The sequence below is a fragment of the Anastrepha ludens genome, chromosome 4 (genome assembly GCF_028408465.1).
Source record: "Anastrepha ludens isolate Willacy chromosome 4, idAnaLude1.1, whole genome shotgun sequence".
Lineage (NCBI taxonomy): Eukaryota > Metazoa > Arthropoda > Insecta > Diptera > Tephritidae > Anastrepha > Anastrepha ludens.
The window spans coordinates 8,759,238-8,820,185 of NC_071500.1; the positions used below are offsets into that span (position 1 = coordinate 8,759,238).

At 37.8% G+C, this 60,948-nt stretch overlaps 2 protein-coding genes across 2 annotated transcripts; both read right to left on the reverse strand.

The window, feature by feature from the left end:
* Nucleotides 1-37,377: 37,377 nt before the first annotated feature.
* LOC128861309 (probable cytochrome P450 4d14) lies at nucleotides 37,378-43,837 on the reverse strand. The gene is made up of 5 exons (XM_054099352.1): nucleotides 43,675-43,837; nucleotides 43,202-43,588; nucleotides 39,554-39,623; nucleotides 37,926-38,503; nucleotides 37,378-37,849 (listed from the first exon to the last, which is right to left on the reverse strand). The coding sequence occupies exons 1-5, from the start codon at nucleotides 43,835-43,837 to the stop codon at nucleotides 37,509-37,511; spliced, it is 1,539 nt and encodes a 512-aa protein (XP_053955327.1). The 3' UTR covers nucleotides 37,378-37,508.
* Nucleotides 43,838-51,482: 7,645 nt separating this feature from the next.
* On the reverse strand, nucleotides 51,483-59,342 carry LOC128862573 (probable cytochrome P450 4d14). Its single transcript, XM_054101285.1, has 5 exons — nucleotides 59,180-59,342; nucleotides 58,707-59,093; nucleotides 53,757-53,826; nucleotides 52,031-52,608; nucleotides 51,483-51,954 (listed from the first exon to the last, which is right to left on the reverse strand). Exons 1-5 carry the CDS (start codon nucleotides 59,340-59,342, stop codon nucleotides 51,614-51,616), a joined length of 1,539 nt encoding a protein of 512 aa, XP_053957260.1. The 3' UTR covers nucleotides 51,483-51,613.
* Between the last annotated feature and the right edge of the window lie 1,606 nt (nucleotides 59,343-60,948).

The window sequence follows — 60,948 nt, forward strand, 5'->3', positions numbered from 1 at the left end:
TTTCTGATGAGTACTCTCCACGCTTATTCTGGATGATGATGAGCTATAGAAGCTTCTTTGTTTCAACATCAGTTGCTCAGTCATTCAGTGCACACCCGGTATATTGCCCTTGTCACATGTGCCTAACTCTGGACTTTCCCAGCTGTATTCACGCAACGAGTTAGCAATTTCCTTGGTTACACAATGGGATAGTAATAAGCCTGACCGGAAGTGTATAGCTTCAAATTCCATCCCTCTACGGAGAGTCCTCAAACCTGCCCTGCCACTTTCGTGAGAGTATTTGTGTAAGCATATATTTGTCTAGAATACCCAGTCTTAAACCTTTAACAATGGCAGCGTAGCTGACACCAGTTCCGTGGAGTTTAAGTTGATTTTCTGCGCAAGTTTGGTGCAAAATTTATTGAACTCGGAGCTTTATCCTTCCTTGCAGGTTGTGCTACACTTTTTTGCACAGGATAGTTGCCTTCAGCTGGGTATATTTATGCAGCGCCGCAAGTGCATTCGGCCCAGGTTCTTCCACTTTGCGTCCTCTGGTGCTAAGCCTTCTTGTAGATAGCGTAAATACCCATTTTGATAGCTGTGCCACTCAGACTACTCATTTTTCATTTCTCTTCATTGTATGCGGAATATTTATGCTGCTACAACAACAACAAAAACCGATTTCCTTGAACTTTCGTTCCGTGAGTATGTCATTTTACGGGTCGTAACTTCTATTACCGACCATCCAAATTAATCAGGTGCTTTGCTGTTCCCCATTTAGGAATTAGTAGCTGGCGATCCTGGAGATATAGTTCTGCCGGTTGAGATGCGGTTTGCGCAATCGGCTACTTTATTATGTTTTGCATATTTGAATCCCACGATTGCGGGGGAAAGATTGTCCGCTGTGCTAACAATTCAGATGGACAAGTGCTATTCCGGATTAGGAGGCGGAATGACCTCCCACCCAATCATGTGCCCATATTAGTATGGCATCCCCATGCCTAAGTGAACCGATGATACAGTCCAGCTCTTCGTAGATGTACGTAAGCCAAACCACCAATCGTCAAGGTTTTTAGGTTCTGTGGTAGGGGTGTTTCCTAAAAATAAAAATAAAAATCTGTTTCCTGTTTTGTCATAATTGGAAAAAGAAAATTTGAATATGCATGACATGTTGGGTGACATGTCATGCTAAGCGTCATGTATCCAGAGGTAGACATAATAAACGCAACAGTTGTCTGAAAAAGTTGATGTCCAATTGGGTATGTTTTATGTCTGCAAGTACATACATACATGCGTACATACATACATACATACATAAATACATACACACATATATACATACATTCAAGCAGCGCGGTTAATTTAGTTCGCGTGGTTACCTCTTTTGCTTCATTGCTCTCCTATCAGCCGAATAATCAATCACACGGTCTGTCCATTTGGAATTAAAGGTGTTTGTATACAAATTTTGCACTAATTTAGCCATGCGATAAATGGATATATGGCAAGTGTCACATGTAAAAAAATGCATAAAGGCGATTTTGTTGTCTTGTAGCATCGACGCGTAGGTGGCAGCGGATTAAAATTAAATTTGTTAATTTTTGTTTTATTTTTCTGAATGTAAGTATGTGGCGCAATCAGATGCAAAAGGCATACATTCATGACAGTGATTCATGGTCGCAGAGATTATCGTAAAAAATTAGTCCGACATGTGGAGTAGCACGAAAAGTGACGAAAATAAATATGGCAATTACGGAAGAATTTCCAGTACAAATATGCCATGTCCATGAAATTTGTAAAAAATTAAATAAAATAAATGCATTGCCCATTTTTGGTCAGTATTTATTTGTTTAATTGTAGAGTTCCTCATAAAACGTATAGATTTTTTGGCAAATAATTCATATTTATTTATATTTTATGAGCTGGAAAAAAATGCTAGCATTATTTCAAGACAACAATTTTTTGTATGCACCCCACATACAATTTTGTTTTACATAACAAATTTTTAAAAGGTTTAAAAAACAATATTTTTGAAATATTCATTTCTTGTATTGAAAAGTTATGTCTTGTGCCATGTCAGCTGAGGCTGGCAGTAATTTAACGTAGTTTGACTTCAATAAGATCCAAAGTAATTATTATTTTAGATCACTTTTATTCAATTCAAAGTAAAAAATGTGTGAAAATAATACAAAATTAAGAATCAACTTACTTTTGCTCAATATGACTACCTTTTGTCTTGTCTATGGCCTTGAGGCGGTTCAGAAACGAATCGCAAGCTGCCCGACTTGCAGGTATTTTGGCACACACACGGACAATGGCTTTTTTCGGCGCCTCGAGACTGGTGAATGTTTTAGTTCGAGCCTCACCCTCCAAAATGGCCCAAGGAGAATAATCCATCGGACTCGCGTCTGGTGAAGTTGAGAGCCATTGTGTGGCCGTTATAAAGTTCGAAACGTTGTTTTTTAGTCATTCTTGGTTCACTCGCGCTTTGTGAGACTGTGCCGAGTTCTGTTGAAACGTCCATGGTCTGTCACCCAAATGTTTGTCTGCCCATGGCTTCAAAGCAACCTGTCTCATCGAGCTGCGCACAATCAGATATACTGGGTTGATTCGCCTTCTCACTTTAGTTCGCTCTCAAACGAATGTTTGGAAGGTACCCAGAGGATACTTAGGCGAAGCCCTGAATATTTGAGCTGCTAGCACCGTATGCAGAAGAAGAGACGTGCTGGCCACTCCCAAATGAATGGCGATCCGAGACTTTCCCCACTTGCGTGGACTTCAATACACGGAACCATCCTCTACTCGAACCACGAGCTGTATGAGCTCCACGACGTTGTGGACATAGTTAAGCGCATCAATGTGCAGAGCTTGGGCTGGCTGGGCTAAGTCGAGCGTATGGATGCAGACGCTACAGCAAAGAATGTGCTCAGATAGCGAGTTGGAGAGGACAACAACGACGTAGGGGAAGACCATGCCGCCGTTGGAAGAACCAAGTCGAGGGAACCCTATCATCCCTTGGTGTAACAAATTGTAGAAGACGCGCGCAAAGCAGAGACGCCTGGCGAGACTTTTTGCAGTCGCTCTTTACCAAGAAATGGGTTGAGATCCTTGATCAGGCCATATAAGTGTGTAAGTGAGTGAGTAAGCCAAAAATATGGCATTTGTCCGTAAGTGTACTACAGCGTCTGGGTTGAAAATCCGCTAATTTTGTTTTCGAAGGTCAATTTGAGCTGCTCTAAGCCAAAGTGAGTTTTTTTGCAGATTTTGTGTGGGGCAAACGCTTTAGTCTCATTTCAAAATAGTCTTTATACAAAAAGTTGCCCGCATTCGAAGCTTTGAATTTGCTTGAATTTGTCCACCTGTTGCATTTGCAAACACTCACGTGCTTACATATTTATTTACGACAGCCATACAAGTAAGTGCAACACTAAGAATTTCACCGGCGTTTCACCGACTCCAGTCGACCTGCGTTGCAACCAGCCACGTTTGATAAATCGTTGAGACAACATAAATAGTGGCGTGTAGCTCCACCCATACATACATAAACACACTAAAACGCTGTAAATAAAAATTGCAAAAAGTGCTAACACATTAAAAAAAAACAAAACACAAAAGAAAAAGTTTGTGAAAATCTTTGCTGCAGGCAGGCGCCACGCAATGTTACGCATTTGTGCCAAATTTCAAGCGCCTATCGCTGTGCCATTGCTTTGCGGCTTTGCGTGTGCGTGTAGTTAAGCGTTTGTATGTTGCTGAGTTGCAGCAAAAGTAGGTTGCATTTAACTAATACCAGGTTGCCAACCTTTTTGTTGTGCTGCACCATTCATTGCCATTATCTCTGTGGGGTTTAATCGAGTTTTGCTTTTTTGCTGCATTTCGAATTTTTGTTCTTGTTGTAAACAACAATATCACATTAGCTGGTGGAGAAACCTAAAAGTTGTTGCTGTACAGCAACAACACAACCAAACCACGCCTAATCCACTTTTTCGAGCGAGCGCGCGCTGTTGCTGCTTTCAAATTGGTCTGCTGCGAGGGTTAGGTAGGTGCACGCCTACACAAGAATATTTACATACACCCCTCTTATACCCCATGTGAATATTCTACAGTGCAAGTGCAGCTATCGAAGCGTAAGCTGTCATACTTGCATTAAATTTCTCCCATGTGTTCGTGTGAATATATGTATGTGCATATGTATGAGTATAAGTACACATTGCAAAGTGCATCTGATCGAACTGTGACATTGTAACTGACATAAACACTCACGCGTAATCGAGAGTCAAAGTCGTTGACGAAAGTGGCGCACATACATGCGTGTATAAATACAACTGTGAGCAAAATACTAGCATACACACACATCACGATAGATCGAACACATCGCTTAGTATATACCATTGAAGAGGCTATAGAAAACCTCCAAGTTTGTTAAACAATGGTTCTTGGTGTAGCTGAGAAGGCATTCGAGAAAGTGTGACGTGAAGGCCTGATCAGCGAACTAAAAACAATGCTGTCATACCAACCAATGCACCGAGTTGGGTTAGGTTAGTCAAGTTGCTTGTTTAAGATAAAACACTCGGTGGCCTTAAGGTGGCCCATTGTGATACCTGCATTTGTTTTCCGCCCCCTAACTACCAGTGGTAAGTTGCTTAAACTACGTGGATCTTTTTAAGAAGGAATTAGTCTCTCTAGTGACAGATTTTTCCCAGGTCCTCAAAGAAATAATCGCCAAGATATTTGACACGACTTCGTTGAAGTGCAGGACATTCACAGAAGAGATGTTGCACCAACTCAATTTCTTTTTCATCTCCACAGCTTCTGCAGAAGTCATTGTGAGGTACACCCACTCAACTGGCGAAGGTGTCAATAGTCTAGTGACCCGTTATAACACCTGAGAGGACGCTGGTATTTCAACTGTTGAATCTAACCAGCTATTTTGTCCTTTTAAGATCAGTTTTGGTCAGATCGCTTTGGAGACTCTGCAGTTAGTAGTCAGAGCCCACTTTCTATTGGTTTCCGCGTTTACACTCAAGTCAATCGTAGGGCATAGTTCATTTAGAGGAATGCTTATGTCCTCTACCTCTCGCTGAAGGTTAAACTCAGAGCCTATCCTTGCACACTCATCCGCTCTTTCATTTCCCTCCACTCCAGAGTGGCCGGGAGTCCAACAAAGTGTGATGTTGTGTTGTGTTGTTGGGTGAGCGAGTAGTATAGGTGTTTATCGATAGTATACACCGATTTACTCGAATCATATATTGCTGATAGGGATTTTACTTTACCGTAAAACCGAGTCGGGCTTACTCAAACCATTAAAAAGCTAGAAGCGAGTGTACCTCCAGGCGGCATTCTTGAATGAGTACTATGTATATATTCTACACGACAGATGTACCAGTTTTTACTACAAGCAGAGTAGCCACATTTGCTGATGATGCATATGTCAGCGCTAATTCTAAACTACTTGGCATCCCTGAGCATTCATTTTATATTACTTGTTTGTCATTCATTGTAAATGTAAATCTAAAGACAGTGGTTAAAGTGCATTGCCTAAAGCTGGTTATCCTGATTCCGTCCGTGGTAACACATATGAGGGGGTTCAATAAGTACCCGTGTTAGAAATGAAGACACCATTTTTTTCACATTTTTTTTTTAACATAGTCCCCTTTTAGAAAGATACACTTTTCCCAACGCTCCGTACATTTGTTTCACCAAAATACGCCTCTGTCTCGACAATAACTTCTTCGTTTGATCTAAACTTTTTTCCCGCGAGTCATTTCTTCATGTTCGGAAACAAGAAAAAGTCGCAGGGAGTCAGATCGGGTGAATACGGGGGTTGAGGCAGCAATTCATAACGCAATTCATGCAGTTTGACGGCGACAACTACGGATGAATGCACTGATGCGTTATCGTGGTGAAACAGCACCTCCTCTTTGCCAAATGCGGCCAAGGCTCCTTCAATTTTTTGTGAAAGCGGTCCAATAACTCATTGTAGTATTGTCTAGTGATCGTTCTTCCTTTTTATAAAAACTCCATGAGAATGACGCCGTTCGCTCCCCAGGAAATCGTCGCCATGACTTGTCCAGCCGATGGGTTCTTGGAGCAGATTCACCGGGAGAAATTCATTGTTTTGATTGTTGTGTTAGTTTCTGGTGTGTAATGATGCTGACGGTGACAACTCGGCGCAAAAATTCCTTCGGATCTCGGTTAAGTTGATCCAAACACTGCTTCGAAGTTAGCAGCCGCATCCGCTTGTTGTTGTTTGTGAGCAATCGCGGCACCCATCGGGTCGGCAATTTTTTATCTTGTAAAATATTAATTGCCGTTCCGGTCGACACACCTAATGGCCTCAGTTACTTCGCGCACTTTCGTTCGTCGATCAGCGAGAAGCAAGAATCATGTCGTGGACTTTTTGAATGATTTTCTCGGTAACATTGTTAAAATTCGGGTTAATGAATATTTCATACGTCCTCCGTAAATATTCTTCCATCCCTTTTATACCGAATCTAATATATAAAAATGTACGATTGTTAGTTTGGTGTCTGTGCTGCCAACTTGGAACCAATTTAGTCAGTTTATTATTCGGACTTGGGGACAGATTAAAGGCATAGTAATGTTCCGGTAAGGGGCACCGTTGTCGAGTTATTGACAATTTCCGCTATTTATGATCCACAACGATTTGTGTTCGTTGTAGAAATATTTTCGCCGAAAAGTGAGCCGCTAAGTGGCCCTATGAATGAGATGTTTATGGAAGTTGTACTAATGCTATTTTTCCGAACACAGTTGTACATACGTCCGAAGCTTTTCTCGCATGTGCTGGCGTTGAATTGCTCAATGTTTCTCAACGGTAATGGCATTAAGATGTCACTGCGATTTGTTTAAGTGGAAGAGTAATAACGTGTAAATTGCCAAGTGTTGTAAGAATGTGTAATTAAGTGGTGTTGTTGTACGTTATACATAAATTATGTGAGCTGGTGATTAAGGGAGGAAGCACTGGTTAAAGTGAAAATATTTATCAATAGCTTGCCACCCTGCGATCCATAGCAAGTACTGCAAGTCGGTGGTCTTATCGGTAGTCCTTCTACCTCTTGCCCATGTAATTGCATCGACTGGAGATGTAGACCTTAATTTTTGGTCAACTTGAAAAAGCGAATGGGTCTGGTGGTGAACGAGGACAAGACGAAGTGCCTTCTGTCAATAGACAAACTAACGGCGCACTTGCTTGCAGAGGCTACCTCTAGTTAGGAACCAGCACTAACACCGATAATAATGACAACCTTGAAATTTAACGTAGAATCTCTCTTGCCAACTAGTGCTACCTTGGACTTATTAGGCAATTGAGTAGTAAAGTCCTCTCTCGGCAAACAAAACTAACACTCTACAAGATTATCATCATGACCGTACTAACATATGGCACAGAAACTTGGACGACGACAAATTCCGATGAGGTGTCACTTGGAGTGTTTGATAGAAAGATTCTGTGGAAGATTTTTGGACCTTTACACATTGGCGATGGCGAGCATCGCTGACGATATAACAATGAGCTCTATGAGCTTAACGGCGATATACGAGGTGTGTTCAAAGAGTATCGCGAATTTTGAATTTTTACGTATACGTTACGTATATTCGAATTTCGATTTTTTTGTGGCCGTCTTTATCTCGTCAATCGTAGTGTAGCGTCGTCCTTTTATGTACCTCTACAGTTTCGGGAGCAAGAAAAAGTCACAGTGTGCCAGATCTGGAGAACACGGTTGCTGCGGCATCATTAATATGTTATTTTTGACCAAAAAGTCGCGCACAAGCAACGATGTGCGAACAGGGGCGTTATCGTGATCCAAGAGCCAATTTTTGTTCTTCCCCAAATCCGGGCGTTTCTGGAGGACTGCTTCGCACAAATTACGCATAACTTGACCGTTTTATCCTGTGGCAAGAACTCATGATGCACAACACCCCTGCAATCGAAGAAAACGGTAAGCAAAACTTTTACATTCGACCGAGCTTGGTGCGCTTTTTTCGGTCTTGGTTCGTGCGGCAGCTTCGATTGAGATGATTGAGCTTTGGTTTCCACGTCATAACCATAAACCCGCCATACGTCACCAATTATTGCCCTCTAGAGCAAATTTGGGTCGTCACGGACAGAGTCCAACATCTCATTTTCAATGTTCATGCGATGTTTTTGGTCGAAATTGAGCAGTTTTGGTACGAATTTTGCGGCGACCCGTCTCATGCTCAAATCATTGAAAAAATCAAATAGCACGAGTCAATCGATATGTCTAGGTCCTCAGCAACTTCCCTAATGGTGATTCCACGATTGGCCAATACCATTTTATTTCACTTAATCAATTTTTTCGTCTGTTGTTGAAGTGCTGGGACTTCCGGCACGCTTTTCGTCGTTCACATCTTCTCGGCCTTTTGAGCACATTTTGTACCACCGATAATTGTTGTTTTGGTCCAAAGTAGCTTCTCCGTATGACACAGTCAACATTCGGAATGCATCCGCGCACTTAACTTCGATTTTCACACAAAATTTGATACAAGTTCTTTGATCCGTCTTTTTGAATAGCTAAACATTGAAGACGAGCCGAAACACGTGCAAGCAAAGCAGCTGTAGAATGTTAGTTTTGTTTGCCGAGAGAGAACTTTACTACTCAATTGCCTACTTAGTCCAAAGTAGCACTTGTTGGCAAAAGAGATTCTGCGTTGGATTTCAAGGCTGACATTGTTATCGGTGTTAATGCTGGTTCCTAAATACACGAAGCCTTTTACAACCTCAAAATTATAACTGTCAACAGTGACGTGGGTGCCGATACGCGAGTGCGCCGACTGTGTGTTTGATGACAAGAGGTACCTCGTTTTTCCTCGTTCACCACCAGACCCATTCGCTTTGCCTCTTTATCCAGTTTGGAGAAGGCAGAACTACAGCGCGGTTGTTAAGGCCGATGATATCGATATCATCAGCATACGCCAACAATTGTACGCTCGTATAAAATGTCACTGAGCGATTAAGTTCTGCGGCTCGTACGATGCTCTCCAAAATCAGTTTAAAGAAGTCAAACGACAGCGAGTCACCCTTTCTGAAACCTCGGTTGGTATCAAACGGCTCGAAGAGGTCCTTCCCAATTCTGGCGGCGCTGCTGGTGTTAAGCAACGTCACCTTGCTAAGCCGTATTAGTTTTCAAATTCAGTAAGTAACTCCTTTCCGTGCTGTCGAATGCAGCTTTGAAATCGACGAAAAGATGGTGTGTGTCGATTCTCCTTTCATTGGTCTTTCCTAAGACTTGGCGTGTTGTGAATATCTGCTCGATGGTAGACTTTTCAGGTCTGAAGCCACACTGATAAGGTCCAATCAGTTGGTTGACGGTAGGCTTCAGCCTTTCACACAATACGCTCGATAGAACCTTATAGGCGATATTTAGAAGACTAATCCCGCGGTAATTGGCACAGATTGCAGGATCGCCTTTCTTATGGATTGGGCAGAGCACACTTAAATTCCAATCGGCAGGCATGCTTTCATCCGACCATATTTTGCATAGGAGCTGATGCATGCACCCTACCAGCTCCTCGCCGCCATGTTTGAATAGCTCAGCCGGCAGTCCGTCGGCGCCTGCGGCTTTGTTGTTCTTTAGCCGCGTTATCGCTATTCTCACCTCGTCATGGTCGGTTAGCGAAACGTCAATTCCGTCGTCGACGATTGGGGTATCGAGATCTTCACATTCTCTGTGACATGCGCAGCTATCACGATTTAACAGGTTCGAGAAGTGTTCCCTCCATAATTTAAGTACGCACGCTCTGTACGTCAGTCACCAGATCGCCGTCTTTGTTCTCACAGGAAATCGCCCCGGTCTTAAAACCTTCTGTAAACCGCCGAACTTCCTGGTAGAATTTTCGGGCGTTGTTCCTATTGGCCAGCAGCTCAAGCTCCTCGCACTCACGTATTTCGGCCTCTTGTTTCTTCTTTCGGATAATACGTCTCTCTTTTTTTTTAGCTCTCTGAAGCGATCCCACATGGCTCGCGTTGCGCCCGATCGCAGCGTGGCTCTATAGGCGGCATCCTTTCTTTCCGTGGCAGCATGACATTCCTCGTCGTACCAACTGTTTTTTCGGGCTCGCCGAAATCCGATTTCTTCTTTGGGATTTCTTCTACGTAGGGAACGAGAAATGTTGCTCCATTGCTCATGCATGCTGGTTTGTTGGGCAGTGCTCTCTGAGAGCAGGAGTGAGAGTCGAGTGGCGAATCTTCTGGCTGTCTGTAGTGATTGCAGTTTTTCGATGTTGAACATTCTTTGCGCAGATAGATGTACGTTTTTTGCTGCACAGAGGCAGTGCTGCAACGTGGTAATGATCCGAGTCGATGTTGGATCCTCGGATCGGACGTACATCTAATACACTAGACATGCTTCTTCCATCTATCACAACATGATCGATCTGGTTTCGTGTTTTCGGATCAGGAGACAGCCACGTTGCTTGGCGTATTTTGTTATGCTGGAATCTGGTGCTGCAGACTACCATGTTTCGGGCCCCGGCGAAGTCGATCAGCCTCTGTCCGTTACCGGATGTTTCGTTGTGCAGGCTGAATTTTCCGGCTGTGGGACCAAAAATTCCCTCCTTGCCCACCCTGGCGTTGAAGTCGCCAAGCACGATTTTTATGTTGGGGCAGGGGCAGCTCTCATAGAAGGAGTCTTTTGTCGCATCGTCCTTCTTTTGGGCGTGGGCGCAAATGAGCGAGATGTTAAAAAGTCGCGCTTTAATGCGTAGTATTGCGAAACGCTCGTCCACCGGAATGAACGACAGTACTTGGCGACGAAGTCTCTCTCCCACAAGAAATCCGACACCGAATTTGCGCTCCTTTACATGGCAGCTGAAGTAGACGTCGCAAGGTCCTATGGTTTTCTTGCCTTGCCCCGTCCATCGCATCTCTTGGATGGCAGTGATGTCAGCCTTTACTCTCACGAGGACATCAACCAGCCGGGCAGAGGCACCTTCCCCATTAAGGGATCGGACATTCCAGGTGCATGCCCTCAAATCATATTCCTTTTTTCGATTGCAAGGGTCGTCATCAGTAAAGGTAATTCTCATCCGAGGCTTTGTAATTCTTTTGATGGGGGGGATTTTTAAGTGGCAGGTTCCATACCCAGCGCACAACCAGCTATCCTGGAATGCTTCGCCTTCTCACGTTAGCTCACCCCGAACGGGTGTTCGGAAGCTACCCAGAGGATACATGGGCTAATCCCCATGTGAGCTGCTTGAACCATATGCAGAAGAATCGTCCTTATCCTTCTATTTTTTGCTAATATATTAAATTTCTGAACCCATACTCCGATAGGGCGTGCCAACATAGTGCACCGACGCAATGCGTACAAAGGCAGTGACTCTTTGATGAGTAAGAAAACCCATATCGTTCATTGTAGTGCTAATATTTGTCCAGATTTATGGCAAATAATTTTTTTTAATAATATAATTTTTTTTTTGTGTAAACTTGGCAGTCATAAATGATCAATATGAAATTGTGCACATGTACTACAAATAATTATGCGCCCGTGTAATTGTATGCGTGTGCTGGCGTCATGCGCTGCATAATAAAGTCGCAGTGACGTACCACTTAACAATTTGCATAATTTTACAATAATGTGGCAATTTTTTTATTATCACTTCTAAAGGAAATGCTGACGAGCTAACCAACAGCCTGGCTGACTGACTGCCTAAGTGGCTAGCTGATTGAACACACAAAAAAGTATCAGTATTGAGTGAATGGCGAATTTTATTGCAACTTCCAACGTCATATTCAGAAATGCAATTCAGTGTCGCTTCAGTGGAAAGCCACAAAATTAACCAACGTTTTTTGTTTTTTTTTGTGTTGCAACCTTCGTTGATGAGTCTGTCCTTATGGACGTGAGATGAATTGCCAATTTGATTATTATTCTACTAGTGCATTCCTGTTCGGCGTAGCAAAGCTGTTGCTATTTTCGCAGAAATATTTACATACACATCCAACTGCATGTACACATACATATATATACATAGATATGTAAATATGTGTATACATCCTTTGTTGTGTATTTGGCCGACTTCCTCCGTTAATTTGTGGTGCACGTCTTGATGTGGTTCCACAAAAGGGAGGGCGACCAGCAGGTTTTGGCCATGTCCGAACGGCAGATGGGGTTTTATATGGAGGTTTTTCATCTCAGAAATACACCCGAAGGTTATACACCTGTGCTCAAAATGATAGGAGTCGGACGAATTACCAAGTTTTGACAATTTTTTTATATGCTTTTATAAAAGTACTGGGGTGCCCATATTCGACGGACCCATGTGTTTTTTTTTTTTAATAAAAGAAAAACACAATTTTTTTGATGTTGACGATAATAATCATTTTATTTGGTTCAAGTAGATTTGTTGACATCACTTATTGAATATGAATGCTCTCAAATGGCCGCCTTGAGCCTGTACGGAGTATTGTGCCCGATTTGCAGCATTTTCCATAGTTTTAGCTAACATTTCGGCTGGAATAGCGGCTATTTCCTCACGGATGTTGTTCTTGAGCTCTTCTATGGTCTTTGGCTTATTAATATAAACCTTTGATTTTCAATATCCTCACAGAAGAAGTCAGGTGGCGTTAAATCGGGCGAACGCGGTGGCCAGTCAAAATCGCCATTTTTCGACATCAAACGACGAGGAAACAATTTCTTCAAAAAATCGATTGTGGTGCGAGCTGTGTGTGGTGGAGCGCCGTCTTGTTGAAACCAGAACTGCCTCATACGCTTTCGACGAATAATTGGCATCACAAAAGTGGTTATCATATCGCGATAACGCCCCTGATTGACGGTAACAGCTTGACCATCTTCATTTTCGCAGAAAAACGGCCCAAGAATCGGTTTCGCACTAACGCCGCACCAAATAGTGACTTTTTCGTCGTAAAGAGGTATCTCTTGAATTTCGTGATGATTTTCAGTAGCGTAAATACGGCAATTTTGCTTGTTTACCGTCCCATTCAATAAGAAAAGAGCCTCATGGGACATGATGATTTTGTTCCAAAATTGCTCGTCATTTTCGATGACTCTTTGGGCCCATTCCAATCGACGAGGCTTGTCCGCAGTCAACAATCTTTGCGTCAATTGAATCTTAAACGGGAATAAATGCAAATCAATGCGGATAATTCGTTGTAAAGTGGTCCGAGCAATGCCCAACTGCTGAGAACGGCGATTTTGGGATGTCCTTGGCGACGCCTTGGGCGGTTTTGATTTGGCCCCTTTGGATTAGAAAGAGCATCACCAGTCGAAAACCTTTCGTACAAACGTTTAATGGTGTTCTTAGAAGGCGCACTTTTCACATTATTTAATTTTTTATACGCACGTTGAGTTTTCACAATTGAACAATTGACTTCTTTTGTTGAATGTAAATTTCAACAATTTGGGAGCGCTCGCGTGGCGTGTACTGTTCCATGGTAAAAAATCTGCTTGGACTGACGCTTCCAGCGCGGTATGTCATTAAGCGATCTGACGTCTCTGTGAAAAGATACAGGGTTGCCAGATATGTCCGTCGAATATGGGCAACCCTGTATATTGCATTCTATAAAAAAAGCCATATGGAGTCAGGGTTGAGGCTAAGAATGGCTACCCACAAGGCGGTGCACGCTCGCCCTTGCTTTGGTGCTTTGTTGTGGACTCTTTTTTAACAATCTCCAGGAAATTGGACACGTCCAAGCTCATGCGGATGATGTGTGCGTACTAATCTCAGCACCGTCACTAGTAGCTATATGCAATAAAATGCAGGTAGCCATAAACAAAGTTGATCATTGGCGCGAATTGCTTGGTCTTTCGGTGAATCCTATAAAAAATACCTTGGTGCTTTTCGCTAGGAAACGCAATACGTAAGGCTTGATACTATGCACCTTGAAAGGAGTAACACTGCAACTGACTTTTGAGGTCAAATACTTAGGGGTAATCCTTGATTGTAAGATAACCTGGAAGAGGCACGTCGAGCAGACTAAAAGGACTCGAATACTAAAAGTCGTCTGGTAGTGTAAGATAACCTTTGGCAAGACATTGGGTCTAAGACCGGCGATAGTACACTGGTTGTACATCACTCTGTACTGGTTGTTCATCACCTGATTAGACCCATTATCTCATACACCGGTAGAAGGTTACTATGGTTGACTCCAGACTACAGAAAAGTGTGTGCTTGTGCATCACAGGTGCTATGAGTACGACATCAGGTGGATGCCCTTAATGCCATCCTGAACTCGGAACCTCTATATCTTCAAAGAAGCAATGAAGGCGGCGTACAGACTCAAGTCAAACGGAGTTTGCGGAAATGAAGAAAACACTGGCCACTGTCAGATTTGCCACCAGTTGTCGGAGCGGTGCACACTGTTCTCGATGCCAGCGGACAATCGAGCGCCTTACGTTAGCTTCCATAGGTAGTATGACGTTTTGATCCCAGATAGAGATCAATGGTTACGGCAAGAGAACCTATTAACGGAATTTCAGCACACTCTCTACACCGACGGATCCAAAACCAGTGATGGTAGCGGATCTGGGTGGTACTTGTAAGTAAGTACTTATACGCTGCAGGACATATGGCTATGATATTCTTAACGGAAGTCTATGCCATCTTAAATGTAGTATACTGGCAAATTGAGAAACAAACAGCTGCACTGAGTCCTTACTAACCCATGCTGCTATTCGAAATTAGTCGGTAAATGTAATACAAAACTGAACAGTGTTGCAAAACACAACAAAGTTTGTCTTATTTAGGTGCCTGGACACTGCGGTATTACAGGGAACGAGTTGGCTGATAAACTGGCTAATGAAGGCTCTGCAAGCACAGCACTGGGCCCTGAACCCTTCCGAGGTTTCCATTCTGCATCGCTTAAACTTTGGATCGACGATTTCATGAGGTCTACCCATATAAAGCGTTGGTCTGAGTTGGACACCTGCGAAGTAGCTAAGTGCTTTGTGAAAGATTGGAACGGGAAATTAGCGGCCTTTCTCCTAAAACTTAGCAGAAAGGACCTGAGAGTACTGCTAGTACTAATAATCACAGGGCACAACGGCTGTGGTCAACATATGGCTACCATGAGAATCACTAACGATCCCATATGCTTATCTTGTCGTGAAAATGAAGACACTGCAGAGCGTAGTACATATAACAGAAGTGGAACTTTCAAGGCAGACAAAGGCAGAGGGAGAGACCCGAGAGAGAATGAGAGAGAGAGAGAGAAAGAATATATATGTAAATAAATTCTCAACGTTTGCACAGAATACAAATAGACAAAATTTGCACAAAACGGAGAAGACTCGACCGGTGTAGGTAAACGCCGGACGCAAACCGTGGCAACAACGCGCACTACTCCGAGCGTTTATCACCCGTACAAACGCAGCTATTCCAGGACCGCAGCAACGGCACAAATTACCACAAGGTATTACCAATAAATCCGACACCGGAATGGATAGCACTTTATAGTACGCACAAGCACTAGCCAGGAAGCGGAAATAAGCGCCAAAAATTAGGCACCAAAAAAAAACGACAAAAAAATTGTGACCAAGAAATGCACCAAACAGTAGGCATCAAGAAAATATAACGCCAAAAAGTAGGCACCAAAAATATATTTCCTACAAGTTTGCACCAACAAACAAGCGCCAAAAAGTAGGCAGTGTTATTTCTCACTAGAAATTAGCAATAACAAAGAAAAACTCAGGAAAAATAGCCTATAGTGTATCTAAGATATATATATAGTAAGGTATAGCTATCTCTCTCATTTTCCTCTACGTTATATCTTTTTTCTCTCTCGCGGAACGAAAATGCCCAAAACGTTGCATGACCTTGAAATTTTACTCTCCATTCTCACTCGTCCATCGATGCCTAAGAAGTTTTACTTCAAAAAAAAAACATGCTCAATACTTCAGGGCGCGAGAATTGCCAATAATCGCGTTAACTTCAAACTTACACTTTCACGCTCTCATTATTTTGACCACAAGTGTACATAAGTATATGCTTCTATATTTCTGTATAAGAGCGTTGCGTATACAACCCGTCGTACGGCAACTGCATTGGCATTCAACCACAAATCTGCATATAAAAATACAAAATTTATATGCACGCAGCATAAGCGTCAATAAATTTTAATAGCGCCGGCAAAGTCGTTGCATAAATTTGAATTATGTGCAAATATAAACATTTTCTAGCGTAAAAAAACTATTTTTATTTCTCTACTAACTCGCTATTGAGCATCTTATCTCTTTCTTCAATGCGGATGCAGATGATTGGCTCCATCAACATTTATTTTGTGCGTCGTTGGCATTTTCTCGTATGAAAAGCAGTACTTGGCACAAAATCAAATTGTCGACATATTGGCTTAGTATGAGACACTTGTGTGACCCCTGCGATTGCGGATCAGAAAAAGGTATAATTTTTTGGCACTATCCCGAACAGGCACCAGTCTCACAGATTCCTACATTCAACTGTGTTACCATATTGACCGCGGTTTCCAAAATAATCGATAAAAAAAGACCACGAAATCGATAAAAGCACACAAATTAGTGCATTGAAGGTGACTCCAACAAACTTTTAAAGTTTAGTCTTGAACTTTGTGAACTGTCATGGATAATGAAAATCTGAGGCTGATGAGCTCATACCTTGAAGACTCCAACTGAGTCGAAGCTTCAGTTTTTGAAGCTTCCTATACACAACTGTGATGGTAGGTAGATAGCTGAAATGGTTGAAGTACCACTCGGGCATTCTCCAAGTGCCACTAAAGCGCTGTTTTGATACTATTATGAGACCTCCAACATGCAGATATCTACAGCCAGCCGGAACTGTTGATGTAAGGGAGAATATTGATAGGATTTAGGTTGGTTGGCGCACTGCCCCAGGTCTAGGCACAAGTCTCATACGTTTATGCCTAAACTTTGTAGTTAGAGATACCACTGCCCGACAAAATCTGCTTGTCTTTCGTAACCAAGAAATAAACTAAATGTATCCGTTGTGCTTAATCCGAATTTGTTGCGTAACAGATGATATTTCAGAAGCGAATAAAAAATTGTATGCATGTGAAAAGTGTATTCCAAGCAGAGGTAGCGGCAATTAAAGAAGCAGCTGATTGGTTGCTCACTTGCGCAATAACTGTCACGCAGGTTAGCATCTACTCCGACCGCCAAGCGGCAAACAGCTCGCTGGGCTCGATGATCGTGGACTCGAAACTGGTTAGGGAATGCCTGATTTCACTTTCAATTGCATGTGAATTCTTCGATATAAAGCTCAACTGGGTGCCTGATCGTAGCGACATTGCAGGAAACTGCGAGGTAGATGAGCTGGCTAGACAGAGGTGCTGTGAGGTAGTTAGCCCGCGAAACGAGAGCATTGTGCCTGGATAGGTCAGCTTCGCGTCAACTCAGCGAACGCTGGGTAAGTACTCCAGAGTGTAAGATCGCGAAATCTTCTTGGCCACGAGTGGATCGGAGGCGCCCGAGAGATCTCCTAAGGAAGTCAAGTATTATGGTGTAATACTTGACCCCAAGCTGCACTGGAAGCTGCACATAGAAAATCGAGTTAAGAAGGCCAATATAGCCTTCTACGTTCGGCAAAAAATGGGGTCTCAAGCCACGTGTCGTACTTTGGATGTACAACTTAGTAGTTCTGCCATGTGGTTGCCTAGTTTGCTGGGTAGCTCTTCATATGGGCTACAACACCACTAAACTAGAGAGTGCAGAGAACTCCAAGTGTGGGCATCACTGGTGCCTGTAGAACATGCCCCACTGCTGCGCTCAACGTTATTTTGCACTTACTTCCTTTGGATTTGCAGGTTAAATCCATTGCTGCTCAGAATGCTATTAGGTTGAAGCAGATTGGCCTTGGGAGACAACTTCCTGTAGGACATAGTAGCATCTTGAAGCAGATCTCCCCTTCCTTCTCTGTTCTTCGCACTGATCTCTCCATCCGTAAACTGGGATTTGAGGGTTGTGCTAGGGCTATCTTTCCGACCAGACAAGATTGGAAAAAGGGGAGAGTCGGCGCGGAAATAGATGCCTCTGTTTTCACTGACGGATCCAAAATGGAGTCTGGAGTGGGACCGGGGGTTTACTCTTAATCAGCCAGCATTTCGGTCTCCTTTATACTACCGGAAACAAGCAGAGGTCTTCGCGATCCGGCAGGCATGCAGAATGCTTCGGGATCGCTGTTGGGAGGGATACATTAATATTTTTTCCGATAGCCAAGCTGTGATCAAGGCCCTGTCGTCGCCGTATTGTAGCTCTTTTCTGGTGAACTCCTGTAAGGAGGAACTCAAACGACTCGAACGTGCAGGAAACATTTCCCTTATCTGGGTTCCTGGGCACAGGAATATAGAGGAAAATGGAATTGCCGATGAGCTTGCCAGAAATGGGTCGGCAGAACCGGTTCCAACTGTCCTCTTCTCAGACATCAGAAACTACACAATTTCTTTCTAGGAAAAACTCAAGACAGATGGAGGTCTGTCTCATCGTGTGCTATTTCGAAAACACTATGGCCCCAATACGATAGAAACAGAACGCTTAAGGTGATGGGAATCCCCCGCCAATCAATTTCCAAACTCATTACGGTGTTCACTGGTCACTGGGTGATCGGTACTCATGCGGAGAAGCTCGGAATTCCATACAACCTCTATTGCAGAAGCTGTGGGAATCCTGCAGAGAAACGGACTGTTGAACACTTTCTTTGCAAATGTCCGGCTCTGGCGGCTAGCCGCTTGAGATTCCTTAGCGTGCCCTTTGGGGATGACTTGAAGAAATTCTCCAGCCTATATCCCATTTCTCTCCTCCACTACATCAACAGCACTGGACGGCTGTAGACGGTTTTTTCTTCGCTAATATTTTCTTTGCAGGTAGTGGTCCACATTATGGTATCAAAACGGCACGTAAGTGCTACTTGTAGTGTACCTGGGGTACTCTGGCCATCTTACCTACCTACCTAACAAAAACTCTGCTCTTAAATTTCGTGGGCGCCCTAACAGGACGTTGGCCGCGAGATATACATGCTGTCAGGTTCGGTGTTTATGATGTTAAAGAAAATGCCGATAAAATCACAGAAATAATCGTAGTTGACCGGTACGTTAGTAGTCGTTTAAATTAAATTTAAATTTTTGATTCCAAAAACCCAAGTTAAACTTTATTAAAATATGCGCGGGTATATGAAGTTAATTAAAAGCAACGCTAAACTGGTTTTGATTAACTGTAAATTTGCTTAGTGTAAACAAAAACAATCGTAATTCACCTCACGCAAAATTAATTATGACAGAAAAAATCAACGCCAGTTCCAATCAGCAGCGAGAGTGTTGCCACTAAAGACCTTTAAATAAATGAATGTACGAGTATTTCACATAGCGATACTATCACATATTGCGGCAAAAAATCTGCACCAAAAGTTCAAACAAATCGAAATAATTGACTCCCACGGGCGAACGAACAAACGAACGTCTCACTATCAGCTGTGACTGCAGAGACTGCAATTATAACCCTGCTGTCAAACCTACTAGTTCTGCACCAACTTACTATCAGCTTGCTTTGTAACGAAAGCAGTAAATGTTCTAGTTTTTTTCACGTTGGTTTTTTTAATACGATGACATCCTAAGAAATGTCAATTGGCAACGTAAACCTCAGCCAGGTAGCGAAGTAGTTAGTGTAGGTGCCGTGTTGTACTATTTAATGAAGTAATCCGTAAGGGGGAAAGAAAGAAGATGACTGACGCTATCAACATTTATGAACATGAAATTCTATGCATTCTTACTTAAAGTAAAGCGGGAAACATTTATTGTGTATGCAGCTCTAATTGGTTATTTTGTAACTAGTAAAATTTCAGTCACTCTCGAAGGAAGTTGTACTAGCTTCCTCTATCTGGTATTTTTCATACGAGATTGCCCCCTTTGGTTTTTCACTGCAGCGAGAATAATCAGCTTAAATATAATATGTACATGCATTAGGGTGCGTCACTCTCCGTACAAAAAAGAAACAAACCAAAACAAAGTTGGGACTAGTCCAATGGAAACTTTTAAAATTATTTACATTTGAATGCAGTCACTGCCTTTCATATTCGTACATGCGTAGGAATGTGTGTGCATTAGGGTGCATCACTCGAAATATTGTGCAAAAAAATCGGTACTATTTTCTATTAAAACTATAAAATTTATTATAGTTTAAGACTTACGCTAAAATATTTCGAAAAAAGGGTGATCAATTAGAGAAATCGGGTTTTAAATTGAAAAACAACGAACATTCACATTTATTGGGCAATCTTCATTATTTTTATGCAGAACCATTCATGACATTTATTTATTAAAGATAAATCCTTTTAAATGTTGGCGCCGTAAACCAATTTTCAATAACTCGGTGGAGGACTTTGCTCGGTATCTCGTGAACAACTTTAGTAATCGAAGCCGCTGGTTTGGTTGTTTTCAATGAAATGGCTGTTTGAATGTTTGGAATGACTTCGGGTTGCTCCTCAACCTGAATACGACAATTTTGCTTATTGATGTAGTCATTGAGCAAAAATGGCCCTCAATCGCTGAGCCGTAATCGTTGACCTGAGCGCGCAATGAACACTTTTCACAGAGCGTCGATTTTCGTAATACAATTTTACGATTTGTAAACTTTATTGAGGCGTGTAAGTCTTTCCATGATGAAATGTCAATGAATACTGAAAAAACATATGTATTTAGTTTGACAGTAGTCACGTATGATCTGTCAAAAACACCCTATTGGGAAAAGTACCTCCACTCTGTTCACCCTTTATTGTCATTTACGCGAGTTGTGTCGATTTGAACCTCCGAAAATCGAGTTTTTTACGAATTAAACTAGTTTTAAAAGTATTTTTCCAAAAAACTCACTTCAAAAGACAGAAGAAGAATTTAAGCTTAACAGTTAAGTAAAAAAATGTTATAGAAGTTTATCAGTGGAATGACATTTTTGAGGTTACGTTGGACTTCTTTTGGCTGATTAGTTGGATAACTCAGCCGCATCTTTTTCGAATCAGACTTGTAAAATATCATTGCAAAGGTAGTTTCTAACTTATTTAATTTCTTTGTAAACTAGAACTTTATTTTCTTTTATATGCACTATATTCAAAAATTAATTATATTCACTATATTCAAAAATTAAACATAAAACAAGAAAAACAATTTCCAGACCTCTTAATCACACAAATTTGTGTATAAATTAAATTTTTGAAATAAATTATTTTTAAAAATAATAAAATAAATAATTAAAAAAGAATTTTTTTGTCAAATTTTTGAAAAAATTTTATCGTAAAAAGTCAATAAAAATTATTGTTTAAAAGATATTTTTTAAAATAGTTTTTTTTTTTTTTAAAGATCCATTTTGGAGGTACTTTCGAATCGTTACAAATCACCTAAATCTTAATATTTTTTCCGAAATATTTTAAAATAAATCGTTTTTCTGTCTAAATTAAATTTTTGAAAATTTTGTTTTTTTAATTGTTTTTTTTTTTTTTTTTTTTTGTAGCATAAATCAATGTTCTGTCATCTATGTTAAATTTTTGAAAATTTTATATTTTAAAAAGTTAATTAAAATTATCGTTTAAAAGATATTTTTTAAAATAGTTTTTTTTTTTTAAAAATATCCATTTTGGAGGTACTTTCGAATCGTTACAAATCACCTAAATCTTAATATCTTTCCCCAAATATTTGAAAATAAATCATTTTTCTGTGATCAAAATTTAATTTTTGAAAAAATTATGTTTAAAATTAATTTGTTTTACAAAAACAACTATTTATTCAAATTGTTAAAAATCGCGTAAATATTAATATTTTTCACCAAAAAAAAAAACAATTTCCAGAAAAAAAGTTTCCATATAATTTTCTGTCATCTGAATTAAATTATATATTAATTATTGAACAAAATATTTTTAAAAATTAATTCTTTTATAAAAACAAAATTATTTTGGAGGTACTTTCAAATTGATGCAACTCATCAAAATCTTAATATTTTTCACCAAATATCTTAACATAAATCAATTTTCTGTCATATAAATTAAATTTTTGAAAAAATTATTTTTAAAAGTTCTTCAATTTTTTCAAATAATTTTCAGAAATTTAATATTTTTTCAAAATTTTTTAAAAGTTTATTTTAAAAATCATGTGCTAAAAGTTATTTTATTGAAAATAATTTTTTTTTAATAACTTTTTTTTTTTAAGCTATTTTATTGAACAACTTATTTTAAAATTATTTTTTTTTTTTTTTTTTTAACCTATTTTGGCGGTACCTTCATTTTGATTCAACTCTCGAAAATCTTACTATTTTTCACCAAATATCTTAAGGGGTTATACGCAGTTGTGAAGCAAATAAAAGACGGGTTGTCAAGGATTTATCCTGAAGAAACTTCAGAATATTTTAATTTGAAAATTTTTGGCGGTTATAAAAGCATCCTTCAAGAACGTAACAAAATTTTTTATTTATGAAAATGTTGATTATAGAGCGCGCTGCAGGCGATTTCTGGAACCTCCTTTAAAAAAAGACGATTTACGGTGTACATCGTAACTCAGGATTGGATTATCTGAAATCAAAAAACCAAACCATTTTGTTAATATATTAGATTATCTAGTAATTAATCGTTCGGCTGATCAAAATAGTGAATTTTAACAAAATGGCAGCTTTTAATATAAAAGAAATGATTTCGATTTTTACGTTAAAATTTGGCCGTAAATTGATTATAAAATGGAAAATAAGTATCAGATTTACAAAAGGAACGATTAATTACTAGAAAATGTATCTTTAAAGATTGAGTTAAAACGGTTGACCGATCAAACAAGCCGTTTTCGAGATATCGTGTACACCGACTTGAAAAATGCCGTTTTGAAAAAAAACACGTTTAAAGTTTCAATACCTACCTTAAAACGTGCCGAGGCATCTCTACATATTTAGGTATAACTCCGAAAGTATTGCTTAGATCAACTTCAAATTTCGTGCGTATACTTTTGAATATATGTACATTACCAAAATGCAATAAAAAAAAATCGATTTTTTTGAAAGTCATAACTGCGTATAACCCCTTAACATAAATCAATTTTCTGTCATCTAAATGAAATTTTTGAAAAAATTATTTTTCAAAATTATTAATTTTTTTTCAAATAATTTTTAGAAATTATTAAATTTTTTCACATAATTTTTAGAAAGTATTATGTTTTCAAAATTTAAAAAAAATTGAATTCAAAAATCATTTTTTAAAAGTTATTTTATTGAAAAACTTATTTTAAAATTATTTTTTTTTGTTTTTATAAAAAACCTATTTTGTCGGTACCTTCATATTATTCAACTCACGAAAACTTTTTTGTGTTTGTTTTTCACTAAATATTTTAAAATGAATCCATTTTCTGTAATCTAAGTTAAATTTTTGAAAAAATTGTTTTTAAAAATTATGAAAAAAAATTTTCAAATAATTTTAAAAAATTTTGAATTATTTTTTAAAAACTATTATTTTCTCAAAATATAATTAAATAAATAATTAAATAAATATTTAAAAACTTATTTGACATTTTTTTTTTTTTATAAAAAGTCGTCAAATTGATACAACTCACGTAAATCTTAACATTTTTCGCCAAATATTTCAGCATAAATCTTAAACTGGAATACATTTTATAGTTTCAGTAAAAAATATCACCGATGTGTTTTTTTTACTAGTTAAAGTGATGCACCCTAATGCACAGACATGGGGCCACACATTCCTATGCATGTACGTATGTACGTACATATCTCCAAGACAGTGCCGGCAGTCAGCCGCCTTATAAGCAGGCATGTTTACAGTGTAAAAATTGTACAATATAAAATTATGGAAATTTGCACGCGCTCACACTGAGCTCATTGCCAAGCGACAAGTATTTGATAGCGCATCAGACAATATTGACTCTTGATTTCTGCCAACACCTCCAATAGAAACAGCAGACATAGCAAAATTACACTGGAACATGTCAAGCCACGCGCATATGCAAATATACCTACACACACACACGCATACATCTGCTGCATGTAGTCGAGTTAATGGAGAGGGAGAAATGCACACAAATCAGCTGATTTCAATTGATGGGCACACGCGATCAGTTAGTCGCCGCAGGCAGTCATCGCATGTCAGCTATATGTGACAGCTAATATAACAACTTGCACGATAATAATAACACGACAATAGTCAGAGGGGCGGGGGCACCACGTGTGGCATCAAAAGATGCTATTTGAATAAACAAAGTGCAGAGTGCAACAACAACAACAACCAATTCCAATAAAGAAGGTGGCACAGGAACTGAAGTGTTGCAGGGGTGAACTTTTGTGGCAAAAATAAATAATTTTTTTTCGCTTTAGAAACTTTCGCCTATTAAGTGTATACTGGTGCACGTACAGTCACGCGCACCTAATTTGCTACAGATATAAATTTTTTGTAAAGTAAATATAGGGCATAATATTTTGCGAAAATGGGAAGATGAACTTCAGCCGAATATTGGATGGGGGAAGATAGATCATCATATCCCTTCGAAAACCTTTTAAGGCTAAATTTTATGTATATAGTTAATAAAAATAAAAATAGTTTTTTTTCTGTATACAAAGTACTCAGCTAAAATGGCTTAATTAAGGGAACTCCCAAAGCTCTACTCCCTCAATTTGGATTATAATTGACTTATAATTTTGCGAGCATACTGGCTGTACAACTAATTAATTTTTGTTAAAAAAAAGCCATTTATTTAAGTATAAAAGTGAAAAAATATTTTATTCAAAATATTGTCCATCGGAAGCGGCAACTTTTTCCCATCTTTCAGACAATTTATGAATTCCATCCCAAAAAAACTTGGCATCTTTTGCGCCGAGAAAGTCATCAAGTCAAGCCATTTTTTAATACCATCAACATTGGTGAACCGTATTCCAGAAGGAATCAACCGAAACAAGTGGTAATCAGAAGGAGTTATGTCTGGGTTATAAGGCGGGTGAGGTACAATTTCCCATCCGGCATTTTCTAAATAATTTTTGACCGGTACTGCAACATGTGGCCGAGCATTGTCATGTTGGAAAATAAATTTCTCGCGTCTGGTCGCCCATTCTGGCCGTTTTTCGGCTATTGCTTCCTTCAAACGTAGCAATTGTTGCCTGTATAGCTCTCCCGTGATCGTCTGGCCCGATTTTAACAGCTCATAGTACAGAACACCCTTCTGATCCCACCAAATACAGAGCATTACCTTCAAACCATGAATATTCGGCTTTGGTGTCGATTTGGCTGGTTTGCCTGGCTTCACTTGTGATCTTTTACGCTTTGGGTTGTCGTAATGAATCCACTTTTCATCGCCAGTGACAATACGATGCAAAAACGATTTCTTTTTGTGGTGATTGAGCAGCACTTCAGACATGCAAAATCGTCTCTCAAAGTCTCTCGGCTTCAATTCGCGTGGCACCTAATTTTCTTGTTTGTTTGCTGCTTTTAAACGTTTAAAAATGGCTTGTTGAGTGACTTCCAATGTTTTTCCAAGTTCTTCCTGAGTTTGACATGGATCTTGATCGAGTAATGCCTCCAATTCTTCGTCTTCAAACTTTTTTGATGCACCTGATCGCTCTTTGTCTTCTGTGTCAAAACCACCACTTTTAAATCGTGCAAACCAACTAACGGAAGATTTATAATTTTTGCAAACCGCGTCGTATGTCAAATATATTTGACACTTTTGAACAAATCAGCTGCAGTATACAAGCAGACAAACAATGGAACGCGTAAAGGTCAAAACAAAGTTTTCCATCAATCAAAATTATTATTTTTGATTTAGCAAAAAAGTTGTTCAAAACACAATTGAGCGATTAATTTTGCGCCACCCTGTATATGTATATTTTTTTTTTTGGTGACCCATCACTTCAATCGACCCTATACATTTTCTTTACCGTTGATATCTCATATGTTTCGTGCGGCGCATTGTTCACGTCCAGGAATTTCTCAGGCGCTGGCAATAACAAATTCAAATATGCGACAGATGTGTGTGAAGATGTCCATATGAAGGTGGAGATGCTGCAAGTTGATTGACTTTCCATTGCATATATCCACTACTACACCACCCATGCATACAACCATGAATCAGGAAGTTGATGTGCGATTTTTTGCGCCTTCCCCACATTTACATGAACATAAAAAATGTCATTCACCGACCTCCCGAATGGCCATTCATTTTTTAATTTACTTTAACTCGCAACCATCGTAGTTTTCTAGACACAAAAAGTACAGTGTGCCGCAATTGATTGCATGTAGAAAAATACGATAATATTCAATGAAATTTATTTCATATATTTTTTCCTTTTTTTTTTATGATTCTCAGTCGATCATTCACCTCTATATATGCAGGTGTTATGAAATATGTAATGTTAAGAAGAATAATCGGAATCAGTTCCGCAGCAATCATGAATTGGATCAGCTCTTATATAGGCAATCTACATAAAGAGCGATGGTTCGGTCTAGAACGCTGCAGAAGTGCAAAGTGTTTTGTGACAAGTCCGAACGGAAAACTGTCAAATTTTCTACTAAAACTTAGAAGCAAAGACATTTGGTTGATGGTCGGTATCATTACAGGACACAACCCATGGGGTCAGCATATGACCACCATTGGAATCATTGAGGACCCAATGTGCCTGTCATGCTTGGAGGAGGCGGATAGCACTGAGCACTTTCTCTGTGAGTGTCCTGCCTTTGCTAGAGCACGGCTACGAGTTTTGGGTCCCGATGTCATGAGAATGAGTAATATTCGTTCTCTAAAACTGGAGGATATTTACAGATTTACCAAAGAATCTGGAAAGTTCTCACAGGACTAACTATCTTTATCTCTGTCTCTATTCTTTCCTATCTCATTCTCTGATACTTTTCTCCTTCCCTCCTTGACTATCAACGCCCTTTCCAGAGCTTTAAATACAATAGGCTTTTTAGCCTGGGTGCCTTAGGAGCCACCAAATCTCTTGGTGCTCGAGCTTTTCAGATTTCAATTTCAATGTTAAGAAGAGTATCGAAACTCTTTATATCTCTTACGGGGATTACTATAAGAATTCGGTTTAGTTGAGACTATTCTTACAGTTTTTGCAATTTTTTTACTGTAGAATAAATTACAGAACTAGGTGAATAAAATGTCAAAAAATGAAGTTCACAAACCGGTTCTAGTCTTGCATATTACTACTCTAGAAGGTCTTGTAGAGAGTTCCCCACCAAGCTGGAAGCTGGGTGATAGACTTTGCTGCCTTTTTGCATCTCCAAAAGTGGGCTTCAGCGAGCGCTAGAGTTTCTCGTCAAGTGAATTGTTTACTTCGAACGACGCTAGATGTTAAACTTTTTAGTGTATCAATAAAAAAAAATACGTCGAGTCAAATCTCATCTAATCTTACGTTGGAGAGAGGGGGGTCTCGGCAAATATCACGCAATTTTTTTCTGATTGAAACAAAAAATTGTACATGCTTAAGATTTAATCTCAAGCGTAATCGTAGTATGGTTAAGATCATTCACTAATTCGTTCAAAAGAAAAAAATTTCATTCATACTTCGACGCTATACATTACTACTGTCAAACCACCATATTTGTTTTATACCAAATAGCTCAATTTAATCTGAATTTGCAGTACAGTGTAGCCCGTCGGTTGTTTTCGCGCCACTATGAGCCGAACGTCCTATCACTCAGGTTGACGTTTGACAATTCCGGACTTTAAAGAACATGATGGAAAATCATTTGCTCCATTTCTAATACGCGTACCGATTGAACCGCTGAATGCCTTCATCAGCACGCCTATTGATCTCTATTGCCCAAGTATACGTGATGATTTAGAGAAAATATGCTGCAGTACATGCGGTATTTACTTCGCATCTATCACAAGAGCTGCAGAGCACAGGCGAGCAGCTCACATTGCACCAGCTAAGCAAGCGCGTATGTTCCGCAAAGTGCGACCCTCACGGATTGTCACAAGACGAGCTAATGAGTTACTGTGCGCAAGCGTCAACGGCTTAGAGTGGCTAGATTAGAACGAAGTTGAAGGAGCACATGATTTTACTGAAAATCATATGGACATGTTGGTCCCAATAGTCTCTCTTGAAACCGCGCATGATTCTCCATGGACTGAATTAGAGTAGATATTCTTTTTCTAATCGCAGGAGTTACGATTTAAGTCTTCTTTTGGTAAAATTTTTATTACACTTATAACTCTCAGCAATATTGATTACTAGTCTTAACTAGTCGTAAATAAAAGCACGAAGCAACTTTTTTTTCTTTTTACAATAACAATCCAACGCGTTTACATAAGAAACCCACATTTTCATTGGGGATTGGGGAGGGGGTTGAATAAAATCTCACGACATCTCACCAGGGGGGGAGGGAGGTTCAGAAAATTGAAAAAAACACCTCACGTAATTTATGGACGCCACCTAAGAAATACATTTTGTGCACCGAGAATGCCGACTCTTGCCACTGTGCGACGTTTGTACCGTCATGTACTATGTATACTTATATTTATGTATGCATGTATGTATGTGTGTGAGTATATTGCAAATTGAACTTGCGCCTTTTGATTAAAGCTTGCACATCTGCATATTTGTGTGTATTTGTGTATATGTGCGTGTGTAAATAGAATTGAAATTGTCATGGAGGGTCGTAACATTCCACTTTGAGTAGGGAGTTCCTAATTGAAGAGGCCAATTCAATTAGATCTCGGTGAAAGTGCTGAGATTTGGGTATTTATGTTTGCAGATTAAATTTTGAGGGGGTAAAAGTGCATTAAAGGTATCATGAAATTGTGTGAGAAGTTGATTTTTTTTAAACGTTTTCCTTAAATAAACTTTTCTTTACAATTTTTATTGAAATCTCAAAATTTCCATGCCAATTTACTGCAGATAAACAGATGACATAAGTTTATTTGATAGCCAAAAACAAAAAAAGGAATTCTTGATACTACCCCCCAAATTTGTGCTTTAACCAAATAAAAATCTTAACTTACGGTATATACTCGTACCTATGAAATGAGACTTTTTTCAATTTCAAACGTTTATTAACAAAAAATGGTTACAAATTTAATCTTCAACATAATAGCCATCGCTAGCGACACATTTTTCCCATCTCTCAGGCAATTTGTGGATGCCGCGCTAAAAAAGTTGGCCGTCTTTGGCCGCAAACCAATCATTAAGCCATTTTTTTGGCTTCTTCGTGAGAATTGAAGCGCTGCTCGGAAAGTGATAATCGGGATGATAATCGGAATGCGCCAAGTCTGGTGAGTAAGCCGCATGCACCAGCGGCTCCCAATCGTACGTCTCCACCAATTCCCGGGTCGGTCTTGTTCGATGTGGCGGTGTATTGTCATCAAGAAAAATTACTTTGTGACGCCGGTCGGCATATTCTGGACATTTGGAAATGTTTTTTTTTGGTTCACTCCCAACTGTTCTGCCATCATTTCTTGCTTTTGACCACCATCTTCATCCAACAGTGCTTGCCATTCCGCGTCCTCAAACTTTTTCGTTGGCCGGCCACGGTCCCCATTCTCCACGCTAAAATCAGCACTACGGAATTTTTCAAACCACCTGAAGAACTGTGCACTACTTAGACCATGCCTACCATAAGCTTCTATAAGCATTTGATGAGCTTGAGAAGCGTTTTTCTTCAATTGATAACAGAAAATCAACGATGTTGGCAAATTGTAGTTTGAAGGCACGAAATTCGACATTTTTAAGAGCGACAAAAGTGCATTGTTGTATGAAACGTAACAAACAATGAACTGAATGATGTTGACAGATGACAGACGAAAAAAACAAGACATTTAGGAAGGTTTAGAAATACTCCTAGCGACATCTATGGACTAATAGTGGAAAGTCTCATTTCATAGGTACCTACCGTAAATATATTGGGCTGGGGAAAAAGAAATGTCGTATTTGTGGTCGAAATTTGACGCTTCATTTAACGTACTTAGAATTATCCGATTCAAGTCAAATATGCCCCGTTTTGTTCGCAAACTTATTGCCATTTAGAAGGCAACTTCTTTGCAAAAAACTCCGACAAGTTTTCGGAAGCCTCTTTTGAGGCCACCTGGGTATCACCAAGGGCGTTTTGCAAGGACCGGAAGAGATGATAGTCACTTGGTGTAAGGTCCGGACTATATGGTGGGTGCGATAGGACATCCCATCCGAGCTCCCGTAGCTTCTGGCGTGTCATCAAAGATGTGTGAGGACGAGCGTTGTCCTGGTGGAACACAACACCATTCCTATTGACCAATTCTGGCCGCTTCTGGTCAATCGCCTGCTTCAAACGGTCAAGTTGCTCACAGTAAAGGACCGAATTAAGGGTCTGGCCATAGCTGAGCAGCTCATAGTGGATAATTCCCTTCCAATCCCACCAAACACACAGCAAAACCTTCCTGGCGGTCAATCTGGGCTTGGCGATGGTTTGAGCCGGCTCGTCGCTTCTCGACCACGATCTTTTTCGCTTGGCGTTGTCGTACGTGATCCACTTTTCATCGCCAGTCACCATCCACTTCAAAAATGGGGCAAGTTCGTTCCGTTTTAGCAGAAAATCGCAAGTGTTGATTTGGTTTCAGAGAAATTTTTTTTCGTCAACACGTGTGGCATCCAAACATCCAGTTTTTTTTGTAATCCAATCTTCTGCAAATGGTTCCAAACTATTTTGTGGTCTACACCTAGTTCCTGACTAATCGAGCGAATGCTCACATGCCGGTCTCTTTGGATAATTTCAACGATTTTATCAGTCTCTACGACGATTGGCCTACCAGTAAGGGGTGCATCTTCGACATCTACTACACCAGAACGAAATCGATCGAACCAACGCTGTGCTGTGCGAATCGTTACAGTATCAGGCCCATAAACTTCAGAAATTTTTGCTGCCGCCTTCGTTGCATTTTTACATCTAAGGTAGTAAAAACGTAAAATATGACGAATTGCTTGCTTGGTGGACTCCATACTTGACGCGCTATAACTTAAGACTGAAACGTACGATCACAACACTATGAAAGAGACACTTGTAGTACAGATTGTCGTCTGCAAATCGCCGTTTAGTGTGACCTGATGTATAGGGTTATTCAATAGGTGCGCTTAAACTTTTTTCCGATAGGGAGGGCGAACGACGCAATATTTTTTATTTTTCGTTTGTCATTTGTAAACTTCATTAGTATACATTTCATCATGGAACGCTACACACTTGAGCAACGATTGCAAATCGTGCAAATTTTTTATGAAAGTAATCGTTCTGTTGCTGCTACTTTAAGAGCATTACGGCCATTTTACGGTCCATTTAACAAGCCGTCCCGTTTTGGGGTTATGTGAAGCCATTGATCTACAGTAACAAGCCGGCGACGATTTGTGAGCTCAGAGCCAATATTGAAAGCGAAATTGCTGGAATTTCGGCCGATTTATGCAAAAGAGTGGTCGAAAATTGGGTTCAACGATTGGACTTCGTAAAACGTGCACGCGGTGGTCATGCAAAAGAAATCGAATTTCATACTTAAATGTATATGTTCAAACTCGATAATAAAAAAAAATTAGTTAAAAAAGTCAAACTGTTTGTGTTTTATTCAAAAAAGTTCAAAAGTTGAAGCGCTCTTACAGAAAACCCCTATAATAATTGACGACATTACTTTTTCCCCAACCCAATATATATTTTTTGAAATTAATATTCATATTACTGACGGCACCACTTTGAAAATTACCATTGAATTTGCATAGCAAAAGCTGCACTTTTCCGAAAATTTGACTATTGATTTCTCTTCAAAATTAAAAAAAAAAATTATATAAAAAATAAGCTGAAAAGTCCCGCACCTAACAAAGAACCCATGTTTTTTTTTTTTTTTTTTTTTTTTCTTTTTGAATCAAAGTTAAGTTTATTCATCAACGTAATTTCTATCAAGAACAACGTAATCATTCCAGCGCCGATCTAACATTTCAATACCAATTTTTCAGAACGATTTATTTTTTGCTTCAAAATATACCTCAATTACAGCGATAGCCTTCTCAGTTAAGTGAAATTTCTCACCAGCGAGCATTTTTTTAGGTCTGCTAACAGCCAGGTGCCGCTGCGAGCCAAATCTTGCGGTGGATGTGGGAGTAATTCGAAGTTCAATTCATGCAGTTTTGCCATTGTTGGTGCGTTTTCTTGACGAAACAACATTTTTATTTTGTCATATGTGCACGTTTCTTTACAAGTGCGGCCTTCAAACGCTCCGAAAACGCTAGATCATATTCACTGTTCTAATGATATTTCCCATCTCGAGATGGTCGACGAATATTACACCACGCACACCCCAAAATACCGAGGTCATAACTGATTTCCAGCCGATTGTTGTGCTTTCGTGCGCTTTGAACAGGGTTCACCAGTTGCCGTCCACTCAGATGACGGTCGGTTTGATTCCGAAGTGAAGTGATGGATCCATGTTTCATCCATTGTCACATGTTGATGGAAAAATTCCGGTTTATTACGTCGAAACATAACCAAACACTGCTCAGAATCATCAGCCCTTTCTTGTTTTTGGTCAACAGTGAGCAAACGCGGCACCCAATGTGAACAGAGCTTTCTCATAGTCAAATGTTCGTGCAATATAAAGCCAATCGTTCTTTTGATATCTTTACGATGTCAGCTAATTTACGTAACTTCACTTTTCGATCATTCAAAACGATTTGGTGGATGTTTTTGATGTTTTCTGGTATTAACGCCTCATTTGGACGTCCACCGCGTTTTGCATCATCGGTGTCTCTACGACCATGTTTGAAGTCAGCAAACCGTCGTGTTACTGTTGTTTCTGATGGAGGGGAGTCCCCATAATACTTTTCAAATCGTTGCCTCGCTTGCAGGGTATTTTTCCCCATCAAGAAGCAGTGTAAAATTAATAATATACTTGAAATTCTTTTTGATCCATTGTTTGGGAAATAGCAAAAGTAGCGTCACTCTTAGGACTATAACTCACGAACTAATAAATAGAATATCGTGAAATTTTACCAGCTGTCTTTCTTAGGTTAGTACTAACTGTAAAAAAGATGAATGCAATCAAACTAGTACTGGGACTTTTCAGTCCATGTATTAAAACGCGACAAGAATCGATTGTGAAATGACAAAGTTAGAATATCTCGCATGACTACTGCAGTTCTCAACAGGTTTATAGAAAAACTTATTGTTTTTTGAAGGTTTTTCAGAATGAGATCCTCCCGCAAGCAGAGCCATTGAGTAATTAATTTACTACAATATGTATTAGACGAATGTACCTCGCAACTCAGACTAGACTCCTCGCATGAGTCAGTAGTAACTATTTAATAATTTTTCATCGGCAAGAGCCGCCAATTGATGCCACGTTGCACAGCAGCAGTTTCCTGGGAATAGTTCATGACTAAAGTTATCCTCTTTTTCATTTTACGCAGAAAAAACCACCACATTCTCATTTTGCCATGCGGTCACCTAGTGCTTTTCAATTATGAAATTCCTCTTCTAAGTATGCACGCGCGCACGCATGTGGTTCTAATGGAATTTGCTATTTTCTTTATTGTATTAGGAATCTTTATTTAGACTTAACTGTTATGTGCTTTGATGAATTAAATGAACTTTTGAGCAGGCAAATACCTCGCGTGCCGAAGAATTAGTGAATTAGTTAAACTTTTAAAATTAAAGGATCCCGTATGGCTCTAGTTAAAAGCATTTGTGAAGCCAATGTCACCTCAATGTATACTCGTAAGCTCGCATTAGAGTTAAGAAATGTTTCTTCAGCTCTCAATTCAGCCATTTTAGTAAACGTATCTGGAAAGTACTGCTGTAGTTTGAACGCCTCTTTGGAACACATGGCAAAAACTTTAAAAGAGGAGGGTATACGAATTTATTGTAAATAGGTAATAGTTTTTACTTTTCGATAAGTTCCCCTATTAGGTAAAGACATTGACCAGATAATTCATAAAAAACTAAGACCTTTGTCTAGGTCTTTAGAATAGGCAGAAATAGCCTACCTCACCACAGCATCAACCGTGAATTTTTTTCTCCAAGAATTTTTGGAAATAAAAAATAATTTGAAATTCCAAGGCCTGGACCTGGATAAAGAGGGTTTATTTATTATTATTATTATTATTTTTTTTTTTTTTTGGTGTTGTTGTTGAAGCCACGCTTGTGTGGCGCAGCCATCATTTGAGTGAACGTGCATTCCTCCTTGTTTCTTTTTTTCGTTTAAAAAAAAATAAAATTTAGCACATTTCATGTTTTTTTTTCACCTCACAGAATAAGTATATGTGCAAGGGTATTTTCATATGAAAAGCTATAAAGAAGCAGGAGAAAGGTTCAACCAATAATTTTAATATATATTTAGAAAAAAAAAAGTTATACAACAAAAATTCAACATGACTAAACTTATTAAATTAAAAGAGAAATTGAAATAACTTCATATGAAATACCTAAGTATATAAGCATTGGCGTTTCTTTACACTTTTTTTCAACGTTTCTAAAACTTTCGATTTTCTAATAATTAATATGTTTTCCATTTTGAGAAAGGACATCATAAATACGTTTAGGCATAGAGTCTGTCAAGTTTTGAAGAGTGAAATCACCTATCTTATTCCACTCTTCCACTAAAGCACCTTTCAGGTCTTTGGTTGTGTCAAACTGCCGACCCTTTTTATAAATACTGGCCGACAATATTCCCCAGAGGTCATCAATCGGGTTTAAATCGGTACTTAGTGCTGGCCAATCCAGAACTGAAATTTTTCTTGCCAATAGGAAAGCCCTAGTTAAACGAGCCGTATGGATTGAGGCGTTGTCTGGCTGGAAAACCCTGTTGTCTCCGTATATGTTTCCCGCAAACTCAATGAAAACATCCTCTATTTAGAAGTTCAACACAGAATTCTGCGTTGGTTCTTGTCGGAATAAAATAAATTGGAGACTTTCCACGATGTCCGAAAGCGGCCCAAATCATCAAAGACTCACCATATGACAACCAAATCTCGCAACACAAATTTGTAATAACGGTACTAAGAATAATTACTAAATAAGAATTTTGCAAGCGAATAGTTAAATTGGACTCCAAATACAGACTTTGGCATACCAAACAAAAATCCACCGTTACAATCAAGAAAGATATCGGTATAAAAAACGTTGCATATATACTTATTTCTGTGAGGTATAACTCAGTGTTTGTCTGTAGAAGCAGTCTTTATAATCGATCAATCAGCTGTCATCTGAAACCCCCAAAAACAAACTGTTTCTTATTTTTCTTGCGACTTCGGCACCTTCACGTTTCTTAGCGATGCTGTGACATTTTTATTTGTTGTTTTTTTTTTTTTTTTTTTTTTTGCTCAGCTGAGGTCATACTAGGAATGCACATATTTCGATTAAAAAAAAAATAAATAAATAATTGGCGCGCACCCTTCTGTTAGGAGTTTGACCTCATATTTGTGGATGTTGTACCAGGACTTTTCTAATCCTCAAATTTTTTTGGTTATTTCAAACCCGAAATTACGCGATTAACCTCAGGATTTAGAAATTCATTATTTTGCAATAACTTTACGTGAAAGTAAAATCTTTCTCTTAATTGGCGCGATAACCGCCTACGCGATTTTGGCCGAGTTTAACAAAGCGCGCCAGTCGTTCTATTTCTGGTGCTAACCGGCGCCAGTTGGGCACACCAAGTGAAGGCAAGTCTCTCTCCACCTGATCTTTCCAATGTAGACGAGGCACTCTTCTGTAAGGACGGGCATGATGAGAGCCTTAAATAGTGTGAGTTTTGTTCGTTGAGAGAGAGAACTTTACTACTCAATTGCCTACTTAGTCCAAAGTAGCACTTGCTGGCAAGAGAGATTCTTTGTTGGATTTCATGGCTGACATTGTTATCGGTGTTAATGCTGGTTCCGAAATAAACGAAGTCTTTTACAATCTCGAAATCATAACTACCAACAGTGACGTGGGTGCCGATATGCGAGAGCGCCGGCTGTTTGTTTGCAGGCAGGAGGCACTTCGTTTTGTTCACCATCCGACCCATCATTCGATTTTCTTGTTCCAGTTTCCAGTTTGAAAAAGGCTGACCTCACAGCGCGGTTGTTAAGGCCGATGCTGTCAATATCTGTACTGTGGAATGCAGCTTTGAAGTTGACGAAAAGATGGTGTGTGTCGGTTCTCCTTTCATTGGTCTTTTCTAAGACTTGGCGCATATTGAATATCTGCTCGATGGTGGGCTTTTCAAGTCTAAAGCCATTCTGATAAGGTCCAATCAGTTGGTTGACGGTGGGCTTCAGCCGTTCACACAATACGCTCGCTAGAACCTTATAGGCGATATTTAGAAGACTAACCCCGCGGTAATTGGCATAGATTGCAGGATCACCCTTCTTATGGATTGGCTTTGTTGTTCTTTAGCCGCGTTATCGCTATTCTCACCTCGTCATGGTCGGGTAGCGGAACGACAATTCCGTCGTGAACGATTGGGGTATCGGGATCTTTACATTCTCTATGACATGCGTGGCGGTCACTATTTAACTAGTTCGAGAAGGGTTCTGCATAATTTAAGCACGCTCTTAATGTCAGTCACCAGATCGCCTTCTTTGTGCTTACAGGAAAACGCCCGGTCTTAAAATCTTCTGTAAACCGCTGAACTTTTTGATAGAATTTACGGTCGTTGTTCCTATTGGCCAGCAACTCAAGCTCCTCGCACGTATTTCGGCATCTCGTTTTTTTCTTTCTGATAATACGGATATCTTCCTTTTGAGCTCCCTGTAGCGATCCCACATGGCTCGCACTGCGCCCGATCGCAGCGTGGCTCTATAGGCAGCATCTTTTCTTTCTGTGGCAGCATGTCATTCCTTGTCGTACCAGTGTTGTTTTCGGGCTTGCCGAAATCCATTTTCGTCTTCGGCGGCAGTGCGTAAAGAACGTAAACCTCATCCCCCATGTTTATAGTCGAAGATATTATGAGTAAATTTTAGTCCCAACTAGTGGCGCTTAAGGCGTGACGAGAAGGGTGCAAAGTTTAGATTCCTCTATGGATACTCAAAAAATTAAAGTTTTGTTCCACAAAATGAACAATTTTTTGTCCCCGCTTTGCACTTGAAAATCAATGTTTTCCCGGGACAAGAGTCCCTGTAAACAGCTGGATTCTCTTTCATAGTCAACCAGTAACCTGAGAATGCTTTTCATTGCTTAGTGTGGAACTTAAACGCGGCGCGAAACTGAATTTTCTCGGTAGTTAATGTTTATCTGGGGATATCTCACAGGTCAATGAACCGAATTTACCGAAACTTAGCATTTATTGTTCTTTTTGTTATTGAGCTGCAAAGTAGTTTTAAGTATGAAAGAACCCCCTTACCCTCGTCAAGCGCTTGATTTAGCGTACTTTTTCACTGCGTCTCGTATGGCTGTTGCAGTTCAAACTCCAAACAGAATACAGCAGCTTTCAGGCCTGAAAAGGAGGTCAGAGAGAATGACCGATTTGCTGATGTGCGCACTTTGACGTAAATATTTAATTAGTTCATGGAGAACAGTAAGATTAAAAATACAAAATAAGTACTACAAAAATTCTATAAAACACTTCTTGCAATCGAATTGTGGCCACTTGTCAATCCGAAATGTTAAATGTACTTCCGAGGCCTCAAACCCATATTTACACCGGTGGCTGAAAATAGAACTATATTCGCAATGGGACGCACCTCCTTCCCCAGCGCCAGTAGTTCATAATGACGTAAAATCTTGCAAATGGTGCTCTTCATCTCGAGCATTGCGAACTTTTGACCCACACAATTACGCGGACCAGCGCTAAAGGGCACATAAGCGAATGTATTGATCTTTCGGTCAGCATCGGCGCTAAAACGTTCGGGTATGAACTGTTCGGCATCATCGAAGTAGTCAGGGTTACGCATTGCATGGTAAATTAAAATGGTTATGTTGGTATTGGCAGGAAAGAGTTTGTCACCTAAAGAAGTAGAATGAAATTGAAGCATTAACTTCATATAAAAACGTACAAACTCCACAACTACTCGCATTCTTACCCAAATAAACATCCTCCTCAATATGGCGTCCGATTGTGGGTGCTGGTGGATATAGACGCATCGATTCCTTAATCACACATTCCAGATATTGCAGCGCCTGCAGATCATACAACGTCATCGCTCGCTGCTTGTCGTCACCAATAACTGCACGCAATTCCTCGAACACCTTCTGTTGCACAGCTGGGTGACGCGACAGTAGATAGCAAGTGAATGAAATGCCGCTGGTGGTGGTGTCATGCCCTTCGAACATGAACGTATCCACTTCTTCACGTATGTCGGAGTTCGAAAGTGGCTGGCCCTTGATCTTCGCCTGCAATAGCATATCCAAGAAGGCTCTACGTTTCTTGCAACCAACGTCGTCGTGGAGTAGTGTATCCGTTGCTTCGTCTTTTCGAGTATTATTTTCGATTGACTGCTCTAATTGGGCGCGACGCTGTTCGATAACGCTTCCAGTGAAATCGTGCATGAGTGCGATGTTACTTTGGAGTTGCTGGAAGCGACGAGGAGCAGTCAGGCGTAGCCAGAAATCAAAACGTTGCAAGGGTGCTATAAAGCGTTCTGCGAATATGGCAGAGACTCTGGAGAGGAAAAGAAAAATGTGCGTTAGTTGGAAACGAGATGCTAAGCATTCATGTTCGCGAGCTACATTCAGTATTGGCCCAAACCAAGCACCCACTTAATATGCAGACTTTTCTTTGTTATTATAAATACAAATTTTTCTACCAAATCGACGTTCTTGAATTAATTTTATATTACATATCTAAATGGCAATCCAAAAGAATGCTACAAACTTCTACTAAATAAGTGAAAAGCTTTTTAAAATTACAAATTAGCGGGTTTATTCATATTCGATTCACCACTTCTCTGCTCGCTAAACGAAGAATTCGTGTGTGAAAGCAAGTGCTTCCAAGTATAAATAGGGGTAATTGTGTTTATTTTATTTTACATGATTTAGGTGGCGCAATGATCTGAAAAGCTGTAGAATTACATAACAGTTTGAGCGGCTTGCTGCGGTGAGGAGCAGGACGTGGGTTTTTTTACTTTTAGTTTATGGTTAAACATAGTCAAAATGGGTCATTTGCCGCTTGAATAAAAGACTGAAGAACGGTTGGTTGGTTGAGATAAGAACTCGTCAACTAAGTTAGCCAACAGAATTGCCTCAATTGGGCGTCGAAAAATCCAAAAGTCATCATATGGAAGTCGATGCAACAGGGACGATTTTATCTTTTTTTCGAGCAAGCAGCCATCATAGGAGGCTTTATGGCGTCATGTCGATAGATTATTTGTTCCTCAAATTGAAAAGGATGACATAGACGACATTTGGTGTCAAGTGGGCGGCGAGACGTACCACGCAGCCTCTCTTACATTCGATCTTCGAAAATCGAATAGTCAGCCGAAGTTGTGATAATAATTAGAAGCTGTGTAACTTCATTAGACTACTTTGGAAGGTGTTCTTGAAGATGCATTTTACGTCAACTATTCAAAGATGGCGCGAGTATTCAAGCATAAAATCGAAGTAGCCATTGATGTGAGAAGTGGCGAAACTCGTCAAACTGTTGTGTAATAACAAGGAAAGCTACGCAAGTGAGTGCTCAAGAGTTTGAACAATAATGAATCGACTTACGTACGTGCGCACAGCCTTCACATAAGGAAAATTGGGCTGTAATTGTGCGTTGATTTTTACACCCATGGCGGTCTCTGCAAAACATAAATAACATCATATTACTTATTTGAATACATTTCGCAACATTTCATACAACACTGATCAACAAGTCTGAACTTTTCATTTGTTTGAAGGAAAAATTCATCTATATCTGATAGGCTTTTTCATAGATGACGAATCTGGAGTGAAATTTTCGCTCGAGTGTGTGCGTGACTTTTCTGTACAAATTTGCGCGCGTATTTTTTTATTAACGATTTACTAGAATATATCTACTGAAATTATTAAAAAGGCGCCATATATTGATTAACTTTTACTATTTTTTTAATTCCAATTTTTTTTTTATAAAAATATAGTCCATTCTATAACAAAGACTATAATAAATTAAAGTTTGAAAATTCTACATGCTAATAAACAAAAAAATTTAATTTTTAATAAAAACATTTTTCATATAAAATTTTTTAAACCCATTGCATTTTAGTATAATAAAGTACGATTTAAGAAAATCGACAAATTTCCATTAAAATTTAAAAAATTTTAATAAAAACATTTTAATAAAAAAAAATTTTATAAAAAAAATTTTTAATTTTTAATAAAAATAATTTTAATTAAAAAAAATGTAACAAAAAAGAATGTTAATATTTTAAAAAAATGTTAAAATAAAATTAAAATATTTTTAACAAAAACATTTTAATTTTTAATAAAAAAAAATTCATTTAAAATTTTTTAAACCCATCGGATTTTAGTATAATAAAGTACGATTGTGAAAAGTGGACAAATTCCCATCAAAATTTAAAAAATTTTAATAAAAAAAAATTTTTTAATTTTTAATAAAAACAATTTTAATTGGAAAAACTTCTTTTTTTAATTTTACAAATTTTAATAAAAAAAATTCTTAATTTTTAATAAAAAAATTTTAATTTAAAAATTCTTAAACCCATTGCAATTTAGTATAATAAAGTACGATTTTAAAAAATGGACAATTTTCATCGAAACTAAAAAATTTGTATTAAAAAAAGTTTAAGAAAAAAATTTTAATTAAAAAAAAATTTTTTTTTTAATTTTTAATAAAAAAAAATTGCATTTAAAATTTTTTAAAGTATAATAAATTACGATTTTGAAAAAATAGAAACAGTTTCATCAAAACTTAAAAATTTTTATCAAAAAAAAGTTTAATAAAAAAAGTTTAATTAAAGGAAAATGTTAAAAAAAAAATTTTCATTACAAATTTTTAAACCCAAGGCATTTTAGTATAATAAAGTACGATTTTAAAAACTCGACAAATTTCCTTCAAAATTAAAAAAAAAGATTAAAAAGTTTTATAAACAAAATTAGTAAAAAAAAAAATTTTAATTTTTAATAAAAAAAATGCATTAACACAAATGTTTAAAAAAAATTTTAAAATTTTTAGTAAAGAAAAATTTTTAATTTTAAATAAAAAATTTTTTGGTTTTAGTATCAACATTTTTAATAAAAAAAATTTTTTAATTTTTATAAAAAAAAATTTTAGTTTTTATAAAAAAAAATTTTAATTTTTATAAAAAAATTTTTTAATTTTTTTTTTTAAATGTTAATTTAAAAATTTTTAAACCCATTGCATTTTAGTATTATAAAGTGCAAATTTGTAGGTGCTGTGAATTTCGTTCTTAACCCTTTACCTCATATGAGCCCATTCATCGGCTTTTAATTCAATTTTATTGCCAATTTAAGTATTGTAAAACAATGCAAAACAGTTTAATCCATCAAATATATATTTAGCAATAATAAAACGGGGAAAAAAGTATCTATGGTTTTATGGCATTTCGAAATAATCTCACTTTTGTGCAAGTGGCAGAATTCAAGTGCCAGTGATTCGTTTTCAAAAAACAAAAACAGAGTAAAACGTTAGTATTTTTTGACAAAGAAATATATTGTCATGGAGCCGATTTACTATAATTACTCGATTTACTATATAATTTACTATAATTTTTTCACGTTTTCTATAAAGTTCTATTTTACAAATAGTTTTTATGAAAAATTATATCGTAAAACTTTTTCATTATTTTTCTTTTAATATGTCTTTGTAATAATTAAATAAAGTTTTTTCCACCGCAAAATATTTTTTTCGACGCTTCATTAATTCAAGCAGTAAAGGGTTAAACAACAAAAAAATTTTAAAACAATAAAATCATATACCAATGTTATATTTTATTCTCATTTCCGAACGAATCGATCCAATTTGAATGTAAGTTTTGGCAAAGCTTTGTACGAAATATGTCTCAGTTCTGCACATTTGGTACGAATGAGGAAACCGAAAAAAATGAAAAAAAATAAAACAAAAAAAAACAGAAATAAAAAAACAAAAAAAAAAATCAAATAAAAAAACAAAAAACAAAAAAACAAACAAAAAATAACCAAAAAACCAACACAAAAAACCCATAAATAAAACGCAAGTCATATTTTGACTTTTGTCATTTGGCTAAATGCGTACATTTCCAGAATTTTTTTCCCTGACGATGTGTTTCGCATTTTTTGCCAAATAAAAAATAATTCATGCGCAGGAGAAATGCGCAAACCTTGAGCAGAAATATTATCAACAATCAATCAAAAATTTCAGCCACTTGAAATTTGCACTTTGTTACACTAGCATTGAATTGGCTATAAAACTGGTCAAATTTAATATATGAAAAAAATTATGATTAAAAATTTTACACTTGTGGTGAAATCGAATGACGATGGTCAAATTTTTTTCACATAATTCTTCTACAAAGTTGGCAATTTCAAATAATATGGTTTTCGTTGGAGAGTAAATTACATTTTTATAGCAACAAATAATTATCGACATTAAAAAATTATTAAGTAAATAGTCAAAGCTTGTCCAAATTTCTTTTCAAAACAGTCGTAATTTTTCCAACTCTAACGCGAATCGTTTGCAAGTTGGTTTATTTCATTGTTTCTAAGTTGACTAAATGCGTATTTGGTATACAAATTTTAAATATGTATTAACCCCTTGCCGTGCTTTAACGAGTCTGACGCGTAATGAAAATTTTGGCCCCAACATGAATATGACGAGAGCCAAGCGTAAATATTACGAGCCGAGGTCTTGTACAGATAGTCGAATCAAGCATAAACATCACGAGCCTGGGTCGTGATTGAATGTTAGTTCATATCTGTACGCCACCAGAGTTAGTCACGAGTGGCATAATTGCTGTTACAAAGTAATTTATATTATTCTGATCTGCTTACCAGGCGTTGACGCGTAACACTTGGGCCCGAGTTGTGTCGAGCTAAATGGCACGGCAAGGGGTTATTTTGGAATTATAATTTCCTTGATGTTTTTCAATTTTTCTTATTCTACTTTTTACCATCTTCCACATTTATTAAGTTTTCACCTGATGCCGCAGTGAAGTTTTTTGTTTTTTGCTTTTTTTTAATTCTATTGCCAAATTTGTATGCAGCCATCACGCATTTCAGCTTAATTTAAAATACTTTTAATATCACTTTTTTCCACGTACTTTTAAACTTGTCAAAATCTGTATTTTTTTTTTTAATTTTACCCGAAAAATTGTATCAGAATCAGTTCATACATTTTTTGTGTGTTTGTAACAAAATCAGTGTCGCAGAGTGTAATTCTGACCTGCAATAATATCCAGCGCCATCGCACAAACGAATGGATATAAATTAACCACCGTTTCACCATCGGCTTTCTCCTTCAATGCATCCATCATAATATTGCTTTGTTGCTCAAATACCTGCACAAATTCTTCCAATATTTTAAAATGAAATGTAGGCGTAATCGTTTTTCTGCGACTATGCCATTTAGGTCCGTTGCTGAGTAGCAAACCCTCCTTCAACCACGAGTCCAACAGGCCGTAAAGGCTATTCTTTTTTAACACTTTTTGACTGCTGAGTAGCGGCTCCAAAACCATAGGATCAGCCGTTAGAACGGTTGCTCGATTTAAAAGCCATAAACTACAGGTGTTTCCATATTTTTCAAAGACTTCACTGGTGAATTGGAGAAAATCTGTTTCAAAATAAAATCACATTAATTCGTATGTGTTCGTGGAGCTTTTATGAATACAAATTCGGTATGTGAACAGTTGAACCTACCATTTGGTGACACATTGACGAAATGATGCGCCGAGCCTATAATTGGCAGATATGTAAAAGACTTAATGCCATTTTGCTTAAAGATCTCGTTATGACGGCGTCTATTCAAATAGTCAACGATTATTAGTAGCACCACCAAACCTATGAAAAGTGCAAGAAACATTTTATACAACTCGCAGCACTGCAGATTCGTTGAACCAATCCGAATTTCATTAGCAACACAACTGCACAAAATTTCATAATATTTGGTGGTCCAAAGAACAAGAAATTTTGAAAGTCATAAAATCAAATTTTTTTATCGCATTTAGATTAGATTAGATTTGTTTGAACTTTTGACTGGCCATACATACAAATTTCTAATATGTATGGTACATATAACTGGATCTTAGCGTTCCATGGTATTTTATGCGTTCGGTGTGTTTATTTTAAGACTCTTTGTCGTTATGATAAGCTTCATTCAATTTATACATAAGTACTAGGTTGTTCAATAAGTTTTGCGGTTCGTTAAGAAAAATACAATTTTGTGGTTTGAAATACCCTTCATTATTCAGTATAGTCCTACCTGAGCATCAATACACTTGTTCCAACGAGATTCCAATTTATGGATTACATCGCTGAAGTGAGAATCTGGATGGGCTGCAAAATACGCTTCCACAGCTTGTATGACCTGATCATTTCATGAAAAACGCTTTCCTCGCGTGAATTTTTTTTAAGTCTGGAAATAAATGAAAGTCGCTAAAGGCCAAATCTGGTGCGTACGGTGGATGTTCCAACAATTCGAACTTTAATTCATGCATCTTAGCCACAGCAAAAAAAAATATTCTTAAGCAAACTGTGTCCTTTTTCACGAATTTTTTTCTTCAGCTGTTCTAAAATGTTACAATTTTGATTTTTTTTTCTTTACCAGTTGCAAGTAACCCACAAAGAAAATTTCTTTCGCATACCAAAAAACTGATGCTAACACCTTTTGGACAAGAACTCGTTCCGTAGCCGAAGAACCAGGTTCACAGCCTGCTGTTTTGATTTAAAATCATGGTGATAGACCCGAGTCTCATCCATAGCGATGAATCGACGCTCAAAATCCACTTTATCCTTTCGGAAATGCTCTAAATATTGCTGAGAAAGTCGCTTTCGACGAATATGTTTTTGTTCCATTGTTGGCGAGTGCAGCACCCATTGAGGGCACAGCTTTCTGAAAGCCAATACTTCTGTCAAAATATTGCTTATGTTACACTGCCCAATGAGATGCCTAGGGCTACTACTAAATCTCTTTCAGTCAGTTGACGATTCTCCTATATGATTTTTTGTATTTTTCTGCGATTTCTGGTGTTGTTGCTGTTTATGAACGTCCTTGTTTTCGACGTGCATCATCTTCAAGGCTTGCACTACCACGTTCAAATTCAGCAACCCATTTTTCCATTGTACTAATTGAGGCGAAAAGTCCTTATACACTTTCAGCACTCGTTCATAAATTTCCGTTGCTTTTGAACCTTCCAAAAATAACAAATTCAATCACTTGTTTTTTGTTTTCATTGTAGAAAATACTGGGACACCTCGGTACTAAATGGCTTGCAATCAAATAATGAATTGACATATTGAAATGAAAAGTGTCCCAACATAACAAAAAAATTTAGGCTGTAACAATGCCGCCCTCTCTTATCGAACCGCAAAGCTTTTTGAACAACTTGGTATTTGTTATGCTCCCGTAAATTCGAGCAATGTATCTGGGTAGCAAATGTAAAGTAGTGGGTGTAACATCCTGCACTGTGCCTAGTTAGGCTTCCTTAGAGTTTTACCATTGTTTTTGTTGTAGCTGTTCATCAAGCGCTGTCAGCGACTACGGTGTAATCATCAGTCGTCATTGTTGTCTAACTCATCTAGCGATAGGCCCAGGAAACATGCTGTTTCGACGGGTTGAGTCCCAAGGGAGGCTGTTGGGTGAGTAAAATTAAGTGCGCATGTGAATAGGTGGTTAAAGTCGATGCGGGGTATATTCATATGCCTGAAATATGTTGAGTGTGTCGGAGTCAATTCTGTAAGGATAGGAGCTTAAACGCCTATAATATCCTGACCGCAATTCTGTCAAGTTACTGCGCGTCTCGCGAGGCAGCTGAAGCTTTTCGTTTGCAATAGGTGGTAGGACTCCGATAACAGCTTTCGGTGGCCAGGAGTTTAGGAAGGTGATAAGAGACTCCCTATAAATGCGATATTTAATGCCTGTCTAAAAACTATCTGCTCCAGTAGTTGTAGTTGTGTTCAGCCTTGGTCGGCCCATCCGAACGTCTTTGTGCTTACTAAACTTTTTGTGAAAATAGAGGGTATTTTTTCAAGGTATGTTATCTATGTTATTTTGTTTGATTAAATAACACACATTAATATCTCCGAGCCGTTTGATAAACAGTGAGTCAAAAAAGTATTGGCACACTCGAAAAATCAAAGTTCTCAGTGGTGCTGAAATTTCCCTAGAAAAAAAGCCTATCGCGAAATTGGCAAACTTGTCGATAAATCATGGTCCAGCGTTCAAAACATCCCTATGCATTATTGCAATACTGACGAAGTAGCTCCGAAGAGCAAATCTGGCTGCCCAAAAAAATTTACTGAACGACAGGAGCGAATTGTGGTGTCCACCGTGGCACAAAATCCAAAAACTTCGGCTGTCAAATTGTGCGAGACCCTGCAAAATTCATTTCACATCAATTTCAACCCCCAAACTGTTCGGAGAACCCTATATAAGGCTGGGTATCATGGCCGGGTTCCTCGACGCAAACCCTTCATTTCGAAGGCAAATAAGAAAAAGAGACTAGAATTTGCTAAACAGGATGTGGGAGTAATTCGAAGTTCAATTCATGCAGTTTTGCCATTGTTGGTGCGTTTTCTTGACGAAACAACATTTTTATTTTGTCATATGTGCACGTTTCTTTACAAGTGCGGCCTTCAAACGCTCCGAAAACGCTAGATCATATTCACTGTTCTAATGATATTTCCCATCTCGAGATGGTCGACGAATATTACACCACGCACACCCCAAAATACCGAGGTCATAACTGATTTCCAGCCGATTGTTGTGCTTTCGTGCGCTTTGGACAGGGTTCACCAGTTGCCGTCCACTCAGATGACGATCGGTTTGATTCCGAAGTGAAGTGATGGATCCATGTTTCATCCATTGTCACATGTTGATGGAAAAATTCCGGTTTATTACGTCGAAACATAACCAAACACTGCTCAGAATCATCAGCCCTTTCTTGTTTTTGGTCAACAGTGAGCAAACGCGGCACCCAATGTGAACAGAGCTTTCTCATAGTCAAATGCTCGTGCAATATAAAGCCAATCGTTCTTTTGATATCTTTACGATGTCAGCTAATTTACGTAACTTCACTTTTCGATCATTCAAAACGATTTGGTGGATGTTTTTGATGTTTTCTGGTATTAACGCCTCATTTGGACGTCCACCGCGTTTTGCATCATCGGTGTCTCTACGACCATGTTTGAAGTCAGCAAACCGTCGTGTTACTGTTGTTTCTGATGGAGGGGAGTCCCCATAATACTTTTCAAATCGTTGCCTCGCTTGCAGGGTATTTTTCCCCATCAAGAAGCAGTGTAAAATTAATAATATACTTGAAATTCTTTTTGATCCATTGTTTGGGAAATAGCAAAAGTAGCGTCACTCTTAGGACTATAACTCACGAACTAATAAATAGAATATCGTGAAATTTTACCAGCTGTCTTTCTTAGGTTAGTACTAACTGTAAAAAAGATGAATGCAATCAAACTAGTACTGGGACTTTTCAGTCCATGTATTAAAACGCGACAAGAATCGATTGTGAAATGACAAAGTTAGAATATCTCGCATGACTACTGCAGTTCTCAACAGGTTTATAGAAAAACTTATTGTTTTTTGAAGGTTTTTCAGAATGAGATCCTCCCGCAAGCAGAGCCATTGAGTAATTAATTTACTACAATATGTATTAGACGAATGTACCTCGCAACTCAGACTAGACTCCTCGCATGAGTCAGTAGTAACTATTTAATAATTTTTCATCGGCAAGAGCCGCCAATTGATGCCACGTTGCACAGCAGCAGTTTCCTGGGAATAGTTCATGACTAAAGTTATCCTCTTTTTCATTTTACGCAGAAAAAACCACCACATTCTCATTTTGCCATGCGGTCACCTAGTGCTTTTCAATTATGAAATTCCTCTTCTAAGTATCTGGAAGTACTGCTGTAGTTTGAACGCCTCTTTGGAACACATGGCAAAAACTTTAAAAGAGGAGGGTATACGAATTTATTGTAAATAGGTAATAGTTTTTACTTTTCGATAAGTTCCCCTATTAGGTAAAGACATTGACCAGATAATTCATAAAAAACTAAGACCTTTGTCTAGGTCTTTAGAATAGGCAGAAATAGCCTACCTCACCACAGCATCAACCGTGAATTTTTTTCTCCAAGAATTTTTGGAAATAAAAAATAATTTGAAATTCCAAGGCCTGGACCTGGATAAAGAGGGTTTATTTATTATTATTATTATTATTTTTTTTTTTTTTTGGTGTTGTTGTTGAAGCCACGCTTGTGTGGCGCAGCCATCATTTGAGTGAACGTGCATTCCTCCTTGTTTCTTTTTTTCGTTTAAAAAAAAATAAAATTTAGCACATTTCATGTTTTTTTTTCACCTCACAGAATAAGTATATGTGCAAGGGTATTTTCATATGAAAAGCTATAAAGAAGCAGGAGAAAGGTTCAACCAATAATTTTAATATATATTTAGAAAAAAAAAAGTTATACAACAAAAATTCAACATGACTAAACTTATTAAATTAAAAGAGAAATTGAAATAACTTCATATGAAATACCTAAGTATATAAGCATTGGCGTTTCTTTACACTTTTTTTCAACGTTTCTAAAACTTTCGATTTTCTAATAATTAATATGTTTTCCATTTTGAGAAAGGACATCATAAATACGTTTAGGCATAGAGTCTGTCAAGTTTTGAAGAGTGAAATCACCTATCTTATTCCACTCTTCCACTAAAGCACCTTTCAGGTCTTTGGTTGTGTCAAACTGCCGACCCTTTTTATAAATACTGGCCGACAATATTCCCCAGAGGTCATCAATCGGGTTTAAATCGGTACTTAGTGCTGGCCAATCCAGAACTGAAATTTTTCTTGCCAATAGGAAGGCCCTAGTTAAACGAGCCGTATGGATTGAGGCGTTGTCTGGCTGGAAAACCCTGTTGTCTCCGTATATGTTTCCCGCAAACTCAATGAAAACATCCTCTATTTAGAAGTTCAACACAGAATTCTGCGTTGGTTCTTGTCGTAATAAACTAAATTGGAGACTTTCCACGATGTCCGAAAGCGGCCCAAATCATCAAAGACTCACCATATGACAACCAAATCTCGCAACACAAATTTGTAATAACGGTACTAAGAATAATTACTAAATAAGAATTTTGCAAGCGAATAGTTAAATTGGACTCCAAATACAGACTTTGGCATACCAAACAAAAATGTACCGTTACAATCAAGAAAGATATCGGTATAAAAAACTTTGTACATATACTTATTTCTGTGAGGTATAACTCAGTGTTTGTCTGTAGAAGCGGTCTTTATAATCGATCAATCAGCTGTCATCTGAAACCCCCAAAAACAAACTGTATCTTATTTTTCTTGCGACTTCGGCACCTTGAAGTTTCTTAGCGATGCTGTGACATTTTTCGATTAAAAAAAAATAAATAAATAATTGGCGCGCACCCTTCTGTTAGGAGTTTGACCTCATATTTGTGGATGTTGTACCAGGACTTTTCTAATCCTCAAATTTTTTTGGTTATTTCAAACCCGAAATTACGCGATTAACCTCAGGATTTAGAAATTCATTATTTTGCAATAACTTTACGTGAAAGTAAAATCTTTTTCTTAATTGGCGCGATAACCACCTACGCGATTTTGGCCGAGTTTAACAAAGCGCGCCAGTCGTTCTATTTCTGGTGCTAACCGGCGCCACTTGGGCACACCAAGTGAAGGCAAGTCTCTCTCCACCTGATCTTTCCAATGTAGACGAGGCACTCTTCTGTAAGGACGGGCATGATGAGAGCCTTAAATAGTGTGAGTTTTGTTCGTTGAGAGAGAGAACTTTACTACTCAATTGCCTACTTAGTCCAAAGTAGCACTTGTTGGCAAGAGAGATTCTTTGTTGGATTTCATGGCTGACATTGTTATCGGTGTTAATGCTGGTTCCGAAATAAACGAAGTCTTTTACAATCTCGAAATCATAACTACCAACAGTGACGTGGGTGCCGATATGCGAGAGCGCCGGCTGTTTGTTTGCAGGCAGGAGGCACTTCGTTTTGTTCACCATCCGACCCATCATTCGATTTTCTTGTTCCAGTTTCCAGTTTGAAAAAGGCTGACCTCACAGCGCGGTTGTTAAGGCCGATGCTGTCAATATCTGTACTGTGGAATGCAGCTTTGAAGTTGACGAAAAGATGGTGTGTGTCGGTTCTCCTTTCATTGGTCTTTTCTAAGACTTGGCGCATATTGAATATCTGCTCGATGGTGGGCTTTTCAAGTCTAAAGCCATTCTGATAAGGTCCAATCAGTTGGTTGACGGTGGGCTTCAGCCGTTCACACAATACGCTCGCTAGAACCTTATAGGCGATATTTAGAAGACTAACCCCGCGGTAATTGGCATAGATTGCAGGATCACCCTTCTTATGGATTGGCTTTGTTGTTCTTTAGCCGCGTTATCGCTATTCTCACCTCGTCATGGTCGGGTAGCGGAACGACAATTCCGTCGTGAACGATTGGGGTATCGGGATCTTTACATTCTCTATGACATGCGTGGCGGTCACTATTTAACTAGTTTGAGAAGGGTTCTGCATAATTTAAGCACGCTCTTAATGTCAGTCACCAGATCGCCTTCTTTGTGCTTACAGGAAAACGCCCGGTCTTAAAATCTTCTGTAAACCGCTGAACTTTTTGATAGAATTTACGGTCGTTGTTCCTATTGGCCAGCAACTCAAGCTCCTCGCACGTATTTCGGCATCTCGTTTTTTTCTTTCTGATAATACGGATATCTTCCTTTTGAGCTCCCTGTAGCGATCCCACATGGCTCGCACTGCGCCCGATCGCAGCGTGGCTCTATAGGCAGCATCTTTTCTTTCTGTGGCAGCATGTCATTCCTTGTCGTACCAGTGCTGTTTTCGGGCTTGCCGAAATCCATTTTCGTCTTCGGCGGCAGTGCGTAAAGAACGTAAACCTCATCCCCCATGTTTATAGTCGAAGATATTATGAGTAAATTTTAGTCCCAACTAGTGGCGCTTAAGGCGTGACGAGAAGGGTGCAAAGTTTAGATTCCTCTATGGATACTCAAAAAATTAAAGTTTTGTTCCACAAAATGAACAATTTTTTGTCCCCGCTTTGCACTTGAAAATCAATGTTTTCCCGGGACAAGAGTCCCTGTAAACAGCTGGATTCTCTTTCATAGTCAACCAGTAACCTGAGAATGCTTTTCATTGCTTAGTGTGGAACTTAAACGCGGCGCGAAACTGAATTTTCTCGGTAGTTAATGTTTATCTGGGGATATCTCACAGGTCAATGAACCGAATTTACCGAAACTTAGCATTTATTGTTCTTTTTGTTATTGAGCTGCAAAGTAGTTTTAAGTATGAAAGAACCCCCTTACCCTCGTCAAGCGCTTGATTTAGCGTACTTTTTCACTGCGTCTCGTATGGCTGTTGCAGTTCAAACTCCAAACAGAATACAGCAGCTTTCAGGCCTGAAAAGGAGGTCAGAGAGAATGACCGATTTGCTGATGTGCGCACTTTGACGTAAATATTTAATTAGTTCATGGAGAACAGTAAGATTAAAAATACAAAATAAGTACTACAAAAATTCTATAAAACACTTCTTGCAATCGAATTGTGGCCACTTGTCAATCCGAAATGTTAAATGTACTTCCGAGGCCTCAAACCCATATTTACACCGGTGGCTGAAAATAGAACTATATTCGCAATGGGACGCACCTCCTTCCCCAGCGCCAGTAGTTCATAATGACGTAAAATCTTGCAAATGGTGCTCTTCATCTCAAGCATTGCGAACTTTTGACCCACACAATTACGCGGACCAGCGCTAAAGGGCACATAAGCGAATGTATTGATCTTTCGGTCAGCATCGGCGCTAAAACGTTCGGGTATGAACTGTTCGGCATCATCGAAGTAGTCAGGGTTACGCATTGCATGGTAAATTAAAATGCTTATATTGGTATTGGCAGGAAAGAGTTTGTCACCTAAAGAAGTAGAATGAAATTGAAGCATTAACTTCATATAAAAACGTACAAACTCCACAACTACTCGCATTCTTACCCAAATAAACATCCTCCTCAATATGGCGCCCGATTGTGGGTACTGGTGGATATAGACGCATCGATTCCTTAATCACACATTCCAGATATTGCAGCGCCTGCAGATCATACAACGTCATCGCTCGCTGCTTGTCGTCACCAATAACTGCACGCAATTCCTCGAACACCTTCTGTTGCACAGCTGGGTGACGCGACAATAGATAGCAAGTGAATGAAATGCCGCTGGTGGTGGTGTCATGCCCTTCGAACATGAACGTATCCACCTCTTCACGTATGTCGGAGTTCGAAAGTGGCTGGCCCTTGATCTTCGCCTGCAATAGCATATCCAAGAAGGCTCTACGTTTCTTGCAACCAACGTCGTCGTGGAGTAGTGTATCCGTTGCTTCGTCTTTTCGAGTATTATTTTCGATTGACTGCTCTAATTGGGCGCGACGCTGTTCGATAACGCTTCCAGTGAAATCGTGCATGAGTGCGATGTTACTTTGGAGTTGCTGGAAGCGACGAGGAGCAGTCAGGCGTAGCCAGAAATCAAAACGTTGCAAGGGTGCTATAAAGCGTTCTGCGAATATGGCAGAGACTCTGGAGAGGAAAAGAAAAATGTGCGTTAGTTGGAAACGAGATGCTAAGCATTCATGTTCGCGAGCTACATTCAGTATTGGCCCAAACCAAGCACCCACTTAATATGCAGACTTTTCTTTGTTATTATAAATACAAATTTTTCTACCAAATCGACGTTCTTGAATTAATTTTATATTACATATCTAAATGGCAATCCAAAAGAATGCTACAAACTTCTACTAAATAAGTGAAAAGCTTTTTAAAATTACAAATTAGCGGGTTTATTCATATTCGATTCACCACTTCTCTGCTCGCTAAACGAAGAATTCGTGTGTGAAAGCAAGTGCTTCCAAGTATAAATAGGGGTAATTGTGTTTATTTTATTTTACATGATTTAGGTGGCGCAATGATCTGAAAAGCTGTAGAATTACATAACAGTTTGAGCGGCTTGCTGCGGTGAGGAGCAGGACGTGGGTTTTTTTACTTTTAGTTTATGGTTAAACATAGTCAAAATGGGTCATTTGCCGCTTGAATAAAAGACTGAAGAACGGTTGGTTGGTTGAGATAAGAACTCGTCAACTAAGTTAGCCAACAGAATTGCCTCAATTGGGCGTCGAAAAATCCAAAAGTCATCATATGGAAGTCGATGCAACAGGGACGATTTTATCTTTTTTTCGAGCAAGCAGCCATCATAGGAGGCTTTATGGCGTCATGTCGATAGATTATTTGTTCCTCAAATTGAAAAGGATGACATAGACGACATTTGGTGTCAAGTGGGCGGCGAGACGTACCACGCAGCCTCTCTTACATTCGATCTTCGAAAATCGAATAGTCAGCCGAAGTTGTGATAATAATTAGAAGCTGTGTAACTTCATTAGACTACTTTGGAAGGTGTTCTTGAAGATGCATTTTACGTCAACTATTCAGAGATGGCGCGAGTGTTCAAGCATGAAATCGTGGTAGCCATTGATGAGATTATTTTTTGGGGGGTGTCCTTATAGATGCATTTTACGCCAACCATATAGCGATGGCGCGAAAGTTCAAACATAAAATCGAAGTAGCCATTGATGTGAGAAGTGGCGAAACTCGTCAAACTGTTGTGTAATAACAAGGAAAGCTACGCAAGTGAGTGCTCAAGAGTTTGAACAATAATGAATCGACTTACGTACGTGCGCACAGCCTTCACATAAGGAAAATTGGGCTGTAATTGTGCGTTGATTTTTACACCCATGGCGGTCTCTGCAAAACATAAATAACATCATATTACTTATTTGAATACATTTCGCAACATTTCATACAACACTGATCAACAAGTCTGAACTTTTCATTTGTTTGAAGGAAAAATTCATCTATATCTGATAGGCTTTTTCATAGATGACGAATCTGGAGTGAAATTTTCGCTCGAGTGTGTGCGTGACTTTTCTGTACAAATTTGCGCGCGTATTTTTTTATTAACGATTTACTAGAATATATCTACTGAAATTATTAAAAAGGCGCCATATATTGATTAACTTTTACTATTTTTTTAATTCCAATTTTTTTTTTATAAAAATATAGTCCATTCTATAACAAAGACTATAATAAATTAAAGTTTGAAAATTCTACATGCTAATAAACAAAAAAATTTAATTTTTAATAAAAACATTTTTCATATAAAATTTTTTAAACCCATTGCATTTTAGTATAATAAAGTACGATTTAAGAAAATCGACAAATTTCCATTAAAATTTAAAAAATTTTAATAAAAACATTTTAATAAAAAAAAATTTTATAAAAAAAATTTTTAATTTTTAATAAAAATAATTTTAATTAAAAAAAATGTAACAAAAAAGAATGTTAATATTTTAAAAAAATGTTAAAATAAAATTAAAATATTTTTAATAAAAACATTTTAATTTTTAATAAAAAAAAATTCATTTAAAATTTTTTAAACCCATCGGATTTTAGTATAATAAAGTACGATTGTGAAAAGTGGACAAATTCCCATCAAAATTTAAAAAATTTTAATAAAAAAAATTTAATAAAAAAAAATTTTTTAATTTTTAATAAAAACAATTTTAATTGGAAAAACTTTTTTTTTTAATTTTACAAATTTTAATAAAAAAAATTCTTAATTTTTAATAAAAAAATTTTAATTTAAAAATTCTTAAACCCATTGCAATTTAGTATAATAAAGTACGATTTTAAAAAATGGACAATTTTCATCGAAACTAAAAAATTTGTATTAAAAAAAGTTTAAGAAAAAAATTTTAATTAAAAAAAAATTTTTTTTTTAATTTTTAATAAAAAAAAATTGCATTTAAAATTTTTTAAAGTATAATAAATTACGATTTTGAAAAAATAGAAACAGTTTCATCAAAATTTAAAAATTTTTATCAAAAAAAAGTTTAATAAAAAAAGTTTAATTAAAGAAAAATGTTAAAAAAAAAATTTTCATTACAAATTTTTAAACCCAAGGCATTTTAGTATAATAAAGTACGATTTTAAAAACTCGACAAATTTCCTTCAAAATTAAAAAAAAAGATTAAAAAGTTTTATAAACAAAATTAGTAAAAAAAAAAATTTTAATTTTTAATAAAAAAAATGCATTAACACAAATGTTTAAAAAAAATTTTAAAATTTTTAGTAAAGAAAAATTTTTAATTTTAAATAAAAAATTTTTTGGTTTTAGTATCAACATTTTTAATAAAAAAAATTTTTTAATTTTTATAAAAAAAATTTTTAGTTTTTATAAAAAAAATTTTTTAATTTTTATAAAGAAATTTTTTAATTTTTTTTTTAAATGTTAATTTAAAAATTTTTAAACCCATTGCATTTTAGTATTATAAAGTGCAAATTTGTAGGTGCTGTGAATTTCGTTCTTAACCCTTTACCTCATATGAGCCCATTCATCGGCTTTTAATTCAATTTTATTGCCAATTTAAGTATTGTAAAACAATGCAAAACAGTTTAATCCATCAAATATATATTTAGCAATAATAAAACGGGGAAAAAATTATCTATGGTTTTATGGCATTTCGAAATAATCTCACTTTTGTGCAAGTGGCAGAATTCAAGTGCCAGTGATTCGTTTTCAAAAAACAAAAACAGAGTAAAACGTTAGTATTTTTTGACAAAGAAATATATTGTCATGGAGCCGATTTACTATAATTACTCGATTTACTATATAATTTACTATAATTTTTTCACGTTTTCTATAAAGTTCTATTTTACAAATAGTTTTTATGAAAAATTATATCGTAAAACTTTTTCATTATTTTTCTTTTAATATGTCTTTGTAATAATTAAATAAAGTTTTTTCCACCGCAAAATATTTTTTTCGACGCTTCATTAATTCAAGCAGTAAAGGGTTAAACAACAAAAAAATTTTAAAACAATAAAATCATATACCAATGTTATATTTTATTCTCATTTCCGAACGAATCGATCCAATTTGAATGTAAGTTTTGGCAAAGCTTTGTACGAAATATGTCTCAGTTCTGCACATTTGGTACGAATGAGGAAACCGAAAAAAATGAAAAAAAATAAAACAAAAAAAAAACAGAAATAAAAAAACAAAAAAAAAAATCAAATAAAAAAACAAAAAACAAAAAAACAAACAAAATATAACCAAAAAACCAACACAAAAAACCCATAAATAAAACGCAAGTCATATTTTGACTTTTGTCATTTGGCTAAATGCGTACATTTCCAGAATTTTTTTCCCTGACGATGTGTTTCGCATTTTTTGCCAAATAAAAAATAATTCATGCGCAAGAGAAATGCGCAAACCTTGAGCAGAAATATTATCAACAATCAATCAAAAATTTCAGCCACTTGAAATTTGCACTTTGTTACACTAGCATTGAATTGGCTATAAAACTGGTCAAATTTAATATAATAGGACTATGAATAAGTTCGTGCGGTTTTACAACAGATGGCGTAACTTGATTATTATTCCATCGATCCACATTTCCAAACATTCATTGGAGAGCTACTGTCGTAAGGCACAAACGTCAGTATAAGCTTTTTATTTGAAGCGTAAACAACAATATTTTTACCACACTTGAAAATGTCGAATTTCGTGCCAAATAATGTGTTTTTGCGGGGAATTCTTCTTCATTATTTTAATATGAAGAAAAAAGCAGCCGAAAGTCATCGTATCTTGGTGGAAGTTTATGGTGAGCATGCTCTATCTGAGCGAACGAGCCAGAAGTGGTTTGCACGCTTTAAAAGTGGTGATTTTGGCTTGGAAGACGAAGAACGCGAGGGTGCGCCGCCAAAGTTCATGGATACCGAATTGGAGGAATTGCTCGATCAAGATCCGGCTCAAACGCAAGAAGAGGTTGCAAAAACTTTGGGAGTTGATCAATCAACCATTTCCAAACGTTTAAAAGCCATGGGAATGATCCGAAAGGTAGGCCATTGGGTGCCGTATGAATTGAAGCCAAGAGACGTTGAACGCCGTTTTATGGCATGCGAACAACTGCTTCAACGGCACAAAAGAAAGGGTTTTTTGCATCGAATTGTGACTGGCGATGAAAAGTGGGTCCATTACGACAATCCAAAACGTCGGGCAACGTATGGATACCCTGGCCATGCTTCAACATCGACGTCGGCGCAGAATATTCATGGCCTGAAGGTTATGCTGTGTATCTGGTGGGACCAGCTGGGTGTTGTGTATTATGAGCTACTGAAACCGAATGAAACGATTACGGGGGATGTCTACCGACGACAATTGATGCGTTTGAGCCGAGCACTGCGAGAAAAACGGCCGCAATACGCCGATAGACACGACAAAGTTATTTTGCAACATGACAATGCTCGGCCACATGTTGCACAAGTGGTCAAAACATACTTAGAAACGCTCAAATGGGATGTCCTACCCCACCCGCCGTATAGTCCAGACCTTGCGCCATCCGATTACTATCTCTTCCGATCGATGCAACATGGCCTGGCTGACCAGCACTTCCGTAATTACGATGAAGTCAAAAAATGGATCGATTCGTGGATTGCGGCAAAACCGACCGAATTTTTCACAAAGGGAATCCGTGAATTGCCAGAAAGATGGGAAAAAGTAGTAGTAAGCGATGGACAATATTTTGAATATTAAATTTGTAACCATTTTACGTCAATAAAGTTTGAAATTTCGAAAAAAACCCGCACGAACTTATTCATAGTCCTATTATGAAAAAAATTATGATTAAAAATTTTACACTTGTGGTGAAATCGAATGACGATGGTCAAATTTTTTTCACATAATTCTTCTACAAAGTTGGCAATTTCAAATAATATGGTTTTCGTTGGAGAGTAAATTACATTTTTATAGCAACAAATAATTATCGACATTAAAAAATTATTAAGTAAATAGTCAAAGCTTGTCCAAATTTCTTTTCAAAACAGTCGTAATTTTTCCAACTCTAACGCGAATCGTTTGCAAGTTGGTTTATTTCATTGTTTCTAAGTTGACTAAATGCGTATTTGGTATACAAATTTTAAATATGTATTAACCCCTTGCCGTGCTTTTACAAGTCTGACGCGTAATGAAAATTTTGGCCCCAACATGAATATGACGAGAGCCAAGCCTAAATATTACGAGCCGAGGTCTTGTACAGATAGTCGAATCAAGCATAAACATCACGAGACTGGGTCGTGATTGAATGTTAGTTTCTATCTGTACGCCACCAGAGTTAGTCACGAGTGGCATAATTGCTGTTACAAAGTAATTTATATTATTCTGATCTGCTTACCAGGCGTTGACGCGTAACACTTGGGCCCGAGTTGTGTCGAGCTAAATGGCACGGCAAGGGGTTATTTTGGAATTATAATTTCCTTGATGTTTTTCAATTTTTCTTATTCTACTTTTTACCATCTTCCACATTTATTAAGTTTTCACCTGATGCCGCAGTGAAGTTTTTTGTTTTTTGCTTTTTTTTAATTCTATTGCCAAATTTGTATGCAGCCATCACGCATTTCAGCTTAATTTAAAATACTTTTAATATCACTTTTTTCCACGTACTTTTAAACTTGTCAAAATCTGTATTTTTTTTTTAATTTTACCCGAAAAATTGTATCAGAATCAGTTCATACATTTTTTGTGTGTTTGTAACAAAATCAGTGTCGCAGAGTGTAATTCTGACCTGCAATAATATCCAGCGCCATCGCACAAACGAATGGATATAAATTAACCACCGTTTCACCATCGGCTTTCTCCTTCAATGCATCCATCATAATATTGCTTTGTTGCTCAAATACCTGCACAAATTCTTCCAATATTTTAAAATGAAATGTAGGCGTAATCGTTTTTCTGCGACTATGCCATTTAGGTCCGTTGCTGAGTAGCAAACCCTCCTTCAACCACGAGTCCAACAGGCCGTAAAGGCTATTCTTTTTTAACACTTTTTGACTGCTGAGTAGCGGCTCCAAAACCATAGGATCAGCCGTTAGAACGGTTGCTCGATTTAAAAGCCATAAACTACAGGTGTTTCCATATTTTTCAAAGACTTCACTGGTGAATTGGAGCAAATCTGTTTCAAAATAAAATCCCCGTAATTCGTATATGTTCGTGGAGCTTTTATGAATACAAATTCGGTATGTGAACAGTTGAACCTACCATTTGGTGACACATTGACGAGATGATGCGCCGAGCCTATAATTGGCAGATATGTAAAAGACTTAATGCCATTTTGCTTAAAGATCTCGTTATGACGGCGTCTATTCAAATAGTCAACGATTGTTAGTAGCACCACCAAACCTATGAAAAGTGCAACAAACATTTTATACAACTCGCAGCACTGCAGATTCGTTGAACCAATCCGAATTTCATTAGCAACACAACTGCACAAAATTTCATAATATTTGGTGGTCCAAAGAACAAGAAATTTTGAAACTCATAAAAACAAATTTTTGTATCGCATTTCTGATTACATTTGTTTGAACTTTTGACTGGCCATACATACAAATTTCTAATATGTACGGTACATATAACTGCATCTTAGCGCTCCATGGTGTTTTATACGCTCGGTGTGTTTATTTTAAGACTCTTTGTCGTTATGATAAGCTTCATTCAATTTATAAGTACTAGGTTGTTCAATAAGTTTTGCGGTTCGTTAAGAAAAACACAACTTTATGGGTTGAAATTCCCTTCATTATTCAGTATAGCCGCCCTGAGCATCAATACAAAGTTAGAATCTGGAAGAGCTGCAAAATACGCTTCCACAGCTTGTATGGCCTCCTCATTTGATAAAAAATGCTTTCCACGCGTGAATTTTTTTTAAGTCTGGAAACAGTTGAAAGTCGCTAAAGGCCAAATCTGGTGCATGCGGTGGTTGTTCCAACAATTCGAACTTTAATTCATGCATCTTAGCCACAGCAAAAAAAAATATTCTTAAGCAAACTGTGTCCTTTTTCACGAATTTTTTTCTTCAGCTGTTCTAAAATGTTACAATTTTGATTTTTTTTTCTTTACCAGTTGCAAGTAACCCACAAAGAAAATTCCTTTCGCATACCAAAAAACTGATGCTAACACCTTTTGGACAAGAACTCGTTCCGTAGCCGAAGAAACTGGTTCACACCGTCCTGTTTTGATTTAGAATCATGGTGATAGACCCAAGTCTCTTCCATAGCGATGAATCGACGCACAAAATCCACTTTATCCTTTCGAAAATGCTCTAAATATTGCTGAGAAAGTCGCTTTCGACGAATACGTTTTTGTTCCATTGTTGGCGAGTGCAGCACCCATTGAGGGCACAGCTTTCTGAAAGCCAATACTTCTGTCAAAATATTGCTTATGTTACACTGCCCAATGAGATGCCTAGGGCTACTACTAAATCTCTTTCAGTCAGTTGACGATTCTCCTATATGATTTTTTGTATTTTTCTGCGATTTCTGGTGTTGTTGCTGTTTATGAACGTCCTTGTTTTCGACGTGCATCATCTTCAAGGCTTGCACTACCACGTTCAAATTCAGCAACCCATTTTTCCATTGTACTAATTGAGGCGAAAAGTCCTTATACACTTTCAGCACTCGTTCATAAATTTCCGTTGCTTTTGAACCTTCCAAAAATAACAAATTCAATCACTTGTTTTTTGTTTTCATTGTAGAAAATACTGGGACACCTCGGTACTAAATGACTTGTAATCAAAGAATGAATTGACAGATTGAAATGAAATACGTCCATTGAAGAGTGTATCTAAGATACATTACAACAAAATTTAGGCTGTAGCAATGCCTTCTATTATCGAACCGCAACTTGGTATTTGTTATGCTTTCGTAAATTCGAGCAATGTATCTGGGTAGCAAATGTAAAGTAGTGGGTGTAACATCCTACACCTTGCCTAATTAGGCTTCCTTAGATTTTTACCATTGTTTTTGTTGCAGCTG

What these genes read in the sequence shown, in the direction of transcription:
- LOC128862573 (XM_054101285.1), bottom strand. Translation starts at nt 59,342, where the DNA reads ATGTTTGTTGCACTTTTCATAGGTTTGGTGGTGCTACTAACAATCGTT. An exon ending in GGCGCTGGATATTATTGCAG is followed by an intron (nt 53,827 to 58,706) that starts GTCAGAATTACA and finishes TATGTTTTGCAG; the next exon opens with AGACCGCCATGGGTGTAAAA. An exon ending in TGAGGAGGATGTTTATTTGG is followed by an intron (nt 51,955 to 52,030) that starts GTAAGAATGCGA and finishes CTACTTCTTTAG; the next exon opens with GTGACAAACTCTTTCCTGCC.
- LOC128861309 (XM_054099352.1), bottom strand. Translation starts at nt 43,837, where the DNA reads ATGTTTCTTGCACTTTTCATAGGTTTGGTGGTGCTACTAATAATCGTT. An exon ending in GGCGCTGGATATTATTGCAG is followed by an intron (nt 39,624 to 43,201) that starts GTCAGAATTACA and finishes TATGTTTTGCAG; the next exon opens with AGACCGCCATGGGTGTAAAA. An exon ending in TATGTGAAGGCTGTGCGCAC is followed by an intron (nt 38,504 to 39,553) that starts GTACGTAAGTCG and finishes TTTCCTCTCCAG; the next exon opens with AGTCTCTGCCATATTCGCAG.